Below are 72,089 nucleotides of genomic sequence, written 5' to 3' on the forward strand. Positions count from 1 at the left end.
TCCACTGATGGTTACAGAAAATTTGCAGGGATCTCCCACTGCTGTCCAATATTGTCTCTGCAATTGGATTGTTCTCCTTCCTCAGCCCCCCAGGCTTGAGAAAAATCAATTCAGAAAACAAAAGGCATTCTTGGCTTTAGAAAGTCGTATAGCACAAGCTGCGTGTGATGCAAAACCATTAAGCCTGCACTTAATCCTATTTACTTGCTTAAATCAGTCTCCTGTCCTGTTTAAGTGCGTGTATGGGATCAAGTACCTCCCTGAACACTCAGCTGAATCAGAAAGGATTACCCTTGCATGGTACTTCTGCACAGAACAGGGGGGATATGATGCTGAAGTTCTGCTCAATTACTGCAAATACCCCCTTGCAATCCCATATTGAGTGAGTGAGTCATGCCTGGATTTCCATACACTGTGCCACCAAGTCTCAGGAGCTGCTTACATTGCAGTGTACTGGGTTTCAACCTGGCATGGTGAATCACCTTCCCTCTGGGAAATGCGTGCAAAACCTCCTTTGTTAGGGAAACAACACTTGCAGAGCCCCTGAGAAGCATCATACATTTGGAGACCTTACTTCCACACAGTCCTTAATAAACACGTCAGATAACAACTTCACATCTTTAATAAACATGTCAGATATTCAGGCATTTCACACCTTACCCTTCTTTGGAAGCTCAGGGGATGGTCTCCATTTATAAGAAGATAGACCATGTGCAGTGTATTATAAAATTAATTTATTTTCATATTATAAGGCTGTACAGATGCATCAAGAACAGTCAGAAGACAGATGCTTTGTTATTAATTTTGAGTAAATCTGCAAGGCTCACTCTGAATGCACTCACATACCCTAGAAATGAAAACAGATGAAAATTATTTGACTTGGGTGTTATTCCACAGCAGCTGAAAAGAAAGACATGGCAGTTTGGACACAAAGCCAGGCAAGAAGGAGTGCATTTTGTGCATTTTGTACTTTTCCATTCTCTTTATTCAAACAGCTCTGTTACAGTACCCTGGCTTCAAAGGACAAGTTTTAGAGATCTTCCTGCTGCTCATGCTGATGAGTCAGATATTGTTTGTTTTTTGACAGAATTAATTGCTTTCTTGGTCTCTCATGTCTCTCTTTCCTATCAGAAGCCTAATCATAAAATCCAAAGCCCAGCATTTCCAGCTATTCAAGGTTCATCAGCTCTGCAGTTTGTGTTAATGAGCTTGGTTCTTTGAATTCACCCCTGTAATTTCATACTAGCTGAGAGCCTAAGCCATTATCCATTTTTGGGAGCAATCATCAACATGTACTTACCTTTAGAGATGATGAGAGTTTACCTTTCTCAGAAAAGCTAATGGCAATTTCCTCAGCTGAGCTTGCTGCATTGCTCAAAAACACTACAGACACCTACCAGAAGCATGGCCACCACACACCATGCCGGCTGATGGAAGGGTCTGTCCTTACAGAAACTATTAAAAGAAGCAGAGGGAAGGAGGGCAACTTTCCTTATCTTTCAATGGAATCTAAGAAGCTAAACCCCTTCAGATATATTTTAAAACCCCACCTATATTGCACCTCCCTGGAACAAAATATCCATGCATGGATTTCTGACTGTGATTATGCACTGAACTAGTTGAATGTTCTGTTAGCTTAAAGTCAAGGCTCAGCTTCCAAATGTCTTGTGTTTGCATCTGCACTGTGTGGAGTCATACAATTAGTTTCCCTTTGTGTGGGAGTAAGAGTGGAAGAGGAAGAGATTTGATTTACTGCATTGCACATAGCATTGCACCTGATGTCTAGATCACCCCGCCCCATCATCTCCTCTTTTCCGGAGTCACAAGTGGAGTTCATCAGCTCAGGCACTTTGTTTTCATCAGCAGTACTGCTGTCCCTCAGTAATAACCAAATTATGAAAAAGATTAACAGACTCCTGGGATTTAGACATTGAAAAACAGCAAGGATTTTGCTTCATAGAGGCTGCCCTCAACCCTCCTAGCCTTCACCCTCAGTGGAGGATGGAGTGAAATTAATGACAAATTTGATGGAGTGGAATTAATCACAATTAATTCAGTATCTCATGCATTTAATTCTCATCACCATCACTTGGATCTACACATTGTTTGCAAGATTTGCAGACCCCATAACATGTGGGCATATGATGGTTCTCTTGTTGGTTCCAAAGCAGAATTCAGACAGTAAGTAATCTGGAAAAAAAATAAAAATCCTCAGGACCAGAAAGCTGTAAAACAACCAAAGCTGTTGGATTTGAAACAGAACTACCCAACCTGAAGGTAGTGTTAGGTAGTCCTCTAGAATTGCCAATAATATACACAAACACACATGGATATATCTCTACATAATTCAGGGGAAAATGTATAAAGGTAAGCATCACTAACTGCTCTCTTGAGTAGCATTAATTTTTCTTTGGTGACAATGCCTCACACTTTTTTTAGACAGCAAATGGAGACAAGAGTGTCAGAGCCCTCCTGTTCCAGCAGCTGTCATGGTTTTTAACTTTTTCCAGCCCACAGGTGGCCAGGAGAAAGACCACAAAATCATAGAATCATGCTGAGTTGGAAGGGGCCCATCAGGATCATGGAGTCCAAGCCCTGGTCCCATGCAGGGCATCCCAAGAGTCACATCATGTTCCTGAGAGCATTGTCCAAATGCTTCCTGAATTCTGTCAGTCTTGGTGTCCTGCCACCTGTTCCAGGGCCCAGCCACAGCCTGGGGGAAAACCTTTCCTGGTATCCAACCTTGTTGGGAAGGATGAAAGTTTGACAAGAAAGTCTCACAAATATGTATGCTTAGCAGAAAGATTTTTAAATGTAGAGTCTGATAAAGGAATAGAGATGGAAGCAAGTTTTGATATAGAAGAAAAGAATTGCTGAGCCAGTCTTACTGGATAAGCAAGAAGACAAAGGGTGTGTTAGTTAGAAGGGGTTTTTATGACTTAGAGCAAAAGATAAACCCACTTCAAACAAGAAGGTGTTTTTACCAAGCAGAAAGAGAGCACAGGCAAACAAGTCAGAAAGTAGTAAAAAGGTCTCAGAATTTTCCACTGCAAGAAAACAAAAACAACTTCTAGCTTAAACTGTAATGTACTAACTTTTAGTGATTGGAGAACAGTAACATGAATATGGTAATTATAGTAGTTATGATAGGCTATAGATAATAGTTAAGGTATAGATTGGTTCTACTGTATTAAGATGCTAAGCTAAAGAAAAGTATATAATGCATTGTAACCAAAACCAAAGGGTCTCCAGACCTGCCTGCAGCTGGAGCTGACAGCTGTAGGCACAGGCTCTGTCACCCATGACCCTGGACTGCCTGTAACATCTTGGATGGAATAAAATGCATTTTGGAGAGCCCCATGGAGTCCCACATCCCTCATTTAGGCTCTTACACAACATAAACCTCCCCCAACTCAACTTCAGGCCATTTCTTGGAGGCCTGTCACTGGTGTCAGAGATTGAGCAGATTGGTACCTGCCCCTTGCAAGGATGTTGGAGCCCTAGCGGGGTCTCCCCTCAGTCTCCTCCAGCTGAATACACCAATGTCCTCGGAAACTCCTCAGGCCCTTCACCAACCTCATGGCATCCTTTGGTCTCTGACAGTTCAATGCCTTTTTTGTGTTGTGATGCCAGAACTGCACCCAATATTCCAGGTGAGGCCTCCCCGGCCCAGCGCAGAGCAGGACAATCCCTGCCTGGCCCAGCGGCCATGCTGGGCCTGGTGTCCCCAGGACAGGGATGTCCCTGCTGGCTCCAGGACACTGCTGGCTCATGTCCTGCTGGCCACCAAACAGGATTTCCAGGACCATCCCAGGTACAGAATCCAGCACTTTCCCTCATGGAATTTCACACAGGTGGAGATTGTCCAGCCCTTTAATTTGTCAAGGTGGCCTCTGTGGGGCCTCTCTTCTTTTGAGGCAGTCAACAGCTCCTCCCAGCTTAATGCTGTTGTCGGACTTTGTGCTCCTTCCAGGTCTGCATTCAGGTCATTTGTGAAGATGTTGAGGAGAACCAGCCCTAAGACGGAGCCCTGAAAAACCCCACTGATGACAGGTGACCATTCTGATGTTACCTGATTCTCTACAACTCTTTCCTCCTAACCCATGAGCCAGCTGCTCACTCACCACATGATGGGTTTATCCAGCTGTGGGATGGACATTTTGTCCAGAAGGATTCTGAGAAAGACAGTATGGAAAGCTTTGCTGAAATCCAAAAAGATTACATTAGCTGGTTTCCCTTGATCCACAAGGGGAATTATCTTATTGTAAAAGGAAATCAGGTTTGGCAAGCAGGACTTTCCCCTCATAAGGTTATGCTGGAATTGTTCAAGTGTTTTTCAATACCTCCCAGATAGTCTTGTTCATGATTTTACCAGACAGTGAAGTGAGACTGACAGGCCTGTTGTTTCTGAGGTTTTCTCTCTTGCCCTTCTTGAAAATCACAACAATGTTCACCCACTTCCAGACAGCTGGAACCTCTCCAGCTCCTGACTGCTCAAAAATCATTGAGGGAGGCTTTGGGATGACATCAGCAGCTGAGGATTCTCAGACAAACCCCATCAGGCTCCACAGACCTGTAGTGATCCTGTTGGAGCAGCAGATCCCACATAAAGGTCAGCTGAGAGTTAATTGTTCTTGCAGCTGTGGTCTTTCAGCTCAGGGCACTGAGACTCCTGTGGTCCAACATCCATGCTGAAGACAAAGGTAAAGAATGTGTTAAACACCTCTGCCTTGTCTCTGTCCCTGTTTGTGAGGTGACCATCCTCATCCTGGAAGGGGGTAATGTTATTTTCTACATTGGCTTTTGTCATTAATGTATTGGAAAAAACTCTTGTTAGATGAGCACTAGCACTTCAGCTAATCAGAAAAATAACACAGGTTGGGGCAGGATCACCTTTTGTTTGCCGTGAAGAGGGGAAGGCTGAGTCATCTTCCTATACATATCATGTTTAATAGCTTATTGTGTCATCTGTGTGACTGATGATCAAAAAGCTTCTGATCTGGGGTAGTGCTTGGCATATCCTCAGTAGTGCTGCTGACAAATAGGATTGCTCAGAAGTCCCTCAGCCAGATTAAAATGTTATTTATAATTTTTTTTGGCTTTGGGTAATACATGAATTCCCAGCACTCCTTTCCTCTGCTAGAAAAAACTTTGGCTTTATCCTGATAAACACTCCTGGAACAAGATGAAGCTGGCTGCAGGAGACAGCTGGCAGACAGGATTTGTGTGGCAGTGCCTGCACTAAGCAGACCGGAGATGGAGCAGAATGAAGCAAGAAGAAGAGTGAAAAGCGTTCAAGAGACCTGCATGGATGAACAAGGAACTCCAGCCACTATGCAATAGAAGCAGGAAATACACAGGAGATGGAAGCAGGGTCAGGCCACTTGGAATGAACACAAAGAGGTTGTCAGAGTAAGTGGAAATGAGACAAGGAAAGCCAAGGCCCATCTGGAATTAAATCTAGCCAAGGATGTCAGGAACATGCCAAAATTCAACAAAGGAAATGCAGGGTCCTGCAGCTGGGCAGGAATAACCCCCAGCACCAGCACAACCAGCTCTGCAGGTCCTGGGGGACAAAGAGCTGTCCCTGAGCCAGCAGAGTGTCCTGGGGACAAGGAGGCCAAGGGCATCCTGGAGTGCCCTTGGAGGGCATTGCCAGCAGGTCAGGGAGGGATCCTGCCCCTCTGCCCAGCCCTGGAGGCACCTCTGGAGGGCCGTGTCCAGCTCTGGATCCTCAGGACAGGAGGGACACAGAGCTCCTGGAGAGGGGCCAGCCAAGGCTGTGGGGGTGAGGAAGGGCCTGGGGCATCTCCCTCACCAGGAAAGGCTGGGGGAGCTGGGGCTGCTCAGCCTGGAGAGGAGCCCCAGCTGAGAGGGGCCTCAGCCCTGGGTGTCCCTGTCTGCAGGGAGGGACAGAGCAGGGCCCAGGCTCTGCTCTGTAGGGACAACGGGACAAGAGGAGTGGGCAGGGACTGATCCCAGGAAATTCCAGCTGGACATGAGGCAGAACTCCTTCCCTGGGCAGTGACCAAGCCCTGAACAGACTGCAAGAGAGGCTGTGGAGTTTCTCTTCACTGGAAATATTCCAGAACCTGGACACAGCCCTGTGCCACGTGCTCTGGGGTCACCCTGCTGGAGCAGGGACATTAGGGGAGATGACCCACTGTGGTCCCTTCCAACCTGACCCATCCTGGGATTCTGGGATTCTGTGAATGACCTGCTTTCTTCTGCTCTTAACAGAAAGGCTCCAAGCTGGGAGCTGCCAGCTTCCAGAGCTCTTTCTCCCTGGATGCTGTTCAGCAGCTTCCTTGACATGTCTGCTTTCTGCTCAGGACAGGCAGAGAAACCCACATCCCACTGCTGCCCAGAGTAATCCTCACTGCCTTTGCTGCTCCTCTGCAACAACAATCTGCAGTTTTGAACAGACAGGTCCGTCCACTGAGAGGATTTCACAGGTTTTCTCCGTCATTACAATTTACTCAGATTGCTCTTATATTCTGAAATGTTGGAATTTCCATGTACACCATGGCCCAAATACTTTGGAAAGGGTCCCATCTTCCTTGCTCAGCGGACAAAGCTGTGGTTTTAGTGTTCTTCGTTGCCTTTTGCTTTCCTTTGCCTCTTTCCTATGCTTCCCCACCATCTTTTCAAGGCTGTGCCTTTCCCAATCTGTTCTACTGCAGTGAAGCTGCAGCACTTCCAGGCTTTTCCTGGAGATTGAGCTACCCAGCTCCTTTCCCACTACTCTCATCTGAATTCCAGCTGCAGCAGGGATGTGCAGGGCAGGGCAGCTGAGTATGATGGTGGGAATTAATTCCCATTATGGTGCCAGGAGCAGAGGTGTTGGAGTTCCTCGCTGGGCAGTGCAGATGTCACTGAAGCATCTTCACAGCACAGCCTGGCGTGCGATAACTTGTCAGCTCTCCTGCAGAGATAACTTCCCATGTTACCCTTTCCTAGGTTTCCTCTTGCTGGATTGATGTTTACTTTGCCTGCAATTCCCCCAGGTTTCTCTTTATTAAATTTTGCTTTCCACTCCTGTGCTTTGTGCCTTTTGCTTTTCTGTGCTTGTGATTCTGGTGTCTGTTGCTTTGCATTAATTTGCAGCTCTCACCAATTCTAACTAATCCTCCCAAGTATCAAATCTCATTACTCTCTGCTTGTTTCTTCTTCTGAATCATTGATGAGGGTGTTAAAATAGAGCAACTCCTGACACCTATCCCTGTGCCATTGTATTACACAATCACTCTCCAGTTTGCTATATTGTCACCTATCATTTTGTTCTGGTCCTTCAGCCAACTTTGAAATGAGAACGTTCCTTCCAAGCCTGATTTACATTAATTTATCAGAGAGGAATTTCGTCAGTGTGTCAAGTGTTTCACTGCAGTCCAAATCTGGTTGGTTTTGCTCTCCTGCAACTGTGCCCTCTAGTGCTTTCTTCGGCTTGGATTCTTTCAGAATAAAAACATCAGTGATACTGCCAGGCAACACTTGTTGCTCACTGCTCAGGGGGTTTTGGCCTTCTGAATTCCTGGTGGTACAAAACACTGTGTGAAATCTGTGTTTCACTTCTCTGCTAAGACCCAGACAGTCTTTTCATAGTGACAAAGTTCATCTGCTACAATTATCAGGTACAGGGTATTGTTTCTTAAGCATAACCTACCACAGGGAGTAATATTTTCAAGGAAGCATGGGAGCAGAGGAAAACACAGATTTCAGACAGCTGTTTGGTTTTCATCTTGTTCAGCTGCAAACCCTTAGATGTGTTCCTTGCTGTTTCAGGTAACAGTGTGAGAAAAGCTGGGGTGGAAATGGAGAAAGGCAGGCTAGAAAGCAGCTTCTAAGTATATGAAACTGGTAGATAGAGTTAAATTAAGAAAGGTTTCCTCTTTGCAGCTCACAGTTCAGTTTTGGTTGAAGGGTTTCCTGGTGCTGCTGGTGTTACTTGTCACTTTGTGCATTGTAGCTGGCTGTAGCAAGCCAGTCCCTTTCTCATTCTACTGCTGCTGAACTTGACAGCAGCTGATCTGATGGGAGTGCCCATGCTGTCAGCAAATTCTTCCTCCTGCCCTGGGGCAGCACCAGCCTCCCCAGGGGTTGCATCTTTATCAGGAGAGTCTTTATTTCTGGATAGACATGCAGTGCATCAGCGGTACAAGATTTAACACTGCGCCCAGAATCATCACATTTTTGGTGGCAGCTGTCCCCACTGAGTGACACAGAACTCTTTTAACTGGGCATCATTTTGTCGCCTGGTAGGGACTAATAAATAACATCATTTTTGAAGTGGAACGGGAATTGGGTAATGTTTGTTTTGTGTTCTGGTGTGAGAAAATGTGATGTATTTTTCACAGTCAGCAATAAAAAACACCCTCAGGTCTTATTTTCCTAGTTAGCAAGAAGACTGTGTATAATAAAAACACTGACAGGTGCCTTCATATTCAGCATGCTGACACACAATGCAGAGCACTCAAGCTGCCTTGAAACTCATGGAACATGTTAAAACATAAAAAAAATTATACCAAATAATTGGACAATTACGAATTACTGAGAACATCCTTCATTTTACCAGCAGAAAATTACACCCTTAACTGCGAAGGTAATTTTGATAAAATCAACACTCTGGGCTATGAATTTATCAAGCACATAAAGGTTGATTACCATTACTTGAAAAAAGCATCAAATTGTCAATAATAATGTATTATCAGCATGAAAACCTCTTGCTCTCTCTACTTAACAAATCATCTTATCTATTCATGCAACAATTGCAGCATACAAGTTAAAATAGTAGTCTTGATTTCACCATCAGTTAAATGGAGGGAAAAAAAAATATTACTGTGAAAAGCTGAAAAGCTGTTTTGTAATTTTTGTATTGCCGTGGGACCTTTGGAAGGAACTGCTCCCTTGCAGGAAAAGCACAGCACCTTTTTCTTCAGCTGGTCTAGGCCATATGTTTCATTTCTAATTAAAGCACGACCTTGAAATGAGGATGGCTGCCACCTCATGATTAGCTGCATGAAGTGTTCCCCCTGACTTCCCTAGGTTCATCAATGCCATGATTTATGCTATCCTTTCATACTTCTCTATGGCCAACAAGTCTCCCTCCAGCTGAAAACATTTATCCTTGGCCTCTGATTCCCCATTCCTAAAAGGAACTCCCTCCACAGTAAAATGGATATAATCCAGAGTGTTTTACTGGGCAATGCATAACCACAGACTCATGGGATCACTGAGGTTGGAAAAGCCCCCTAAGATCCTCAGTTCAAGCTGTCAAACCAGCAGTGCCAAGCCCACCAGTAAACCATGCCCCTGATCACCATGTTTACACCGTTTTAAAATCCCTGCAGGAAAGGTGACCCTGCCACTTGGCAGCCGGTCACAAGGTGAAAGGCAGGTAGTGAATGAAAAAAACACTTGTAGTAGAGCACAGGCCTGGTGATCAGAGACAATGTACCATTTTTATTTATGGTACATTTTATGTGTTTTACTTCCCCCAGTTTTAGCTTTGTTTGAGATCAAGTACTTGCTTTGCATCACTCAAACACAAACAAAACAGATCAGAATCTTCCTCATCATTAGGGAATGTGAACTCAGTGAGAGAGGGCAGATGCTACTAAAGTACTGGTATTTAGAGTAGAGACTGCTGGAGCTGCTACTTTCTGATCCCAAACCCAGCAGGGCCCAGATTCACTGTGCCAGCCAGAGGCACATCACCTCTCCAAACTGATTCCAAAGGGCTGGGATGAAGGGGTCAAAACCCCTGGCTCCACCGGGGAATCCCTCAGAGCAAATCTGCTTGGAGCTGCCAGGACTGAGCCTTACAGCTGACACAGGGACTCAGAGCACCTGGAGCACAGCCCAGGGAAACGCTGCAACTGCGATCTTCCTCTGCAGCAAGGAGGACAACTTCTGCCTCTCCTCGGCTGCCATCCCTCTGACATCAGCACTGCTGCCCTCTACCTGAGCAGAAAAATAATGAAAAACTTTCCTCAACAAACCATCCCTTGTAAAAGTGGGCAAGATCATTCTGATGACTCATTTGGTCTCCAGGCCGCGAAATGTACTGGGAGCTGTCTGTGCCAGGGCTGCAGGAAGGACACTGACCTCCTGCCACAGTTACAGAAGCTGCTGAATGGTTACAGAACTACCCCAACATCTCCAGCAAACTCCCAGAAATTCTTGACCATGGCTCTGCCTGGGTCAATCCCCATTCAGTGTCACTACCAACCATCTGAGTCCACCAATATTCCCTGCCTCCTGTGACCGTGGTCACAAGGGTTTTCAGGATGAAGAAGAGACGAGAATGTTGACTCCATGATCAGAAGGCTTGATTTAATATTTTATGATATATGTTACATTAAGACTATACTAAAAAGAAATAGAAAGGAAAAGGTTTCTTCAGAAGCTAGCTAAGCTAAGAATAGAAAAGAATGAATAACAAAGATCTGTGTCTCAGACAGAGAGCAAGAGCCAGCTCTGCCATGAGTGGTCAGCAAATCCAAACACCCACAGGAGACCAATCACGGGTCTACCTGTTGCATTCCATAGCAGCAGATAACCATTGTTTACTTTTGGTTGCTGAAACTGCAGTTTCTCACAAGGAAAAATCTTAAGAAAGGATTTTTCATGAAAGATGTCTGCAACAGCCTCCCACAGCTTTCAGCAGGAAAATTGAGTGAAGCTGGCCTGATCTGTGCTCACAACTGGGCCCCACTCTCTGGTCACACTCCTGGCTTGAGTCCTCACCCAGCAGGGCCTATGCTGGACAAGAGAGCAAAGCAGAGAAGTCAGAGATGCAGATGGGGAAGAAAATCCTCAAACTGACATTTGAAATAAGCACTCACTCAATAAGAAAATGGATTACACGCTCACAGCTCCACATTTCTGCAGGAGGGAAGAAGGGGAAAAACGAGTGCAAAGAGCAGGAGGGATTGTGCTCACCCAGCTCATCATCAGGCTCGGAGCTCCATCTCGTGGGTGCTGGCCACCAGCAGCACTGGCCACTGGCCAGGGGGCCTGGAGGCCACCAAATCTCTTGGGGATATGGGCTCTCAGAGCCATGGACACGCTTTCTGGTGGCCTTTGAGTCAGTACTTTTTAATGACGTCCACCTTGCATTTCTCAGCATTGAATCTCTCTTATATCCACATCAGAGTCACTGATGGACAAAGCTGCATGTCTGGCAGGGCTGTCTGTGAGCTCCTCCTGCTCTGCCATGGCTCAGGGCTGCTTTGTGTCAGCACAGTGGTGAATGGGAAAACATTTGTCATCTTTGAGCTGAGATGATGCTCTGATCCTTGCCCACTTTTACAAGGGATGGTTTGTTGAGGAAAATTTTTCATTATTTTTCTGCTCAGGTAGAGGGCAGCAGTGCTGATGTCAGAGGGATGGCAGCCGAGGAGAGGCAGAAGTTGTCCTCCTTGCTGCAGAGGAAGATCGCAGTTGCAGCGTTTCCCTGGGCTGTGCTCCAGGTGCTCTGAGTCCCTGTGTCAGCTGCAAGGCTCAGTCCTGGCAGCTCCAAGCAGATTTGCTCTGAGGGATTCTCCAGTGGCCCCAGGGTGGTCTTTGAGGCCCTCATGCCAGCCCTTTGGAATCACTATAGCTGATCCTCAGGGACCTCATTCAGGCTCTGCTGGAGACTGGCTTTTGATGCACCAAACATGGACCTGGATAGTTTTGGAGAGTTCTGGCATCACCCCAAAGCAGGCTCACTTTAGATGTGCAGCACCAAGTGGAACATTTTGGGGAACAAAGTGGAGCCTCTTATTCCCCACGGATGCTCAAAGCATAACTACAAGACTAAGGAGAGGGATGAGCATCTGGTTACATCCAAAATAAAATCAGCTGTGTCAGACTCTGGACAAGGAAAACAAGAAAGCAGCAGGTTATGTATTGGAAACACTCATGTTTTTTAAAGCTATCCTTTTATCCTACAGGAGACAGATATCTCAAGTCAGATATCTCATTCATTATTTTCTAACAAAAATTTATACCATTTTCTTACACTTTAAAATAACTGCATCTTGAATTTCAGCAGTGTTCAGTGATGTTTAAGCTGCTTTTTTGCAGCTGAAAATCTGGCTGATGAGATCAAACCTGAAGGCATCTTCTACCAGCACCTGTGACAGTGATGACAGCACCCAGGGCACGATTTATAGCAAGGAAAACAGCTCCTTTCCCCACATGCATCAAGGAAATTGAAGTCGGGGTTAAATGTCTCTAAAATCCTTGGCTGCAACAGAGGTTTAATTCCCAAAAGCAACAGAGAATAACAGGCTTATTAAGTAAGAGGTTTTGCTCTCAGCAGCAGGATTTAAGGCTAAAACCTCTCCAGCATTTTCTGCTTGGTGTAACAACACTGAAATCTCCAAACTCTCTGTTCCAATTCTCCCTCTGTGTCTCATTTTGCACTGTCCATGCCTCAGGAGCTGATGGATGGAGAGTAAACTGCTGAATGCTTCAAAACTCAGCTTCCTAGGATCAGTCCTAATTTGTCCAATTTAGAACTACCAGGCTTGCATGAGGATTTCTCTTCCCACCAGCTAACTGGCTCAGAACAACACAAATCATCATTATTCCTGCAGAAATCAGAGTGGCCACTGAAAGAGAATTCTTTTTTCTGGCATGTTTTCCTCCTAAAGGATATCCATGATAGTCAGGGCATGTGATTGCTGGGCTCCAGAGTGATGGTGAGCTGCCACAAACAGATCTGCTGCCTTCCAAATCCTCAGTAGCTGGGTCTTGCTGTGGAAACAAATTCTCATACATTTTGTATGCAACAGTGGCTGGGCAGTTGCTTTTTATTTTATTTTTCCTTATTTGCACCTTTGCCTAATGGTGGCATTTTTTATTTCTCTCCATGCATAGAAAACTTCCGTAAGCTTCTAATTCTTCTTACTTATGAACTTCAGGCAACCTGCAGGACACTAGCAGGCAATTATAGAAAGGATTTAGAGACTGCAACAAGTAGGAGTGGGCAAAAAGGAGCATGGTATGGCTGTGCCCCCTCTACTGTGTGCTAATGTCTTCCCAAAGAGACTCCCTCCATGACCAGGTTAACATCCAGAAATCAGTGGAACAGAAAATCAGGAGCCTAATGAATGCTCTCCCTGCTGATGAGGAAAAGAAGACAAAACAAGGATGAGGAAAAGGGGAACCAAAGGCCTGGCTTATGTGTTCCTAGGAGCTGTGATTGCCGTTTTGGCAGCTAAAAGGCTTAAAGTTTTAGCCCAGTTTTCTTGCTCCCTTTTCACCTGGACAAAAGGGCTTAAAATGAGGCTCTGGATTTCAAGTGTGTGTAGGAGTATCCAAACACAGGCATAATCTGCCAGTTTGTGAAAATGAAGAAATTGAGAGCTTTGAAGCACTCAGCTGGTTTCCTAGTTAATTTCCATGCTGCAATAATCACTTCCATGACTGGACAGCAGAATGTTGTTAACAAACCTAAGTCCTGGCTTTGTGGACATTTAAAACTAGGTGCAGCCAGAAACTCCTTTTCAGAAATTATGGACAAGCTGAATGTAGAAATGTTCCACTAGTTCAGTTCCACTAGCCCACAACAAGTGCACCACTGATCTGGAGAAAGAGTCCTTGTCTGGAGTGTGGGTTGTGTCACAGACTGTCCAGCATGAAAATCATACTTGCAGAAGGCAATATTTGAATTTGCAGGAAGGCTTCATGCAGCACAGATGGAACACCACTCACTGCACCTACAACTTGCAGAATTCAAATGGAATTTCAGTAAGATGAAAAAAAGAAGCTGACCAAGCCCAGGGCCTGTGAGAGCAATTAAATATGCTTCAGCAAAGATTCATCGCATTGTGAGAGGTTTGACAGTGTAGGAGAATTAAATAATGCATTCCATTGGAAGCATCAGGTACAATCACTTTGGAATGGACAGGAGGAACAGCTACAGGAGTCAAGCAAAAAACTAGAATTGCACCTCAGTGAAGAAGTAGATAAAAGCCAAGCCTTGTACAAAACTCTAAAAGAAAACACAGAGAGCATGGCCATGGACTGGACCTGACAGCTTCTCTTCACAAAAGGAAATAGAAGACAACTGTGATAAAGTCTGCATTTCATAACTCAATCTTTATTTCAGATCTCCAAACTTAAACCTTACTTTTGTGTGATTTCTCCATGGAGTTAGTTTGTTGTCTTACTCTCTACTTTTATTATTTGTTTGTTTTAAAATCACAACCTTGTGCACTAAAATCTCTTGGAAATAATTATGAAAAAATGAAACAACACAGAGGACACCCTCCATCCCCTCCTTATTTCGTTTGACACAATATCTTTAAAAGAACTACATGACATAGAATGAAGAAAATCACAGCTGAAAGCCATGTACAGAGATCAGGTCAGATATGAGAAATGAAGTTTTGAGAGCTATCCCAGAGAGTGTGTGGAATGTTGTGGAGTTTTTATCTCTTGCAATTGAAATCTTTAGTCTTAAAGGATATATCCTGGGTATCCTGATAGATGTGTGCCATAAGACAAAACCTGAAAAAAGCTCAGGATAGCATCGCTGGTGCCAGCAAATTGTTAAATCATCTGCACTCTGAGTGTGCAGACAGAGACAATTTAACAGGAACTTTAAAAACGGAGCTGCAGAAAGTACAGCAGTGCTTGGAGAGGGAGCAAGTGCTTTCCCAGGATACTGTGGAGTGAGCTTTATTCAGTTGTTGTTTGACACAGCTGGGGCTCTAAATCTCGCCGCTTGGGAGGTTTCACAAGAACCTTTCCCTAACCCTAAGTCCCTCCTCATGGAGGGAGATGTGCTCCTGTGGTCCAGAGAGGCCCTGCTTTGAATTGTGTCCACAGACATTCAAAACTTTCTGCCTGTTTGCTCTCCATAACCTGGGTGCTGCCCTGAGGACACGCACATCTCTGCCTGGCTGTGGTGTCAGTCGGTCCTTTTGATTGCCTGCATTATATTTTACCTTGGGGAACCTTTTTTAAGCCTTTAGACAGTTCTGGGCGGCGGCAGAGAGCGGCGGGAGCCCGGCGGAGCCCCGCGCTGGGTTCGGGGCACTGTGACATCAGCCCCCGTATCCAGGCAGCCGCGGAATTCCCGTCCAGGGCTCCGCCTTGGTCCCTGGACTTCCTGCGGCAGTCCCACCTCGTCCTGCTGGAGGGCGAGCACCATCGGGACAGCTCCAGAAATGCGCTGCAGACACTCCGGTGAGTTTCTGTAGGTTCGCTGCGGATTTGTTACTAGTCGGGGCTTTTGCCTGCTCTAAGTTAGTGCCCCTTAAGATCACGGTTGGGTTTATCCGTGAGTGGTCTCCATCACCTTCAAACATCGTGGGACCTTCCAATGTCGTCCTGTTCCACCCTCTGCCGTGGGCAGGGATACATTCCACTATCCTAGGTTGCTGCTCCAAGCCCTGTCCAGCCTGATCTTGGAGACCCCCAGGGATGGGGCAGCCGCAGCTGCTCTGGGCACCCTGTGCCAGGGTCTCACCACCCTCACTGAGAGGAGAATTTATTCCTCACATCTAAATCAGTGGCCTATTGGGAAGTACTCAGCATATATTCAGAAGTTTGCAAGAAGAAGCTGACACAAGTTTTAAGTGACACATCAAATGTAATTCCCCAAGCAAAAACTTCCTCTGCTGTTTTGGTTAATTATGGAGCTCCCACAAGCTGCTCCATGGCACTGGATTTTTATTTTTTTCCCTAGGTGAAATAGCCCATTTTTTGAATTTATCTCTTGGTGTGCTAGTAAGCTATTCATAGGTATATTAACAGAGGAATATTGCATATTCAAAATCTTTAGCATTCTCAGGGGACACTCTTCAGATTTAGTTTGTTCTTTTCCTCTATGTGACTTCAGAGTAATTTAAAGAAGTTTTAAAACTTCAGAATGATGTGGATGTGACAGAAAACATTTTGAGTCTGTTATGAAACTACAATTTTTTTTCCCCTGTTCATTATGAGTTTTTGGTGTAAGTTGCAATACCAAAAAGAATGATGTTATGAAAAACGAATTTGTTAGTTTTCAGGGCTACATCTTAAAGCAAAAATTCTGCGCAATTTGTGAAAGACTTAGCAGCCTTTAGGATAGCAAGTGTTCTATTAGGCAGGCAACCTTGGATATCTGATCTACTTAAAAAATCACAGTACCTTTTATAGTACCATTTATCTCCCTAAGAACTGTGTAGAATTTTTTGAGGAGAAGCAGAGTTTGTAATCTGCTTAGGAGGAAGGTAGCTCAATCTATGCAAACATAACATTTTTTTATTGGTGTTCTGAAAACTCTGACAGTGGATATCCTGCTACATATATATATTTATTTCTCTACAATGTTCAGGCTTAGAAGACTAGCAGTACAATTCTATTTTCTGAAGCTGATGTCAAATTGCAGTTGTGGTAATTGTTCACGTGACATGGTAGTATGAGTGTTTAAAAAAATCAATATTTTAGTAGGCTGACAAATAAAGCAAAGCATGTGTCTGCTAGAGGCCTTGATAGTTTAATGATGCAGAAGAGACTAATCTTTGAAGCTCATCAAGTAGAAGTATGTATGGTTAACTGTGTTCTTCATCCTCCACAGTTTATAGACTTAAGAAAACCACAGTTTGGAAACCATGAGTTCAGCCCCTTCAGACAACATCGCTTCCAGGGAACCTATCCGGTGAGGTCCAGTTCTGGATTTTTAAGTGTAGCACTTTAATTCCTGCTTTTGTGGCTTATTTATTTTCTAGATGCCTGAAATGATACAATTCAGGCTGAGGAAGAACCAGATATGGTGTCACACATGCAAGCTGTCATAGAGTCATCAGGAGGTAGAGGTGGTTTCTGTCAGCAAGCAGGAGCACAGCCCAGGAGGCACAGAAGGGTTTTCCAAATTAATTGGGCTGGTAGATGTTGGCTTGAAGTCTTACCATGACCCCCGTGTTTTATAACGTGATAAGAGTTTGATCTTTGGCACAAACAATTTGTCTCTCTTTAGTCTGTACAAAACTGCCAGTTCTATGGGAACTGCAAAATTCCACAAATACGGAGTTTGGTTAGAAAATCAGACTGCAGGCTGCTCTCTTAGCTGCAGAAGTTTAGCAAAATTACACTCCTAGGTAGTAAGTGCAAGAACATTTCTCTCAATTGCAAAACTACTCTGCATTTTCTGCCAGCTGTGGAATTGAAGCTAGTGAAAAGTTGCTTTTCTGCAATGGTCAATGCTGACTGTAACCAGTGGACTTGTGAAGTGAAAACTGAGAATTTAGGTTTTGAGCTACAAAATAACTTCTACAATGTAGAAATCAGGAACTATTTCACCTGCTCACATGCTCTATTGAAACCTCTTAAATTCCTGTTAAAAATGGTGTCTTAATAAAAATGGTATCTTATTAAAAGCTGTAGTTGGTAAAAAACCATATTTTAGCTCAAAACCAAGGGTTGATGAACTCCTAATATGTGAAAATGGAAGTAGAAAACATTCTCTGAATTTTGATAGGTTGCAAACTGTGCATATTTTGAAACCTTCTAGGGACTTGGTGTGGTTTTGTCTTTGACTGAATCTTCTGACAGCTTTGTGGTTGTAACACTTGTAGCTGTTATATGAAGATGGGAGGAAAAATCTCCTAGAAGTGGTAGTAGGAAGCTTTCATAAAGTATTGCATTTGCTGGCCATGCTGTGACAAAGAAAGTATTACAGAAACAAAAATTCTTAAGGCTAGTTTCCATTTTATTTGAAAATGTATAAGTAGACAACCAAAATGAAGTGGGCAACATAAGTAATAGTTCAACAGTTCTGACACTGGGACTGGGGGATTTTTTGTTAGCTGGGGGATTTTTTGTTCATTTGTTTGTTTTTGTTGGTTTGGGGTTTTTTTTGTTCTATACTAAGAAAAAAATTAGGGTTTTCTGATATATATTTTTAAGTTTCCACCAATTGCATCGTGACTTCAGAAGCTGTGCGTAAAATGCTATTTCAAAAGGTGTCTAATTTTTTTTTTTTGCCAATACTTAATATTATGTTCTCTGTTTTAATGCTCTGATACATATTTTTCATTTCCATGGCGTCCTTAATTCGCTAATGCTTGTGGTATCACATAATTTGTGCATGGTATGGTTTTGTTTTTTTGATTCGCCCCCACAGATTCAGTTAAGCAGAATAGTTAATTGCAGTTAGTTTCTCCTCCGAGTAAGTTTTAATGTCTTTCTATTATGATTTTTTGTTGGTGGAGATTTCATAGGAGAGCTGAAAGAAAGAGATTGCTTTAGCTCTGACTGCCACACAAACCAATGTCATTTAATGAAAGCCTTAAAGGTTTTTACAAAAAGTCATTATTCTCTTGCTTCCATTCTGTGTGGTCTCCATGAAAATAATATTGCATCTCACCAAGTTTAAATAAGGTCAATGACTCCCCTGCTGCCTCCAGACCAAATAAATGGTTCCCCTTTCCATAACCTTTGTTTCTTGGACCAAGTCTTCCCCAGTTTTCAGTTTGGGTTTCATTTTTCCCCCTTGGTGCTGTCTGGCTTTTAGCTATTTTCAGCTGAGACTGGTACTTCATTCATCATCTCTGAATAATATTACTTGCCTTTATTTCTTCTGTGTTTTCCCCAGAAAGGGAGAAAAAAGGGTCACTCAAACCAATTACATGATGTCCACAAACAAGATTTTATTCCGATTTTATTACAGATGCTCCAGCTGCTCAGGTTCTATTATTTCCCAATCTTCTTACTGCAGGAGCAGAGTTACACTAAAAATAATGATTTTAATTGTTGCTGATCTCTTGCTCTTTGGTTCATGTTGCTTGCTTTGGGTATGGCTTTGGTAGTAAGTTCTGAAAACTAATCATGACCTTGTGGTTTTCTTGCAGGTTTTAATGATTATTATCTCCTACATTTATTAAATACATAAAATGGGTTAAGAACACGGCACCTTGTGGAACAATTTCTGATGACATCGAGCTGTTCTGATCTGACAGACAATGTCTGTCTTCTTTTTAAATGGGAATATACTTACTGTTTATTCAATTATAAGATATTTATGGTCTGCAGCTAAAATACTGAAATGGCATCCTTTAAGAGAGATAATGTCTTCAAAGGCAAGATTGAATCTAAGTTACAGATCCCCTTCTTGATAGTATTTGTATCTTTTGGCCAGTCAAAAAAAAAAAAGAGAAAAATATGTCATCAGGTAAATTTTTGGTCATGAAAAATGTTAACTGTACCTATACACAAATCTAGGGGTAAAGTGGTGACTTAAAGATCTATTAATTAAATGCCAGGACAGTGTTACTTCTGTAAAAAATACTTCATGTAGACAAAGATATGGTATTTTAGTATTTACATTTCTGCATTATATGATACCAGTTTAGTGCTTAATTTAATCATGTTTCTTTTATCAGTGTATTTCACATTTATTGCCCATAAACTCTTGCACTTTTGCAAGTCTGGATAAAATAATTGTTGCAGTCTTACGTACTTAAAATAATGTGAAAATGAACATATCAAATAATGTGAACACTGATATTCAAGAACTGAAATAACTGAAAAGTTTTCCAGTTTGAAGTTATAATAATTTCACTTTAAATTATTTACCTGGTTAATAAATATTTTTTTAATGTAACTATTTATATGTATATGCATACATATATATATATATATATATATATATATATGTAACATATATATATATGTATCTATACATGGTTGTGTGTGTGTATCTATAGAAATTTATATATTGTATGTATAAATTTTTCACTTTATATATAGAAACTAGGTGTTGACTCTTTTGTAATTGTTTGTGGTGCTTGAGGGCTGATTCTGCTAATTGCCAAGTAGATTTTGCTTTAACTAAAATAGTAGTGGAAATTATGATAAAACAGGGTAGTTTGGAGGCCTAAACCTTCAATTTCTGTTGTGTCTGTGATCAGTTGCATGTCTGTGGTTTGAATGTATGTATCTCAGAAGACAAAGTGTAAAAAGAGAGGTTTTTTTCCCACATCTGTGGATTTGTTTCATGACAGAGATGTTTTTGAGATGGTAACTAATGGTAAAAAAATGAGACTTTTTGTGGAGACAAAAAGCTTGCAGTTGTTTTAACTCACATAATTGGAATTACGTTTCTAAGCCTCCTGGAAGTTAATTATCAAAAATTATGGAAGTTCATTATGGGAAACAAAGATACTAAAAAATAATAATAAATATGTTATGCTTAAATCAACTTTATTAATGGAAAGTGAATCTCTCTTTTAAGTTCCTGCTGCCACATCTCTCATATCTTGCACAATAAGCAATTCTATATAATCCTTTCTTCAAAGAGCAATAGTAAGATGAAAACTGCACAAAATAATTTTACTTATGTGAAGGTTTAAAACTCTGGACCCATGATTGGCTAATTGAGGTAAAGAAGCATTAAAACTTCAAAGGAATGCTCATGTTTCTTCAAAACACACTTTTCAGCTCAGATAATCAGTTACAAGAGTTACCATTGCCTCAGAATTTAAATCAAATGGAAACGGACACTGTTGAAGATCTGAGAAGAAAACTCCATAGTCTGGAGAAAGTAAATTTGGAATTAAACAATCAACACAATCAAGAGGTAAGGACTTTTTTTCTTTGTTTGCTTTATTTTACCCGGAGAATAAATGTAATTTCTTTCCTTAAATGCAATTTGTTTCCTTGAAATAATCCTCTCATCAGGTGAGTCAAAATGACATTCAGTAGTTGGAGAATAACAAAGTAGCACTGTACAGACATCTCCTGCCTGTCCCTAGAAACTGATATCACTTTTAGCGTCATTGCCAATAGCTGAAGGTGTGTGTAAGAAACTTGAGCACTACACAACAGTAAAATCATGCAGAAGAATATTTTGCACCCTCAGCTTTGGAATTCTCAAGGTAAGATGTGGTTTGTTTGTCTGTTTGAGTCTTTTAATCCCAGGAATTCCAGGAGTCCATTTTACAGAATCACCCCACCATTGACAGAGCAACAGCATCATGACAAGGGCAAGTCACTCTGTAAGAAGCAGGAATCCTTAAATAAGTGGATAGTGAACAACAAACTTGGTTTATTGGCTGTGTTTAGCAGGAAACAGATGAACGAGCACCCACACCAGATGCCCCTAACAAACTGCTAAGAGCAGAATTGTTACTTTTAGCAGTAATAAAATTCAAAGTAAAGAAAATTTTAATGAAGTCTTTTCTCACTGCTACTTCATTTAGGTCCTAGTTTGCCACAAGAGCATCAGGGAAAACCTTTGTAATGGGGTTAAATTATTTCCTATGAATGGAGTTCCTGTTAAATTATTTCCTATGAATGGGGCATCCATGAAGGATGCTGCTGCTTTGTAGATGTTCTGAAGAAATTCATGGTTTACTTTCCACCTTCTTGAGTTCTAATGGCTTGAATGTGGTTTCCTGGCTCCAGTTTTTGGCAGCGGTGACTAGACTATCTTTCTTACACCAGATAAGAATCCTTTTTGAAGCCTCTTCTTTGTTTTGTTTGTTGTGTTTAATAGCATTCTGCTTGACTGCTGAACATCATTGGACTGAAGTTTGTGTTTACACACTGAGTTCCTAGGTGTCTGATAATCTAGTATCCCAACACAACTGCTTTTCTAGTTGTAAATACAGTTACCATAAAATTGCCTGTGGAATAAATATAATTGTAGCTTTTATTTTCTTAAGGCAGAGCATGTTTGGAAAAACAGAGCGGTACATTTAAGGTACATGAAAATGATCTAGGAACAGTTTGCATAAAAAAAATAAAAGGATCTAAAATGTGTGGTTTCAAGACTGTATTTCAAAATCAGATGGAATAAGATGCCAGCTATGAATGCAATTTCTGAAATATTTATTTTCTAGATGTCTCGCTATGAAAAAGAAATAATGAAATTAAGGTTGGAACTTGAGAAAGGAGAAGCTCTTCGTCAACATCTGGAGAGTGAAATGACATTTGCTAGAAAAGAAGCTGATTTACAGCTCTGTACTGCAGAGGATGAACTGTGTGATGCAAAAGCCAAAGTTATGGAACTTCAAGGTAATTTTCAAAAAACCAAAAAAAATCATAGGCCAGAGGCTACATCAGTCCCAAGTCATTAAAAAAGCAGAGATTGCACAAGGTTTTACAGTTACAGTGTTTTTTGGAAAGTCTCTTATTGTCTTATTTTTCCATGTCTTACTCATCTGCTCCTATAAGCTCATAAGAGTTTGCAAAACCCTTGCTGTCTCGTACCAATTAAATATAACCTGCTAAGCCTATCAATACCTTTTTTTTTCTCTTGCTCCTTACCTTCTGTTTTTCCTTCCTTCAGTGTGCACAGAATTGTAATTAAGGAGTCCCTCTCCACTTCCTGCTTATCACTATATCCAGCTGTTCTTCCTTTTTATTTTCAGGGGGAAAAAAAATAAAATCAAATCCTGTTTATTTGTTTACACTCTTTCCAAAAACTTTTTTTTTTCCCCCAGGAGTTCTCGTGCTGCTTTTCTCTTTCACCTTTTCAGATATTTCTGGCTTTTTGTTGCTCATATCTGGCCTCTTCATGTCATCTTTGGTTTTGTTTTTATACAAATAACATGGGTTATGACAGTAGTATGTGGAAAGGAAGGGTTTTACCTACACATTTTCCCCCTACTAGTTTTGCATTCAGAAACTCAAATTTTCTTAAACCTTCTCAAACAGAGAGGAATTTCTCACTCTTAAAAGCTGGGGAGATTTTTTTTTTATTGTTACCTAAGTAAATATAATACTGTTTAAATTCAGTACAGGAGATGTATTTGTGAATCTTTGATGTTCACTGAAAAGACTGGAGGACTCCTGGAGTTTGTAACCTTACAAGGATGGAAGGAGACTCTGAAACTTGAAAGTGCATTTATACTGCCAGATTTTTTAAAAAGATAATAAGAATTCTGCACTTTCATTCATTTGGAGAACACACAGATTACAGAAATCTTGGTTTAAATTTCGCAAACATTTTTTTTTTTTTGTTGGGGTTCTTTGTTTGTTTTGTTTTGTTCTTTTTGGTTTTTTTTTTTTTTTCCCCTGGTTTTGTTTTTATTGTGACAAATGTCAAAGAAGCCAAAGACTTGGCTTTGAGTGTTCTTCTCATTTCTTTTTCAGTTTTTAACTTACTGCTTCTTCTTCCTTATCCCTTGGAGCCTTGCTCACCTCGTGTGGTGTTTTGGATACAATCTCAACTTAACTTCTTGGACAGAGCACCTCACTTGTGCTCTTTCGTTAGTATTTTCTCCAAGATGTTTTTCTGCTGTTCTTCTTGAGGTTTGACTTCCTGACATCTGACAGGTCTTTTCCATCACTGTGTCCACAAATTCTCTGTGTTTTCCCAACATGTCTCTTCTGGTTTTCTCACCCTTCTCCATCTAGGAAGAAATTTCAGAAGAATAGGATGAATTTGAAGTAAAAATCTCTTAGAAAGTGGTGATCACATAAATACCAACATAGCTAGTTGTACTCAGTAACATAAAAAAATAATACAAAATATTTTGACTGAGTTTGTGAAATGAAGCAAAGTTCCTAGTAAAACTGCTTTTAGGAAAAGAACTCTTCCTTGGCATTTAAGCTTTCCCAGAGAAGTAGATCCAGTATTTCCCTATCTTGGAGCAGCCATTGGGCTGAAGATTTAAATCTCTTGAGCAGCAGTAAATTTCCCCAGAAAAGCTAAGCCTTTGCTCATTAGCCCAACCTGCCTAAGGTTTTCCTCGAATCATTTTCATGTGGCAAGTGTCTGTCCTTATTGTTACTTAAACTGAGCTTGAAATTAATTGATACAGACTGAAATGTCTCATAACTATTTGGCAATAAGCTAGCCAAGTGTTGCAGAAAAATGTAATTAAGTTATTAAGTTCCCTATACTATAGAGGCCTCACTTGAAAGAGTTGAATTTTTATTCCTTTCCAAAGGGAGAAGAGCTTAAATTTGAAATCTAATTTTTTGAAATCTAATTTTCTCAATGCTTTTGAGAAATCTCCAAAGCATTTCTATGTCCTTGTGTGAAAGATGCTACAGGAACACAAAATGTGATTGTTTCTCTGTAGTGAAACTGGAAGTGTTACTGTTCCAGTGTTTCACAGGATACCACAATACACAGAGGAACTTATGTTCATTATACTCTTTTTTTTTCTGAACATGCTTATTTTTTTTCTTTTCCACTTCCTCTTTTTTTTTGTTGTTTTTTTTTTTTTTGTTTTTTTTTTGTGAACAACAGTAATGAATGACGAACACCAGCAGAAAGCAGCAGAGACTGAGAAAATAGTTCAAAGATTTGCAGTGGAGATGGATAACATCCACAGAGTACACCTTGCTGAGCTAGAATTCCTTTTTAAAGAAAAAGCTGAAGCCAAAAGGGCTTTTCAGGTATGATGTAGTAATAGATGGAAAGTTCCATGAGATGCTGGCTGAAAGTTTTTTGATGCCAAGTGTGTGGTGGGTTGGAGTTTTTTGGGTTTAAGGGAGAAAAAAATCCCCCAAATAGCTAAATACTGCAGAATAGTTCTGAAGATTACAGAAGTAATGAAGTTACAGAGTTATGAAGTTACACTTAGTGTGTAATGCTGGTAGTGAAAAAGAGAGGAGCTTGTGGACAGGAGAGGAGCTGCGGACAGGACCTAATGTCCTTCTCAAAAGAAGCCAGTTTTTATTCAAAGCTGGTTCTTGTAAAGGTAGGGCAGGACATAGGCTGTGAAGAAGCCTACTTTTAGATAGGGTTTTCTTTTTTAAGTTGCCAGGGGCAGCAGGGTAAGCTCTGAGTTCTGCCTAACAGTGAGTGGCTGGGTTAGTTTGAGGAGGCTCTGGAAGGGTATTGCCTTCTGTTGTGCACAGTGTTTTGTAGAAGCTACCTTCAGAGAGTTTAATGCTGCATCAAAAATCAGTGTTGAAAAAGTATGCCATGCTCTGTTGAGTGATGTTTGTCCTTGAAAAAGGACAAAAGGAGCAGTGTATGGCTCAGGACATTGTCTTCTCTGTCAGTTCCCTGGCAGTGTTCTCTGACAGTGGTTGTGGAGGAAGGGGTTTTGTTGGTAAATGTATTAAAGCTACAAACTTGTAGGAAATGTAATTCACATGAGTAGACTAAGATTGCCATGAATACATGTAGCTCGTTAAACAGGCCAGAGTGAGCTGTAGGGTTTCAGAATCTTGATGTCACTGGACTCAGAAGTCTTTCAGGACTTTCAAAACTCACTGAAAGGAAAATGTGACTCACTGCTAGGTGCCAAACCCTAACCTGCCTTCAGTAGTAAAAATGTTACATTTTTCCACTTTGCTTTTGTAGCTGCTCCCCTGCCCATCACCCTAGAGTTATGTTACGTATAATTATAAAATTCTGGGAAATAAAAAAATCTTACATCTTGATTGTCCTTGACTCGACCGCACTGAAAGCTTAATTCATTTAAGCTTGTCAGATGAACATCAGAAATATCTGGGTTTATAAATGATGACTTGGAATGCATTGCAGTCTTTTGTGTTGTGTATTTATAGGCCCAAATTTAAATCTCCTTGAGTTATTCTGAGTTTTAAAATGAAATGAGTTATAAAATGAAAGGAGATTTAATTGTGGTCTTAATACGTGCAGAGAAGTGGGATTCTGAGCATGTAGGCAAATCCTGACTGGAAAAACTACACAAACTGTAATTCTGAACTTGGCTGTGAAAATGCTGAGGTAGGCGTGGGAGTGGAGTCATGGAGTATTGAAATGTGCCTCTGGAACGAGCACACAGGAAAAATCACCCTCCCTCCTGTGTGACAGGATCTATTGGGCGGATCCTGGCCCGGGATGGGAGGGGTCGCATTCGCTAGGAAGGGCAATAGCATCACCTCGTGGATAGGCAGGAGTTCATATCCCTGCACGTTTTTTTCCTTCAAATACTTGGGAGAGTGTGTCGTTCACAAACGGTTTAAAAAAAAAAAGAAAAAAAAGACCAGCTGTGTTTTTCATGAGCAAATATTTGCAGGTGGCTACGGGGATAGTATTCAACAGTCATATCACCTCCAAAAAGTTCAGAAATTCTTCAAAATTCTGAAATCCTGCAGCTCATGCCGACTTGTTTAACGAGCTTGATATATACTCACAACAATTTTAGTTTTCTAATGCTAATTATATTTCCAGTAAAAAGTGTTTTTAAATTTTTTGTTGTATTTCACAGCAAACCATCTGTTACTTATTTCACATTTCCCAGTTCATATTTGTTAATATTTGGAAGATAAACCTGAAGAAATAAATATTTCTGTATCTTTCCAGATATAGAGAAGAAATGTTAGAAAATATAGAAAACAGTTAATTTTGGCTTCTTTATTTATTTATTTTGCATTCTGAAGGGTAGAAACCTGTCTTGCTGGACGTGCAAAGGTAGAGGATCAGCTTAAATTTAATCCAAATTCATATGGACAATGGGGATTCTGTAGCAGTGACTTCACGGAGCTGCAGTGTCCAGTAATGTCAATAATGCTTCCAGCCTGTAGCTGAGTTCAATTTCTGTATGCAGAAATTGAAGTGGGGACCAGATCATTTTATTCTGCTGAGGACTTCTTATTTCATCAGTTTTTAAATTCAGTTTCTAGAAAGAAGAAAATGCTTTTCAGAAAAGCAGAAATCAAAATTATTTAGTCTGTGGGACTAACAGTTTCTAAAAACATCTGAAGTTTCAGCAATCAAAATCATAACAGAAATGAACTCTTGTCCCCATGCATAATTTCACCAAATGCACTCTGTTTCTCTCATTGCCACTGAGCTGGGAGACAGAAGAGATTGAAGTGCTGTACTCTTTTAGGGAAAGGTTTCCAGTGGAGATCTGGCTCTGATTTTAGTGTTACCACAGAAGATCATGTTCACAGTGATTTTTGGGCCAACACAGATTTCTTGATGGTGAATCAAAAGCATGTCTGCTGTTGGGTAAACACTTCTGTTGACGTGTGCTGGCGTCATAGATTTTAAAATTCTAACATCATCTTCTGATGCAGTCTCCATTCCTCTCAAACTGCAGCTGAACTCTCAACTGCAATACTTTATCTTAGAAAAAGTGCCTCTTGATGTATTGATTTATTCCTTTACCTATTTATCTTTAGAAAACTAATGCTGCCCTGCAAAGAACTGCCAAGAAGTTGAAGGATTTGGAGGCAGAGCACAGTGGCTGCACCAAGATGCTGAAGCTCCAGGCCACCTGTCTGGAAATCAAGAATAAACGGCAGGAGAGGCTCCTCAAAGAACTGGAGGTAAAGCTTTCTGCCTGCTGCTGGGAGCCTCAGCAAGCACTGGCACAACTGAGCTGTTTCATTTCTGAGGGGTGAAACCTCTGAGTTAGGCTATGAGTGCCCCGTGTTTGATTAACAAAATGCAGAGCATCACTTGGCAGGAAAGGTGGATTCACAGGTGAATGCTGCGAGCCTGACCTGAGAGTGGTGTTTGAACTGCAGATGGAAAGGGGTTTATGTCACTGGGAAAGTACTCTTAGCAATATGGGTACAGAGGGAGTATTTGCGCAGGATTTGTGACTTTTTTATTTTTTATTGAAGCATCTTAAGCAGATAGATCTTGTGGGAGGAGGCAAAGCTTAAGCCTTTTGGCTGATGCTTTTGTGGAGTGGGTTTGGTAAGCTCTGTGCTGTGACTTTCTCTTTAATAGGCCTTCCACAGATCTCTGTTTCTCAATTATTTCCTTTTGTGAATGTGTGAGCTAATACAGAGTTTAAATTTATTGCCAACAGCTCGTATGTTCATTTTATGTATTAATTTATTTTTCAGTTAACGTTTCCCTAACTGAAGTGCTTGGAGTTAGGATTCAGTCTCACATGCTTGCTCCTTTGCTTTACCTGTCCAAAATCAATGACTTGACTTGTATCTGTGTAACCTTGAGTGTCTTAAATTACTTTTAATATGAATGTCCTTTTCTTCATCTTTCTGGCATCACTTGAAGGCAGAAGTCATTTTGGGGTGTATTGTTCTTTTCAAATCAATCATCAAAGTGAGATGATGCTTTTGAAAGGAAACAATGTAGCTAAAATTTCATGTGAATTTCTATTATAGCAGCTCTGTAGTTACTGCTTCTGCTAAAAACATTTTTTCTATTGAAATACCACGTCCAGGCCTTTAGATAGAGACAGGTATCTGTGACTATGAAAACTGTAGCAAGAACATAATCCTACATCAATTTCTTTAACTAAATAGAAAATATTACTTTAATATTCTGGATATGTAATTGTTTCCTTTCATTTATTTATTGACATGAGTTTTCACAGTTCCAAAGTGCAAGTAGTTCAGATACCACAGGTTGGTGTATGGAGACCTAATAAACTGAAGAAATTAAGTTGTCTTTGCATGATGTCATCATCTTTCCGGACTTAGATATTTTTAAAATGTACTTTTAGGCAGCTGCAGTGAAAATAAAGAAACTGGAGGATGATGCTGCAGCAGCAAGACGAGCGCATGTAGAATGTAAATACACTACAGAAGTCATGCAGGTAAACTTTTGATTAAATATTTGGTAGAAGTCTGCAGTAAAATGGAAGATGAACTTGTAAAGGTGCAATCTTCAAAAATGTTCAGACTTCCTTGCTCCAGTGAAAACACTGAGTAGATTTTTTGCAGTGATTGATGATTGTCAAGACTGTAAAAGGTAATAGAAAAATATCTCCTTGATTTCCAGGAGATATGGAAACACATTCTTGTGTTTTAGAATTCAAAGTAGCATTGAAAGAGTGAGGGGAAAGGAAATGTTTCACAATAGTTAAACTGCTGAGATATTCTGTCCTATATCTTTGGAATGGGCACTTAGGTAATTTCAGAGATAGAGTGCATTCACCCAACTTCTCTAGGTGTGAGATATTAATGCATCCTGAGACTGCAGTTCCAAATGTAACTATTCAGAGTACATTTCAGCTATTACATCTGCTGTTGCCAGAGAAGTTTGAATCTATGAAAAAATGCAATATGTATACTTGAATATTAAATTTTTGTATCACTAAACTGTGTCACACAGGGTTTGATCCATTAAAGCAATTAGGGTTTATTAAAAAAAAAAAGTGAAAATCCTGTAAGATGATTGTTGAGTGATCTTGTAGTGACTAAGGAAGCCTTCCTAGTGGATTTTTGAAGAACTAAATGAGAAAACAAAAGAGAATTTCATTATTTTTTTCTTGTTTTCTGAGGAACACAAACAAGCATTGCCAATTCTTCAGTCAGTTATTTTCTTATGACCTTCTCTAAGTACAGGCACTTGGATTTCTGAAGTGATGATTAAATAAATTGTGATGATTCAGGTTTTTTTATTCCCTCTCTACTTTTACAACATACAAAGGAGCTGGAAAAGTAACATTCCGTGAAGTTAGAGATTTATCTTTTATGGGTGAAGACCTCAGAAGGTTTTCTTCCTTGTTTATGTACATGAACAAGCTCCACATGAGCTTTGCTCTGAGTGCAAGTGTAGCTTTTACTGTTAATCCTACCCTTTTATGAGTCTACTTAATGAATGGAATTCCCCTGGAAAACTTCAGTAATATAAATAATGGAAAACAGGAAAATCCAAACACCATGCAAGGAGAACAAAAGGTGCTTTGGGTCAGCATATCTATTTCTTTCTGTTTTGAACTCTATGTATAAATCCATTTTTATGTATGTTAAATGCTTTCTAATTCCATATAGAATTAATAGAAGATATTCACTTATAAAAAGCAGAACAGAACAGTGAAGAGCATTAAAGACCATGGCAGTCTTTCCTAACTTCCTTTAACTGCTTTCTTATCACTTGGTAGTTGAGAATTCAAGAACTGGAAGACATTTTGAATGAAGGGCATCGCGGCAGGAGAGAAGATTTTCCAGAAGGGATAGCAAGGGAAGAGTTCAGAGAGCCAGTAAATGCACTTGAGACAGGAAAAAAAGAGTAAGTTTCCTTTTAAAGCCATTGCAAAATGGCCCTAGACAGCCTCAGTACAACTCGCACTTTACAGTCCCTGCATTTTTCAGTCAGCAGAAAATCTGGTGCAAAGTGCCAAACCAAACTAAAGGTTCAGAACCTGGCAGTCCATTAATAACAGGCCCATATCAGTAACCAAAGGTATTGTGAATGGTACAGATAATAACTGGCCTGCTACAGATTATTTGCCAAACCAAAAATTTTGCAAATCATAGTTATGGTTAGGTCCAGGGTCCAGTAATGGTTGGGGTGAGTGTAGGAAAAGGTATCCAGCAGGTCTAGAAAAGATGGCTTTTCTATATACACTTAGATTATTATGAGGACATTGTTTTCCACTTCAGTGAGTCAGTTGGATCTCTAAGACTCCTGTCAAGAAGTTGTGTATCATTTATAGTGGATAATCTTTGTTTTCAACTTTTGAATGGCCGTAGAAAGCTTTAAATGGTTAAAAAGTATCGAAAAGTGTGAGAGCAGAGGAAATCTCTTGGGATGTTTCCTGGCCAGCACAGTCTGCTGTGCCTGTAGTAGCAGAACTTGGGTGAGCTCTCTTTCAGCCTGTATACACAGGTGTTTATGTTGACTTACTCACACAAGGAGCAGTGGAGAAGGAAAAAATTGTTTTCCCACAAGGAAGGAAGTTTGTGGCCTGAGCAACTCGTTCAAGATTCATGATTATGGCCATGTTTTTAGTAAAATATTTAAAACTTGAGCTGGAAAAGCCTTTGTCATCCTGTGCAAACATCAATTTGAAGCAAGCTTTTGGCTTTCCTGACACCATGCCTGAATACTCAGGCAATCTTTTAAAATTCTTCCTTGGATTCCCTCTCTGTGCTTCTGTGTCCTTTATGCTATTGCTTGGCCTTGGAGTTTCCTCATCAGCTGCCTGTTTAGTCATGCTGGTCTCTTGATATATCTGTTTTCCTGAGTGACACAGTACAAGAACAGATTAAAATTCTGGATAGTTTGCTTTAAAAGCCAGACAGAGTAGAGTCAGGCATGTGGAAACCTGAAGAGCAAGAACTGTACTTGAAATCAGCATTGATGATGCAAGATGTGACATGGTCTCTCTGAAGACAGCTGTTGTGTTAATTAAAATATGAAGAATTCTGTTTGTTACATGTAACTTTGAGGCCACATCCAAGTAATCTTATGAATTGCATGACACGAGGCTTGGTAACTGAAAATATAACCTCTTGAAAAATCTTCCTTAGAAGGAACATAAATTTCTTCATTCAATTAGGAAAGGCAAGCAGCTTCAGAATCCATGTGTGGTGCTAAAGTAGTATCTGTCATATCCATTGATTATCCTTTAAAAGAACACAGTGCATTTGACAAAAGTAATTTTGGTTAAAGTATCTTTTTTGTGGAAACTTTCCAGTTCACAAGGACAGCGTTTATCCTCCGGTGCACAACGGAAAGACCAGGCTGAGGAAGGGAAGAGAGCTCAAGATGCCAATGCAACATTAGTGGTTCCTCCAGACAGCTTCAGCCTGCAGGAAGGCTCAATAGTAAGGAAAAAAAGCCTCAATAGTAAATAGTAAATAGAAAAAAAAGCTCGGTAGTAAGGAAAAAAATGCGGCACACATTGCTTGGGTTTTTTAAAGCATACTGTCAAAATATTTACTGTGGGGAGAATTTGCTGCATTTGCTGCGCTGAGCTGTGGCAGAATTCTGCCATTCTCTCACCCTTTTTGTTATTATGTTACCTTTAAAAAAATTTACTATATGAATAAATGTAAGCAATGCCTTGGAGAAGCTAATTTGAAAATATTTTTTAAGTATGGGCAGGATGTACTGGCATTCCTAATTAAGGCATTTTGTAGATATTGATGATCATTTCATGTGAAGAATGTTCTTTCTACCTAACTTTTTTGTCAAGTTTCATGAGCTATCATTCTAGAAATGTTTATTTTTATTTCATACACCCTTTTAGTTTTAGTGCAAGTATTTGACTGTAAAAATTGCTTGAAAATTATTTCAAGCTTTCCAGTGGAAAAGCAGAGGGGATTTTTTGTTGTTGTTTTGTTTTTTACTTGTTTTGCTGTGGATTTGGCACATTGGATGTATTTCGCTGGATTATTTTCTGAAAAATTTCTCCTCTTATATGACCACTTTGGGCTTTTCTACTGTCTTTACCCAGCTACACCTTGAATGACAATTTTGCCATCTCTTTGCACAGCAGCAGGGACAAAGGAAAGTTGTCAGCATGTTTAGAAAATCTCTCCTTTCATTGTGTGCTTACATTTGCTCTGTTTCTACTCTTAGCAATATTCAATTTTTTTTGCTGGTGGCTTGGAAACTTCTCCTCTTTCTCCGTCAGAGCTCTGAGCATGGAAGGTGCATGAGGTCTGTTCCCTGTGGAGAGGAGCAGAGACCTGCATCAGAGAGTCTTCAGATCTGTGGGTGTCTTTTGTTCAGCTGATGGAGTTATTCCACACTTTGTCTTAGTGCTGTCCACTGCCCAGGCAGATCTGTCATTCATAAACTGGAGACAAATAAAATCAGGATCTTCTTTTTTCTTTCTGGGAGAATAACAGCTCCTTTCATGCAAGCATTAATGTATTAAAGACATCTGCTGGCCTAGTTAGCCTGAAAAAGTCATTTCATCAGGCACAAAAGGAATGCATACAGAGAAAAGCAACTGTCTGCCCTAACTACAGGCATTAATGATTGCTATTTCTAACTACAAAACACAATTGCAAGCTGCAAATATTCTACTGAAGTGCTTGCTTCCAAACCTGAAGTGCTTGCTAGCTGTTGCTGTGGTAGGAGTTTTCCTTTTTATTTGTATTCCTTAGTAAAATATATGACATGACAAGAACTATGGACAAGATTCCATTCATGATCAAGATTTCTGGTAGTGGAAACAGTATTTAATGCTAGACTCAAAATTAATGTTACGGTATTGAAAGGTTAAAAAATAATAATAATTAGCTCACTGTCATATTCATAGAGCTGGTTGTTTTAATTATTTTACTCAAAGGCGTTCAAACCACAAGACTGTCCTGAGTGGGTGATAAAAATATTCATTTTTGGAAGAGTTGTATTAGTGGTTGCCTTATGAGATCAGGTATTTATGGCCTTGGATGGCTTTGCATTTTTCCCAAAGCTGTTTGTATTTGTTTGGGAAGCAGAAGTGCCTGTGTGTGATCCTGTTTACTCCACTGAGATAGCTCTGATTTTGCTGCGCAAAATGAAAAAGCAGAAGACTGTAGCAGAAACTAAGTATAGATAACATTTAATATATTGCTGTTGGTCTTTGCTATACCCATGCTTAAATTGGGTAAAAATGTCAGTGTGTTCTCTTCCCCTCATTCTCCCTTCCTGCTTTCCTGACCTGTACAGTATTTTTTCATATTTTATACTATTTTTATGCTTCCTGAATATGTTTTTCCACTCTAGTCTGATAATCTTATCTTGATCTCTGACTGTACTAATACAGCATTTGAGAAACAGCTTTCTATTATCTTAACTTTAAAAAGTTTCTAAGGCACTTGTATGTACTAAAAGTATGAAGAATTGAATTTCTACTGCATGCTGTTGTTGCTAAAATTTATTTATAATCTGAATCAAGTTAATATACCACTGATTAAAATCACTGTAAATAAATGAGGCACAGCTTTTGGAGTTTGACTGATGGAGCTGTAGGCCCATTTTGGCCAGCTGTTTAATCATATCTAATCCATGCAAAACAAATTTTTAAAGGAATTTAGAGTGTGTTGTGCTGCCAGGCCAACTGGACAGTTTTCTGTGTGCTGTGCAAGTGTTGGGGCACAATTTGGAGGCACCTCAAGGTATTAACATGGGTGAATGAATTGCATCCACTAGAGCACGGAAATTTTTATCTGTGCCAGGTCATGGTTGTGGCCCCCACAGGACTGGGATTTACTCACATACTTTATTTACATACTGTGTCTAATTAGATAAATTTTGTGAAATCTGTTTTCTTACTCTGCTGTAATATCAGGCAATATTATGGCTGCAATTATTAGAAATGAACTGAGGAATTTTGTGAAGCTGTGAGAAGGAGCCTTGAGGGCTCATTTTCAGCTGCAGGCAGCTCTGCTACCACACATAGGATGCATCTCTTTTGATTTGAACATTGCCCAGCTACAGCAATTAATTTTTTTCTTTGTGTTCCAGAGGGAGATGTCCATCCTCCTGAACACATACCAGACTCTGGCAAATGCCCAGGTGCTTTCCAGACAGACAAACGTCCCCCTGGAAGAGTTACCTTGGGCAGAGCTTTGTGCCCTCTTGCATGAGAATGTTGAAGCCCTGGTCTCGAACTTCAGCAAGGCTAACCAGAGGGTGAGTGTCCCCAGGCATCAGCTGCCTCTGCTGAGCTCAGTGACATTTGCTCACACTGCAGTCTTGTTAAAAAGGATTGATATTCATCCCCCAAAAAGGATTTGGACACTAAAAAATGAGCACCCTTAATTCTGGCTTGTCCACTGCTCACTTTGTTGCCGGGGCATTTAGATGTGACTGGAGTGTGCATCAAGTCTCTCAGCTCCACCTTCTGTGCAGGATATTCTGAAAGGACAATCTGATAGTAGCCACAGGAACCTAATTAAAAGATAATAAATTCATCTTACTGATGAAGAAATTCACTGAACCTAGTCATTTACGGTCATAAATCAAGTCTTTCTTTTACTATAATCCAGAGGCCAAATACACTTTCTCCAGGAATATCACCTTTTAATTATGTCTTTATGATTCAGCTGTACTACTTGAAAGAATGCCAGTGTGGGGTTTTTTTGTTGAATTGTAACTTTGGATTATGACATTTTTATTCAGAAACACAACAGAAATACCTATTATAAAACATGTCAGGATCTGTAGGAAGGAGGAGCTGTACTTTTCTGAGTGGTTTTAAAGCAAGTGAGCTTACATGGCCTTTCTCCCCAGAAAGCCTTCTGGTTTTATGAAGGAAAAACCCCTTTTAAAATAACTCAGCTGGCTCCAGAGACTAAGCTATGCCTAAAGAGCTCTTTAGGGTATCACTTTGTGTTCTGGTTTATTTCTCTTTTGAAGTAGATGATGAAAGGGAAGGGAAGGTGAACACTGCTGGCAGCGTTTGTAGGGCTTGTGTCTTATTGTTCCTTACTTTTTAATTAAGCACTGTTATTGAGACTGATTATGAGGTCTCTAGGACTCTCCTCATGTACTTAGCAGCTTTTCTGGGATTTTAGACTGGGCTGAAAAAACTTTTTTTCCACACAGTTCAGTGTGGTCTATCTGGAAGTATCTTGATATTTTCTAGGAGCAGAAAGTTCAGGTGTGTGCATTTGAGGATCATTGTTGGCTTGGTTCATTCCTCCATTTAGCTTGCATGAGGTGCAGTGTGAAACCACAAGAGTGAATCCCTTCATGTTTGTTGAAAATACATCCTAAACTTATGAGCTACTTGTAAGGAAAAAATTCTCTGTGCTAGAATTCCCTGAAATTGTTGTAAAACTTAGTAATAATCTGGAATGTCTTGGCTTTTCAACAAAAGAAAAAAACCAAAACCACAAACAAACAAACAAAAAAATGAAAGGTTGTGTTTTAATTATTGTTTGCAATCATCACAAACTTCTAAAGGATATACTTGGATTACTAATTTACTAAAATTTAATACAATCATTAAAAAAAAAATTATCAAGTGTCTGGCTCAGGTTTCCTGCAAAGAGGGTGACAAATATCTCTGCAAGCTGGTAGAAGGATAGCAAAATCGAAACCAAATAAAATACTTTGTTTCAAAATATTTTTCAGTTTTGTTTTGAGAACCAAGTAATTCATCTGCTGTGAAAGGGTTTTACTTAGTTTTAATAAAAATATTGAAAAAACTGCAGTTTAGATTTGATGCTGTGATGCGGTGGCTGTTCTCAGTGAAAGCCCGGCTGAAGGTATTTAAGAACCAGCCACCCTCAGTTGTCCCGGCACTCCTCCGGCTCAGAGCCAGAGGCGTGTGCCGACCGTGGGTCGGGGAAGAGAAGCAGTCACTGTTGTAAAGGCAACCACGCCGCAGGGATGAAGAAAGAGACGGCTCTCCTCCGCTGGGTAGAACAACTTGGATTTATTCCGGGGTAGGGAAAGTAGGAGGTCCGCCCAAAGGTGGCAAGCAGAGGAGAAGCCCTGAGCCCCTTCGGGGACCCGGGTTTTAAAGGGAAGGGGTGGGTACATAGAGGACCAATCACGAAACGAACAAAATTGATACATTGAGGATGGACAGACAGCACGGACCAACAGGGATAGGTTAAGGGTGGGGCCCAGGCCTACTAGCCAATCACTCGACACCCTAGCTGGAAAGTTCTGGAAATTAGGGCAGGGTGTCGGTGACTGACAGCAGACCTGGGGAGGGGATATGGAGACAAATATGGGAGAACAGGGAGGGGAAATAACGATTGACACAAACTGGGGGTTGAGCCAGACCAACTTGTCAAGCTGGGAGAGGGGAGAACGGAACAAACCAAACACAAACCACAACATCTCCCCCTTTTTTGTTTTAAAAGAAAAAGAAAAGGTGGGGAGCTAAACGAGTTTTTAGATGTCAGACGGTCATCATTTTCTGGGTCATTTCAAAGTCCAGGCTATCTCCGCTGGCGCTTCCGGAGTCCGAAGTCGAGGCAGGGTCCTCTTCGATGTCTGGGAGCTCCAGATGGTTTACGTTGGTGACTGAAGTGTTCAGCAGGAGTCTCTTAATAAGTCCCCACATAAGGGAGCAAGCAAGAACAGTCACCATAATAACTAAACCCAAATACAAAACGGATCGGGCTACGGACCCGGCCCACCCTGACAGTCCCCAGCTCTTGAACAGGTTCCCCAGCCAGTCCGATGTTTCGTTTTTTATTTCATGAACGAGCTCTTTCATTTTTCGTATGGAGACCCTCGCATCCTCTGCTTTCGATGACAAGTTCATACAACACAGGCCCTCGAACTCCTCACAGCTGTGGTGGTGTAGTAGCAGGAGGAAGTCGATGGCCGCCCGATTTTGTAAAGTCGCCTTCCTAGTGATTTCCTCGTCTGTGAGGAGGTCAGTCAAAGCAGCTGATGTAAAATTCGCTTGTTTTGCCACCCAACACTCTAGGCGGCCCAATTCTCCTAGAGATTTTGCGATTGACACCCACGGTAAAAAGAGGGTGAGCGCAATCGATTTTGGCTTGGCCCAGTGTTCAATTTTGGAGTCGCAGTCCGGGTCGAAATCTCGAAGATCCCTTTTGGAAATTGCCAATTTGGACTGCGACCTTTTGTACCTCCAATCCCTAATTTGGGTGACGTTGGGGGTAAGCAGCGTCAGCTTGCCAAACGTACAGACGCCTCCGGCCAGACGAGGGGGGATGCCAGCCCACGCCCGGTCTCCGCAAATAAAAAATGTTCCTCGGGGCAGCGCTAATGGCTTTGTGCCTAGGGTGGATGCAAACGGCAACCTTATGGTGAAATTGCACCATCGAGCTGCTTGGTACTCCGGGCTAGGTGGTCTAATGTTCGAGTACCTGGAGGAACCTGAAAGGGGGGAATACTGAAACCAAACGCAAGCGGAAGCTCTGGCAGAGCCGATCAAGTGAAGCTCTGGAGGGTCGGACTGCAGGGGGGTCAATTTCCTAAGCCCGTCCCTCCAGGCATTCTGGGCGTCTACCATGAGTGGAGGATTTCGGTGAAGTAGAGAACCCAAAGTAACGTTAAAAGGGTGGGGAAACTCAAAAAGAGGAAGAGGGATCCCCACTAGGCAAGACGACATGGGATCTTCTGCAGAATTCAGGTCCAGGCAGATATGTTCCTGGCCTAGGGCCTGGGCGAGGGTCTCCCACACATTAGCTCGTGGCTGGGGAATTATCCAGGGACTCGTAGGTGGTTTTGGAGTCCCGATGAAGAGGACTGTCAGGAGGGCGAGGATGGCAAATGGATCCATGGATGCGGGAGATTGGCTGAAAATAAACAGAAACAAGAATTAAAAGGTCTGGCTCGAGGGGAGTCGGAGCTGGGGTCAATGGTGACTCATCCACCAGTCCTTCCGCTTCCGCCACCAACACGCTTCTGCCACCTGGGGGACCGGTTCTGGTTTTGCACCCCTTTTAGGGCGGAAGGGTTTGACCCACTTGGATGGAATCCATCTCGGACTTGAGGGAGTGGACACGCAAGCGTATCCCCTACCCCAGGTCACGAGACCGAATGGCCCTTCCGTTTTCCAGGTCTCCGGGTCCTTAATGAGGACCGGAGGCCTGGCCCTAGGTTGCAGCTCCTCGTGCTTCCTGAAGTGACGCACTATGGGCGGGTTGAGATTTTCAAAGGAGCAGTTTAAAAAGTTGATGGTATACAACGCCCGTGCGAGACGGATGTGAGGGGACTCCACCTTCACTGCCGAATGCTGTTGCTCCAAAACCCTTTTAAGGCTCTGGTGGGTCCTCTCTACCACGGCTTGGCCTGTCGGGGAATAGGGGATGCCGGTCTTATGTTCTATTCCCCATTGCTGTAGGAAGCTCCGCAGTTCCCTGGATTTGTATGCCGGGCCGTTATCGGTTTTGATCACCTTAGGGATGCCCAGGACTGTGAATGCCTGAAGCATATGCTTCCTGCAATCCGCAGCCCTCTCACCTGTGTGGGCAGAGGCAAAGACTGCACCAGAGAAAGTATCAACAGAGACATGGACGAACTTGAAGCAGCCAAACGATGGATAGTGGGTGACGTCCATTTGCCACACCTCGCAGCTGGACAAACCACGGGGGTTAGCTCCGAGAGGGATGGAAGGGAGCTGGTGGGATTGGCAGTGGGTCATGTCGCCACAATGGCCTTGGCCTGTTCGCGCGTCAGATGGAACTGCCGAACCAGGCCAGGCGCATTTTGATGGAACAACTGGTGGCTGATCTTTGCTTGACTGAATAGATCAGGGAGCGGGGCCGCTTGAACAGGAGCGGCAAGGGCGTCAGCACGCCGGTTGCCCTCCGCGATGAAACCCGGCAAATCGGTGTGTGATCTTACGTGCATAACATAAAAGGATTGCTCTCGGTGGGAGAGCAATTGAACTAATCTGGAGAGCAAGTTGTATAAAGTCATGTTTGACACCTCCTGCAGCACAGCATTTTCAGCTCTAGACACTACTCCGGCTACATAAGCAGAGTCTGTGACCAAATTGAAAGGTCCAGGGAACCTCTCAAAGGCTCTGACGACTGCGTCCAACTCGGCGATTTGAGGTGAACCTTCAACCTCGGTAACATCGGACTCCCACTCCCGAGTTTGAGGATCCCTCCAAGTCACAACTGACTTGTGGGATCTCCCGGACGCGTCTGTGAAAACGGTCATTGCCTTTAGAGGGGTTCTACTCTGGATCGATTTTGTAGATAGAACAAATTCTTGATTAAACAATTTATGGGCCGGCCGATCGACACTAATTTGGCCGGAGTAGCTGTCTAAAGCAAACTGAAGGGATGTGTTTGTCTGCAGAAGGCTGTCAATCGCTTTTCGTTTTAGATGGCCCGAGTCTAATTTAAGGGGAATATGAATGCACGTAAAATCAACACCTGCCAGCTCTCTGATCCTCAATCTAGCTTTTTGGATCAACTCTGCCACCAGTTCGGCGGGCTGTGTCATTCTTTTGGACCGATGGTGGCTGAGGAACACCCACTCTATGATTAAGAGGGGGTCACTCGAGCCTCGGTCCCTGCCTTTGATGGAGTCGTCCCACTGAAAGATCACCCCATGGAGGTGTGGCAGTTTACCCAGAATAATGAACTTGAATGGCAGGCCCGGATGACAACGATGGGCCTGTCTAGCCGAAATGAGTCTCTGGATTTTCTCTAGTGCAACCCCTGCCTCTGGGGTAAGGGTCCTGGGAGAACTTAGCTCCTCTCCCCCCTTCAATAAATTGAAAAGGGGGGCCAGGTCTTCCGTTGGTACACCTAGCCAAGGTCTTACCCAATTTAAAGATCCACACAGCTGATGGACATCTGCTAAGGTTTTGACAGTTGTCACGATAGCCAATTTTTGAGGAACAATGGTCCTCTTAGTTATCTCCAGGCCCAGATACTTCCAAGGCGGCACCCTTTGAATTTTTTCCTGCTGGAGCTCGAACCCTGCAGCAACCAGCGCATTGACTGTCAGGTCAAGGGCGTGGCCAAGTACGTCGGCGGTCGGGGCACACACCAGGATGTCATCCATATAATGGTAGAGGATGACATCGTTCACCACTGCACGGATTGGGGACAGCAAGGAAGCGACATACCATTGGCAGATCACCGGGCTGTTCTTCATGCCTTGCGGAAGAACCCGCCAATGGTAGCGCTTGCTTGGGGACTCACGGTTGATGGAAGGAACCGTGAACGCGAAACGCGGGGCATCGTCCGGGTGGAGGGGAATTTGAAAAAAGCAATCCTTTATATCTATTACAGCCAATTCCCAATTCTGCGGGAGCATCGTTGGGGAGGGCATCCCTGGTTGGAGAGGCCCCATGTCTTCAATGATGTTATTAATTTGGCGGAGGTCGTGGAGGAGCCGCCACCTATCCTTATTGGGCTTTTTGATGACGAAGACGGGAGAGTTCCACGGCGACGTGGTCTCCACGATGTTGCCCTTGAGTAGCTGCTCCTCATCGAGCTCATTGAGCGCCGCCAATTTCTGTTTATTGAGCGGCCACTGCACTACCTGGACAGGCTTATCTGATTTCCAATTGAGCTTCCAGGTAGGGCGCTCATCAGTGGCCGCCGCCCAAAAAACCTGGGGAGCCGCTGGAAGGTCAATTCGGGCTCCCCACTGGGCTAGGAGGTCTCTCCCCCACAGGGGCTCCGTATAATCCAAAACAAATGGGCGTATAGAAGCCAATTGCCCATCTGGCCCCGTAATTTGTACGATGCTCTTAGATTGTCTAGCCAATTGAAGTCCCCCAACACCACGGACATGTCCAGGCGCGGTTTGCAACTCCCAATGTGACGGCCACTCCCGAGAGGGAATGACCGTGACATCCGCCCCAGTGTCCAATAGGCCTTTGAGTTGTTTGCCTTCTCCCCCTTTTGTGATGTAACAGCTAATGTGTGACCTTTGATGCCCTAGGACTTGGGCCCAGGTGACAGCTGGAATGGAGCCTTCCGGCGACTGATGTAAATCCCAGGTAATTTCTGGCACCGGGATTGCTTGAGCCACAATCTGTCCTTTGGGCAAAAAGACCGGGGGTTGGACACAGTGCAGGCCGACAGCGAACACTCCCGGGTCTGATGGTAGGAGACCCGGGATAATGTTCACTGTCGGCGGTGTGTGCTTGGTGTCACCGACCACTACATACTTGTAACCAATCCGTCCCCAGTTACCTGGGCACTCCGGGTTGACAGCAACGAGTTGAAAGTCGGAGGTCCTCAGATGAAGAGGCTCCGAGAGCCGCAACCTGTAGGGTGCAAAAGTAGAAGCGGTCGTTAGTATAGGTCTTGATTGGATAGGTAAGGCAGAAGTCAAGTTCGGTGGAGATAGGTCAAAATCGGTTGGCGGCGGTCCCTGGTCTCTCTCTCCCCTGCGCAACGGTGTTGAATGGCCCACCTTACTTCTGTCAGAGCGCAGGGGGGTACTGCGCTCGGATTTTAGTTTTTTGGGGGGTTTGCCCCCAACTGTCCCTGCTCCCTTTTGAATTTATAAAACTCTGCCCTCAAAGGGCAATCAGGCATCCAATGACCGACCCTCCCGCACAGATGACATGGTGCGGAGGGTTTTGAAGAGGCAGCCGCTGCAGCGCAGGTCTCAGAGGGGAGCTCTTCTGCCGCGGCGACCCGGGGAGGCTGCATCTTCTTCTTTTCGCTGTCCCTGGTGGTCATCAATGGGACCTTACGCGCGCAGACCTCCAACAGGTCTGCCATCTGAGGCGCCGGGTGGAAGGGCAGGCTGAGGATGGCATCCCTGCATGCCTGATTGGCATTTGAGGATGCCACCTCCCGCAAGATGGTGTCTCTTGCGCCCTCATCGGACACCTGTTGTTCGATGGCCTTCCTTAGCCTCTCCACGAAGTCAAGGAAGGCTTCGTCCGGACCCTGAAAAATCTTTGAAAAGGTCACAGGGGGCGCGCCTCCTGGCAGCGACAAGAAGGCCTTCTCGGCAGCAGCTGCTGATGCCTTAAGTGCCTGCTGGGGGAGGGTACTCGCTTGCGAGTACCCATCTTCCCAGTCTCCGGTCCCCAGGAGCTGGTCAATCGCCAACGGGCGGCCTGTGAAGTCAACCCCCGATTGGGGTTGGCTCCACAGGCTCGGGAGAGCTTCAGTCACCCCCCTCTTCCAGGCAGCTTCCCACATTGCCCGCTCGGATGGATTTAGCAGGCAAGTGAAAAGCCGCCGGATATCGAAAGGGGTGATCTCTGCCTCAGTGAGTGTTGCTTCCAACACTCCCCTGAAGTATTCGCTCTCCCGGCCATACTCTTTCTGAGCTTTGACCAGCTCCTTGATTTGGGAGTGACTCAATGGGACCCATTGGCGACGCACTCCCCCACCCGCTTCTGGTTGGTAAACAACTGGAGCCGCCGATGGTACAATGGCCGGCCCCGGTTCCCGGCCCTTGACCCCCCCCCGCCCCCCGGACTCCGAACCGTGGGAACCGGAAGGTGGGGCGTGAGAACCGGAAGAAGGAGTAGAGGAGGCGTGGCAGGAGACTGGGCGGCCCGATGGCAAGGGGCCGTCCCCGGGGGCGGGAGCAGTAGGTGGGGCGCAGTGACAAGTGGTGACAAGTGGTGGGCGGGGAAAGGGGTGGGATTGTGGGGGGAGCGGTGGGAGGAACCATCATAGGAAAAGGAGGAGGGGAAACGAAATGGGAGGGATCGGACTTGGGGTGTGGGTGAGGGGATGACAGAAAGGAAGGGGCGGGAAAAGGGGAGTGGCCGAGAGGCAGGAAGCGGTTGGAACTTGGAAAAAAAGGGTTGTGGGAAGAAGACGGGGGTTTTCCCGCCATCTCGGCCATGTGGTCGCCTCGATTTTGGGCTGCACGGCAGCCATCTTGTAGAACTGGAGGCGACCAGGGGCAAACTGGGGACTCAACAAACTGGGGTTTGCAACTTTGGGGTTTGGGGACAGGAGCAGGGGAGGCAGGACAAGCTGAGGAGCCCCCAAGAGTTTGGCCAGAACTCTCAGGGCGGGGGGACCGGGTATTCGGGAGAGGGCCAGGGGATGGTGGAACACCCTGCGCCTGGCTGGCTTGGCGGGGTGCTCCCTTCAGAATCCCAGATCTGGGTTTGGGCGTTCGGGTCAGAGGGTTTGGGGTAGAGGGTGAGGAAACCGAACTGGGGTGGCGCTTAACACCAACTGCAGTCTGTTCTGAGCTCCCTTGTTCTTTTAACACCTTTCTAATTTGGGCAACCAGCCTGGCCAATTTTGTGAGGGAAGCGTCCCCTGGCCTGATCAACTCCGAGAGTTGAGTCTTGACCCTCCGCCAAAAGGCAGGATCGTTGATCAGGTCAGGCGAGACCTCCGGGAACTCAGAAGAGATCCATTTTATTAATTTCTTCACATCTGCCCTTTCGTAGGCAGCCCCCCCCCCAACAAGGATTCCCTCAACTTGGACCCCCAGTCTCTTTTGGGTAGCGGGCAGCTTGGCACCCATAGCTACTTAAGACTTCTCACGAAGTCAAATGTCTGCTACCACAAACTTCACGCCCAAACCGCCGCGTAGAAGGAAAAACGAAAATAAAAGACGGCCACCCACCGGCCCCTGCCTGTAAAACCAAGGGAGGGCGACAAAACACCCTGGGGACTGGGGAGGGCGACAGGGAGAGCGGCAGAACACTCACGTGTCCAGTGGACGACCAAAGGAAAGTGCGGCGGAGCGGGTCCTGCGGCCGGACGGCTCGGGGTGCTCGAGGTCCCGTCCGGTCCCCGGGGAGCGCTGCCTCAGAGGGCCTGCTCACCACAGGGTGTTGCGGCGGCCAAAGGACAGAGTCCGAAATCCGTTGGGTCCGTGCGATGATTATAATCCGAGCTCTACTGGCCCCGAACTCGGCCGGCCGGGAGCTGACAGTTGGCGCAGAGGGGCCCCACGTTGGGCGCCAGCAACTGATGCGGTGGCTGTTCTCAGTGAAAGCCCGGCTGAAGGTATTTAAGAACCAGCCACCCTCAGTTGTCCCGGCACTCCTCCGGCTCAGAGCCAGAGGCGTGTGCCGACCGTGGGTCGGGGAAGAGAAGCAGTCACTGTTGTAAAGGCAACCACGCCGCAGGGATGAAGAAAGAGACGGCTCTCCTCCGCTGGGTAGAACAACTTGGATTTATTCCGGGGTAGGGAAAGTAGGAGGTCCGCCCAAAGGGGGCGAGTAGAGGAGAAGCCCCGAGCCCCTTCGGGGACCCGGGTTTTAAAGGGAAGGGGTGGGTACATAGAGGACCAATCACGAAACGAACAAAATTGATACATTGAGGATGGACAGACAGCACGGACCAACAGGGATAGGTTAAGGGTGGGGCCCAGGCCTACTAGCCAATCACTCGACACCCTAGCTGGAAAGTTCTGGAAATTAGGGCAGGGTGTCGGTGACTGACAGCAGACCTGGGGAGGGGATATGGAGACAAATATGGGAGAACAGGGAGGGGAAATAACGATTGACACAAACTGGGGGTTGAGCCAGACCAACTTGTCAAGCTGGGAGAGGGGAGAACGGAACAAACCAAACACAAACCACAACAATGCTGGGATAGTCTGTGCTTAACTTAAAGTGAAAAGGTAAATAATAATTTCTTCTTAAATGCTTGTCACACAGATATCTCACCTAGAATATATTTGCAAGCACAAGACTGACACTATGAATGACCTTCAGCAGAACCAGGAGGAGGCTTTGGAGAAAATGTCTGAACAGTTAAAAGCACAGGAACGCTGGTGGCAGAAAGAAAAGCAATATCTTGAACAGCAGTACTCAAACGTCCTTGCAGAATTTCATGCAAGATCACAGGTATGGTGCTGTGAACTTCTACTTGTTTTTTCTTTAAAAATGGAATGGATTATTTCAATAGTTGAAGCCTCTTAGCAGTTAAAGGTCATTTGGGAATTTTAGTATACGTTTAAAGTTTGAAAAAATCCAAAACCAAACAACAAGCCAACCCATCCCTGTGCTAATATTACCATCACTTAAAATAAGAAATCAATTACTTTGATCAAGCATTTGTTGAAGAGAATTTAGTCTTCAGGCCCAGCTGAGAAGCCTGATTTCATCTACAGATGGCAGTATTCTTTTTCTGAGAATGTTAAAGCTGTAAGATCAAATTGTCTTGTTTTGAGAATTACTGAGGGCAGCAGCTACTTTTCAGCATCATCATTTGCAGAGATTGTATAGAATAACAATAATGTGGTATCACCTGGGGATAAATTTAGTTACATATGTAGTGACCCTAAGAGCAGTGGTAGATTTCAACGGTGTTAAGCAACTCTGTTTTTCTGATACTACAGTGAGGAGTGGCCTAAAAGTGTGAAACTGTCACTCCTTGTTAGATGAGTTATTTGCAATCCAGAATGTTCCCTGTTCTTCTACAACCACCATTTACTGTCTTTATCATCACACTCCTTCGCACCTGTTTCAATTAAAAGCGTTGTGAATAAAGGAAATAGATGTCCCTTGTTATTTGTGAGTTACTGCAACTTACTTCACAGAATAATGCTGTATTTGATGCAGATTTCAGGGCTGGAAGTCTTTGCATGCTGAAAAATTTAATCTGTCTACTTTCATGTTCCAGACTTCCTTATGTTTTTCCTCTCACTTACACTGGTTTTCTGCTTAGTACAGCAGTGTTCTCTCTGAAATTGGAGGATGTTATTACCATTGTTAAGTCAATTCATAAAACTGTCTTGTGGGCAGACAGGTGGTGTTGGACCTTCTGTGAGCTGTCACGGTGTTGGTGGATTGTTTTCAGAAATCAGGAGTCCATTTGCAGTTGATGATCGTGTAAATTTCCCTCCTACCACTTTTTTTGTTTCATACATCTGATTCTGTAATTCCTTACTAGAAGAGACACTTTCATCACGATTATTACTAACAACTTTTGCTCCTTTAATGCATCATTTGAATGGCAAAGCTAAATTTTCTTTTCATTCTTGTCTAGGTAAAAACCATGTAGTTAATGTTTCTTCTGTTATGGTTTGGTTTGTTTCTGTCGCAGGAATGTGAAGAAACAGCGCAGAAAATGAGGCAAAAACTCTATGGCCTTGAACAACTCTCTGACAAACTGGCCCAGGAAAACGAATCCTTGAAAAATTCATTATTAGATGCTTTCAAGGCACGCTCACCCCTGCTGGCAGCCTGTGCGCTGCTGTCAGGGGCCCTGTGCTCTCTCTACGGCCGACTGTGCGCCACGTCTCGCCAAAGAGACATTCTCCAGGAACGGGTGAACCAGAACCAACTCCTGAACCACAAGATCGTCAGCCTCCTTTATGCTCTCCCTGCTGTGGTGGAAAGAAACCAGGACGAAGGCAGGCTGAGGCAGAGAAGAGCCAAGAACCTGGTTTATGTGTTCCGAAGAGCCGTGATCGCAGTTCTGGCTGCTAACAGGCTGAGGGCTCTGGCCCGATATTCTTGTACCTTTTTTGTCTGGACAGATGGATGCAGAGGAAGCTCTGGAATTCAAGTTTGTCTGGGAGAATCCAGAGGCAGGCATCCTGTGACACGTAAGTGAAATGTTCTTAAAGAGTTAAATCAAATTACATGCTTAGGGAATAACAAAGAGTAATATTATTATTACTAGGGCATAAAGACATATTTAATGACATTTTGACAAATGCTATTTACGGATTTATGATTTTTATATTGCTTGACGAATTTATTTCACTCTAAGAGGAAATGCCTAGTCTTATGTTAAGCACTGCAGGTAAAATTGCAATTATGCACATGAACTCAACACTATCTGATATTTTTGATATTTGCGTTATGGATTTGAGAATTAGGTGCTACAGCATCTTCTCTGTGGTAAATATCTTGCAATGTTCCCATTTTTTTTTTTTGGAAAAGGTATTTCCTCTTTTTTTAAAAAGAATTTTTCATATTTATTTCCTAAAAATCCACAAAAAATTGCTTTCTGATTCAGATAAAATATTAGCATAGGATTTCAAAATTTTCTTTAGAGATTATGTCTAGATTGCCCCTTTCTTTTGCCAGACCAGTTTATATTTCCCTCTACAATGATAAATGGTATTAAAAATGTTTTCCAAATTAGAAGATTCATCTACTTTTTTTTTTTTGTCATTCTGGAAGCATGCTTAAAACAGTCTAAATTGTCCTGACTAATTTCTTGTTTAATGCTAATTTTTGGTTAATTTCTGAAAGAGCTGGAGATAGCAGTGTGCCATATTTTAGTGATTTACTTATCCTGTTAGCTGCAATTCTGTTTCACAGGTTTTGGAGAGGAAGGAGTTGACTGTATTGAAGCAGTTAACTGGTTGTCTAGCTCTAACCTCTATACTGCAATAGTCAGTTCCATCTCAGAACTGGAGGGTGTTCTCAGCAACCAAGGTAATTTTAACTGTATATTGTTGTAGCAGAAATATATTTTAAAAATAAATAAGTCAGGGTGGTCATATCATTTCCATTTTTATGATTTTATCTAAACTCTTCTGGATCATAGCTCTGAAGAGATATTTCTGATATTTATGATAGATGCCTTTGACTAGAGGTTATGTCCTGAGCTAGTCAATACAAATTGTAGTGGAGCTGTTTCCCTGAAAGAGTAATTTGATTCCAGGGTAAAATAATAACTCTTTTCTACATTCTCTGAATGATCACATTTCTGTACTGTTGGAACAGATTACTTTTCTTAAGCAGCTGATAGGATATTTTATGCTTTCAGTATATAGAGTCATGGAAGCTGAAGGCTGGAGAGTGTTTCTGGAGTTTATTTACAGTGAGAACTGATACAGGTTCCCTTGGTTCATCTGCATTTCTGCAATCCCTGGTTCTTTATTAACCTCTAGTTTTAGAGTCCCCACATTTTTGTCACAGAAGAAAGGATATTAGAAGAGGGATAATTTATGTGAATAAAGGGAAATATCAGGAGAAAGACAAGATGATGCATTTTCCAGAAGCCTAAACACTAAATTGGTATCAAAGTTGCCATTGAATCAAATGTCTTTAGATTCAGTTTCAGGCACTTTCTTCTTTGATCATGCCGTTTTCAAGAAATTGAATTCATATCCTTTAAAAGCAAAGTTGGAACAGTGGTTCAGATTCAGCATTCTGTGTTTCAGAATATTTACAGGTTCCATCCTGTAGAAGTGAAAAAGAACGTGATATTACAAGGAATGGGAACTAATAACCTGCTCGATGTTTCCTTTTTGTTGTTTTTTCTTAAAGATTCAGAGCTCTGGCTTTCTAGTAACTCGCTGATCGGCACAGCCAGGAACTGCTTTGCAAAACTGATGGACAACCTGAGCGTTCTGATGGAGACAGTTCAAGGGAACGCTCGTGGGTGCAGAGCCTACCTGGAGAGGGACTCGCTGATAGAGAGGCTGGCTCGTGGGCTCCAGAGAGTAAATGCCCAGGCCCTGGAAGCTGGATTCCATGACAGACTGCCCAGCACAGTAAGCAGATTTACAGTCCTCCTCCATGGAAACAGAAGGTTTACAGCAACGGTGAAGCTCCCTTGATAGCAGCATTTATTTGGTTTCAGGCTGGTGATGAGTCCATGACAGTCAAGTGCTACTATGTGGACACTCAGAAGTAGATTTGTCACACATTAGGGTGTGAATAGGTCTTTTCTTTTATTGACAAAGAATTTTTGGAGGAGGTTTATTGTATCCAAGTAAAAGATTTTTTTTCAAGTTCTATCAGATCTGTATTAGCTTATAATAAGAAATTTGCTTTTGGCTTGATGTAAATGTTAAGGTTGCTTTTTATTATTGTTTTCTCCTTTCTCATGTTTACCATCCTTTCTTTCAGTAAAGATAACCTTCTTCCCTTTAACCAAAATGAAAGGATAAACTCTTTCTCTAATAATCTTCATAGTAAACCTTAGGTGAAAATAGTACTTCCTTGTAAACAGAATTTGCAGTAACCCTTGGTTGGTGAAAGGTTCAGACTTTTGTATATGTCTTTTAGAGATGGAGGAAAAAATGATAGTTTTGTCTTCACTTTCTTGGGTCTTAAATATTATTCATTTTATTGCTAAAATAGCAGATTTTATAGCCCATCAACTTGTTTCTGTTTGCTGACAGAGAAACATAGCAACTTTGCAGCAAGAAATATTTGAATTTTCACGAAGGCTTCATGCAGCAGAGGTAGAGTCCCGCTCACTGCACCTGCAGCTTGCAGAATGCAGATGGGCTTTCAATGAGATGCAAAAAGATGCTGAAAAAGCAAAAGCCCACAGACTGCAGACCCAATTAAGTGAAGCTCAGCAAGTAAGTGCATTTGACTTGGAGGCTCTCTTGCTTAAAAGAGAATCTCCTTTCTACACATTTTTTGATTTGTGTTTTTTTGGAAAACAAGCATAAAATTGATTTCCTTTCAATAGAATTTTCCAGAAAAATTGTCCAGTAAATGTCACTAAACTAGAAGACAGATGTATTTAGAAATACCCTTTTTCCACTGGAGTTTCCTTTTGATTTGTAGAAGGAGGTATCCTGTATAAATTAGGTCTTCAGCAATGCAGATTCTCCCATTTGTTGGAAATGTTGATGTGATTTATGTATCCTAAAAGAAGATTTCACTTCCACAGAGTAAAGTCAGCTGGAATGAACGTATTCAATAAGACTGTTCATGAGAAGTTCAGGAAATACAAATGCAGCAGTTTAAACTCTGAATGGATGTTGACAAATAACATAACAATGGATGTTGTTATGATAAAAACAATACAAATTTTACTGGGTCTGTTTCCCTGAAGAAGTTACTTTATGGCAGGGGGAGAAAAAGCCTTCTCCGACATTGTCAGTAGCACAAATGCCCAAAATTCCCCTGAGTCTTTTCTGTTGGTGATTGACTTACTGAAACACCGTGGGTTCCCTAACCTGAAGCCTAGTTGGTAGAACCTGTCAGGGTGTCCCAATCCAAACACTTCCAAGCAGAGAATATCTGCTAGATGATGTCTCACCCATTGTCCTTCCTGTTCCTAGCTAGTGAAATGGATTTTTTTTTAACTCAAAAATATCTAATCATCTTCAGTTTTGTTCCTAACAGGTTTTATTCCCTTAGTGTTTTGGGACAGTTAGATGAAACTTGTCACATTTTAGATTGTAGTTGAAATGTAGATGATGACTTTCCTTGAAGAATTATTTCTTCTATCTGGAACAGTTTTTGGAGGAGAAGAACAGTCCACAAAGGTGTTTACAAGGATTAATAAGCTATCCACTAAGTTTTTGAACATTGATCTGTCTATTTTTCCTTCTAAATATTGAAGTTTTGCATCCTAGGGTGCTACTTTGACAAGAATAATGAATGACAAGACTTTCCATGAATGTTCTTTATAAAAAACACAGCAATTAACTGGTCTGCCATTTTACTGTTCAGTGATCTGTCTTCATGTTAAAAAAACCTCAATACTAATCCAAGCATGCATTTGTTTTGTATTTGGTAGGTTTGCAAGTGGAACTCACTTAGTGGTAGGGAAAACACTGAATATAATTACAGAATCAGGCACAACTTCTTTCTCTTTCCAGAGAATCAACCAAGACAATATACATGAGGAGTTAGATAATGCTTTGCAGCGTGAGCATGAGGCACAATTGCTTTTACAGGTACAGCAGCAAGGGATTCAGGAGCTGAGTAATAGACTGGAATTGCACTCATGTACCAACAAAGATAGAAGTCAAGTCTCCAATGTACCTCTGATGGTAATGTTATTCTTCTGGAACAGTCACCAGAGTTTTACCTTCTGTTAAATAAGCCAAATAGTGCAGTCCTTGTATAAATAAAATAACGGGAGTAAATACACACGCACTACTCAGTCTGCTGAGAATTTTAGTCTACTGAGAAAACACTTCAAAGACTCCATTTTTTTTCTTAAGCTATGGATGTTTTATTTTTAACAATTAAGAAAAAAGTCTTCAGTGAGGGTTTGATTTGGGCTTTTAACCTACAATCATTTTGTTTTCTAAAACTTATTTATACGTAGAAAATATACTAAAAACTGGGGGGTTGGGGGTTCTGAGTCATTAATGCTTTTGCTAGGAAATTCATAAAACCTTAGGATGCAGTGGTCCAAATCTACTTCGCAATCAATTTGTCTTCCACGTTGGTCAGTAGCCAGTGGCATAAAGTGAAGTTTATTTGGGCTAAATAGCAACTCTGCTCTCTGCTGGCAGAGCCTCTCTAATGCAACAGAGGAGCTGAGGAGAAGAGACCAAGTTCTGGATCACCAGAATAGACTCCTGAAAGACATGGAGCAGGACCAGCAGCGGCTGCAGGAGACTCTCCAGGAGGCAGAACGTGCCATCCAACAGGGAGCAATGTGAGCCCTGGGGTGCAGGGATGTCACTTAAAATGTATAAAAATTTAAATTCCTACTTCCATGGGCAGAGTTTTAGCCCTGTACTATGTAAGGTTATAAGAGAAAAGTACATCTGTCTCCTTTTTTTTTGAAATTCAGACATAGTCTTCTAAAAACAAAAGTGCTAGTTCAAAATACTAGGTCATACATTTTATGCAGTTATCCCCTAATAGTGCTCCAAATTCTGGGTGCTGAAAGAACTGGCAAACAAAATACCTGTGCGATCTTACTGATCTGACAACATCTCTTTGGCAGATCCTTAAAGTTCTGTTTATTTAAGAAATGATTGTTTGTTCTCTGTGTTTCCACGCCATCTTGTTATAGGCAGATACAATTTATTTATAGTAAATACAGAAGCATCAGCTAGGGGACAGGTCTTCACTGCCAAAGGGACTGAAACCCATTTTGGATCTCGCCTTTCCTGTGGTACAAGACAGATCTTCCTGCTGATTTCAGGGAGTTTTGGATTTAGACCTAATCCCCACACCACTTACACCATCACCTGGAATGACAGAAAAGGCTCAGGCACTGGTCTTGAAAAGACTGGTAGTCAAAAGGAGCCCCCTTGACTTGAAGGAGCTAATTACTAACCAATTCTTACACCATATATTGAGATTAAAATAAAACAACAACTTTGCAGACTTTGTTTTCTAATACTTAACCATAGTATGAAGCATGTATTATGAATATTGTTGTTCCATGGCTAGGATCTAAAAGAATTTTAGTCATACATGGGTTCATTTGACCTCTGAAGACCAACATCTGAGAAGCTGTAAGGGCTTTATGCACGAGGGAAATAATGCAATTTGTATAATCCTCCATGAAATGTTTAACAAGCTAATTAAAATGACAAATGTTATTTGGTAGGATTTGATCCAAGCAGCTGTCACCTGCAGAAGGATTTGTTCTAGAACGCTTGCCCTTTCCATCCTAATCACCCCAATCTATTTTGGACATTCTTCTTTGTGGCCACACATATATCCAGAAAAGATTATTTTAATGTGAAGAGACTTTAAAAATGGCATTTTCTTTCTGTATATAGCAACTGAAAACCAACAAAGATAACTTTCCCTTCATTGTTCTAGCAGCTCTTCACAACTAATAGGGTTTTTTTTCTCCCTTTGGAACTTATACACAAAGCAGGTGAAATAAACAGAATCTGTCAGTGTTTTCCAATACAAGAATATAATTCCATCCTGCTAGAGACTTTTTATGACCTCTATATCCAAGCCATGATAGTTGTTCATTGATAGGCATATAATCACATCAGCTTTAATTGTTTATCCTCAACAGAAGCATCTTTCATTTGGAAATACACCAAATGCACCAATATGAACTATTTTTAGGGTTTGCATTGGAGATATGAAAAAGAGAGAAAATCCTAACAGTTTATTATCAATTATTTTACAAGACATCAAAACCATAAAGTAGCTGAAGATTAATTTGTACATTGGAAGAGCTTCAGTTCTATAAAGTTTCTCCATTGTTTTGTTTTGTTTTTTTCTTTTATAATAGAGACGAAGAGTTGATCATTAATCATATAAAAGCTGCGGAGGCCGCCCTGAATGAGGTATGAATTTGAAGTGCTCCCTCTGATTTGTGTTCCAAACATGCCAAACTCTTAGAACTGTTTATTCTCAGGGGAGGAGAAAATTTGTTGCAAAGCAACTTCCTTTCCTTCGAGTTCCAGTTTCCGCCCTCAACTTCTACCATCTTAAAAAACTATAGTGGAATAAAATGCAAGTTTGTAGTATACACACAACTTGTTCTAAATGTAGAAGTTATGACAAAATTCACTTTCCTTCCCTAGCTGAGCACTATTTCTGGTTGCCAAGACTAATGCAACATACAAAAAATTAGCAATTGTTGTGGTTAACCCTCTACTGAAGAATGAGAGATCACATACTTTGTGGCTATAAAACATTTGGCTTTGTGTCTGCTACTTTAACCTCTGAAAATTATTAATAGGAAAAGAAAATGCAGGAAGTCATAATCTGTGGTCAGAAACTTCCATGTTATTTTTTTAAAGCTCATTTTAAATTTAATAATAATCTCAAGTTTTCTCTCTGACTTGTACAAGTGTGGCCTGGTATAGGACTATTTGAAGGTCCAACAAAGCTGTACATATGAATTATTTTAGGAGAAAGGAATATTTTCAACTATAGCTCTCATGGTAGATGGTTTATAACTGCTTTTAATCTACAGCAGCACAGAGCAAAAGAAATGTTTTCATTACCTTGGAGTGTCGATTTCCCTTACTACATCTTTAATTCCTAGTAAAATGGGAATCTCTTCTATATTTTAGTTTCTGTATTCACCAAAACTGTTGTTAACTTTATTTTCAGATATCTTTTTCAAGTCTCTTTCCTTTAATGCTCATGGAAAGTGACAGAACCTAAACTGCGTGGTTCACCTACAGCAAACTGTGCTGATAAGAAATTTCCTTTGTGCCACCACCATCTTCATACTGGCTTCTTTCAAACTTTGGAAGGGAATGTCATGCAGCAAGTGCTGTGTTTTTACAGCGATAGATAACGTCGTCGTGCCATGTCCTTGGCCTTTCTCTTTTCAGGGCAGGGTGCTTTTTTCTTTTTTTGGTAGCATTCTCTCCCAGCACTGTGAATGAGAGATTTATTTGCAATGAAAATTCAATCAGTCGTACTTTATCCATGGATGTTAGTTCCAGTGATCAAAGCAAGTCCACTCAATGGGCTCAAGGGGACACCGTTCACCCCCGCTGGTGTGTCTGAAGGAGAATTACCACTGATGCTGGGGTATTTTCCCTTTAGGTCAGAGACGAGGCTGTGGCATCAGATGCTGCAGCAGCCGCGCCACTCCCCAGCCTGAAGACCCTTTCAGAGGAAGCAATGAGAGACAGGCCAGAGGCTGCATCATTCCAGGTTAGAGTCTAAAACCAATCCTGTTTGGTTTTTTTTTTTTTAATTTTCTTTCTTTTTTTGCATCTGAGCTGCAACAGGCAGACAGATTATGCTCTGAGCATGTGGAGAGCAAAAAGCTTCAAAAGTATTGCAGTCAACGGTTGAAAGAATTTCCATGTATACGCTTGCACATGGTATTTCAGAGATGATGTCAACTTTCAGTTTTACAGTTACGGTATTAAATGATGGATGGGAAAACAAACATGGACAGAAGAATATATATTTGGAAATTAATATCCCTCTATCCCCTTCACTTTTTTTCCCATTAATATACACAAGACTAATTAAAAAAACCCCACAAACAAAACCAAAACTAAGATCCCCACAAAAAAGCAAAACCAACCAAACAAAAAAGATGAGATGTTCGGGCTCCTTCTTGGTCAGACTTTTTCAACCTACGGTTCTAGAATTAACTATAGTGTTTAGAGCATTCCTCATTTAAAAGAGACTGCTATTTACAATGTTTAAATATAGAAGCTATTTTGCTTATGTAGGTTTAAAGACTTGCACATTTCAAAATACTAATTTTTTTAGGACAAAACAATGAGTGGAAAAAAAAGAGAAATTTACCAATAATGTGCCATATTTTCAGCTCTGAACGCAGATTCAGTGCCATGCATCCTTATTCTTTTTAAGTTTGGTCTTCTACAGAAACTATCCCTTAGTCTTTATAGTTGCGCAGAATACATTAGTGCTAAGACAGAATTTTTTTCCCAATGAGAGAACAAAAGGCAGAGTGAGTACATATTTCTTTCATTGTACTTCTCTGTCTGAATTAGAGAGAGGGCAGGTAATCAAGTAAAGTGCAAGGAACTTAGGCAAGGTAATTATTGTATACAGTGTGTAAGCTTCTGCAGTAATTCCTTCAATTGATTGTAGATTTTCTGTTCTAATGCAGTATATAATTGCAGGATCAGGGTCACAAAATCAAACATTCAAGAAAGGCAGATTCTAAACTGGAAATTTCTCACTGTTGCCCTCTTGCATGCTTAGAAACATTTCAATGTGATAAAGATATAAATTATGTGCGCATTATTGTGTTTCCACACTAAAATATGGAAATATGAAATATATAATGCCTTCAGATTCCGATGAAGCTTAATTAGCACAGATGAACTTTTCTGTCAAAAGGCAGAATTTCAAATTTTTCCTCAGTACAGTGATGATCCATTTTAGAGCTGCACAAAAGGTCCCATGGGTGGCATCTTTCCACAGGAGGCATTGTGGCAATCACCAGCTTTAAAATCCTGCTTTTCTAATTTGGTAGTGGATGCTGCTTTTTTTTTTTTTTTTTTTAAGTCCCATCTCAACTCCCATTCTTTTTTGACCTCACAATGATTGCAGAAGCATCTGCAGCCTGTTCCCTCTTTCTCTCCAGAAGAGAACCATAAACACAAAAAGTTGCATTTCATATTTGCACAAAGTGCTTGCGGTATAAATAACATAGTACAGTATGTGCTGGGGAGCTCGCTGGTGGGGCAGAACTGTGAAGTTCTTGTTCACCTGGCAGCCTCAGGTGCACTTGGCAACTCAATACATATACAAACAGCAGCAATGGCTCACAGTCTGTGTCACTGTGAACTTCCTTTTCTCCACACCTTTTCCTCTTTCTCCCTTTTCACATCTCTCTTTCCCCCTTTTCCCTCTCTCTCTCCTCTGCCCTCATCTCTACTTCCTGTTTGATTCCTTTCCAAGCACATTATTGAGGTTTTATGATAAAATTTGCCTTTTTATAGACAGAGGTCACCTAATGGATTTTAGTTTTACTCCATGCCAAACTGTATTAAGGGCAATCCTGTAATCTTGAGTGAGGTAAGCATTTAGGAATCATTTTAGGGACACTTGTCATTGAAAGCAGTGGAGTTGTTTGCAGGAACATCCTCTAGAACTGCCTTAGTTAGTCTGTGATGAGCATATTTCAATTAAAGGCCTTATAATCTTCAAGAATCTTCTTTTAGGACTAGAACAACAGAACCAAGACATTTTGGAGATTTTTTCTGATGAAAAAAGATGTGATATGGGTTAATTTGCCACTGCTGTTTCCCAGACACCACAATGAAAAACCCGATTGATTTTAGCTGGGTTAACATCTATTCTGAAAATCATCAATGTGAAACCAAGGAAAGGAAAACTGCAATAATCTTTGCAAATCCCTGTTTGTGATACTAAGCTGATTTTTGTCTGTATCACAGGTTTACATTCAAAAGACCAATGTAATACTGTCTGAAGGGAAAAATCATAACAAAAAAAATGTGATTAGCCATTGTAAAGAAGACCAATAATTTCAACAGTTAGTTGAGACTACTTGGGGTAGATATAAAGTGACCAGTACTGCCAAATCATCTGTGCTCTCTTGTCCTGCTGACTTTATCATCAATCTAAACCAATATAACAAAATTGGGACATTCTTCCACTACATACATGGAAACAGCTACATTTTTCCAGTTCTAGTGCAATCAGATTATTTGTTTTCAGAGGTCTGTAGGTTTACAATGTTTCTTTTGTTACTGCAAGTTAATTGTTTTGCTGTGGAGTGGAAGGATTAGTAAATTGACTCATCCTGGAAATGTGAACATCAGCTTGAAACTATGTGGTAATTTTTTGTGAACAAAAATTGAACCTTCAGTGAGTCTTACATTTAAATAAAATGAAAAATTTGTATCAAGAGCTCAGTGCTGTACTGCATGCTTGAAAATATCCCAGCATCTTCTAACTAGGGTGTGGACTCATTCCCTGCTCCTCAATTACATTAGTATTCAACATTCTAGAAGAAATACAAAATCCAGTGTTAGACCTTTTTGATGTTCAAGTCCTGGGACTAAGAATCTGCCTGGCTTACAAACTGTATTTGATTTCTCTGCTAAAAAAAAAATCTGTCTTTTGTAACAAATGTGGATGTGTGCTATTTGGCATTTAAGCGTAGCTTGCCTGGCACTAATGATTCCTTTTACTTTTATTTAAAGAACGTGTTTAGACGTCTTAGGGATTTCTACTCACTGGCAGCTGCCAGAATTGAAGCATTAAGTGCAGGAAGACAATCTTCACAGGCTCACTTTGAATCCCAAGCAGCTTTGGTGCCTCTTACTCCTGTTCCTGATGGTAAGTGTGCTTTGCAAGCAATTACAGTCACTTGGATGTGGGTTCCCAGCCAGCATCTCCCTTCATGCTGCACAGCTTCTGTAGGCAAATACAACAACAATTAATTGTAAACATATTGAAGCAATAAAATTAGTGCAAACAGAAATGTTCAGAGACATTTTTCAGAAGAGAAAGAAGGTGATGAAAGTTAACACAGGACTTAAAATTAGTACTGTATTTTTTTTCTATTGGTCATTATTTGATTTGGGGTTTTTTTCTTGCAGTTTGAATGTTGCTTGGTTGGTTGGATTTGTTTTGGTTTTGGGGAGTGGTGGTGGTGGGTGGGTATGTGTTTGGTTTCTGAGTTGTTTTGTTTTTAATATTACTATCCTTCCTCCTTTCCTGGAACTTTCCTTTCCTGGAACTTTGCTTCCCTTCCTTTTCCTTTCCTTGAAATTTCCTTTCCTTGCCTTGAAATTTCCTTTCCTTGAAACTTCCTTGAAATATCTTTCCCTTTCCCTGAAATTTTCTGTCCTTTCCTTGAAATTTCCTTGCCTTGCCTTGAAATTTCCTTGCAATTTCTTTGCCTTGCCTTGAAATTTCCTTTCCTTTCCTTTCTCTGAAATATCCTTTCATTTCCTTGCCTTAAAATTTCCTTTCCTTTCCTTGAAATTTCCTTGCAATTTCCTTTCCTTACCTTGAAATTTCCCTGCCTTGAAATTTCCTTGAAATTTCCTTGCCTTGAAATTTCCTTGCCTTGAAATTTCCTTGCAATTTCCTTGCCTTGAAACTTCCTTGAAACTTCCTTGAAATATCCTTTCCTTTCCTTGAAATTTCTTTTCCTTTCCTTGAAATTTCCGTGAAATTTCCTTTCCTTGCAATTTCCTTTCCTTGCCTTGAAACTTCCTTGAAGCTTCCTTGAAACTTCCTTGACATTTCGTTTCCTCAAATTTCCTTTCCCTAAAATTTCCTTGAAATTTCCTTGAAATTTCCTTGAAATTACCTTTCCTTGAAATTCCTGTCCTGGAAATTTCCTTTCTTTGAATTTTTCTTGACATTTCCTTTCCTTGAAATTTCCTTGAAATGTCCTTTCCTTGAAATTTATTTTCCTTGAAATTCCCTTTCCCTTCCTTGAAATTTCCCTTTCCCTTCCTTTTTCCTTTCCTTTCCTTTCCTTTCCTTTCCTTTCCTTTCCTTTCCTTTCCTTTCCTTTCCTTTCCTTTCCTTTCCTTTCCTTTCCTTTCCTTTCCTTTCCTTTCCTTCCCTTCCCTTCCCTTCCCTTCCCTTCCCTTCCCTTCCCTTCCCTTCCCTTCCCTTCCCTTCCCTTGAAATTTCCTTGAAATTTTCTTTCCTTGAAATTCCCTTTCCGTGAAATTCCGTTACCCTTTCCTTTCCTTTCCTTGAAATTTCCTGTCCTGGAAATTTCCTTTCCTTGAAATTTCCTGTCCTGGAACTTTCCTTTTCTTGAAATTTTCTTGAAATTTCCCTTCCTTGCAATTTCCTTTCCTTTCTTTGAAATTTCCTTGAAATTTCCTTTCCTTTCCTTCATAGACTTTTCCCTGTCTTTTTGTTAGAAGCCATTAACATTTTGTAACAGCCTTTCCTTGCAAACACAACCATTCCAGTATTGTGCATTTCCTTGCTTATTACAATTTACTTTCTCCAAACAGAATCTTCACACCGCCACATTGAATCTGAAGCAGGTGGTTCACCACCTCCTCCTCCACCTCCTCCACCACCTCCACCACCTCCTCCTGCTCCTGCTGCTGCTGCTGCTCCTCCTCCTCCACCTCCACCACCTCCTCCTGCTCCCACTTCTGCTCCTCCTCCTCCACCTCCTCCACCACCATCACCTCCACCTCCACCTCCACCTCCTGCTCCTGCTCCTGCTCCTCCTCCTCCTCCTCCTCCACCTCCACCTCCACCACCTCCACCTCCTGCTCCTGTTTCTGCTCCTCCTCCTCCTCCTCCTCCACCTCCACCACCTCCTCCTGCTCCCACTTCTGCTCCTCCTCCTCCACCTCCTCCACCACCACCACCTCCACCTCCACCTCCTGCTCCTGCTCCTCCTCCTCCTCCTCCACCTCCACCACCTCCACCTCCTGCTCCCACTTCTGCTCCTCCTCCTCCACCTCCTCCACTACCTCCACCCCCTGCTCCTGCTCCTCCTCCTCCACCACCTCCTCCACCACCACCACCTCCACCTCCACCACCTCCACCTCCTGTTGCTGTTCCTGCTGCTGCTCCTGTTCCTGTGGGTAAGTGTGCTTTGTGCTTTTCAAGCAATTAAAGTCACTTGAATGTGGGTTCCCAGACAGCATCTCCCTTCGTGCTGCACAGCTTCTGTAGGCAAACGCAACAACACTTAATTGTAAATGCACAAAACACTGAATTGTAAATGTAGCATTCCATAATGTAGCATTAAAACAAGCGCAAACAGAAATGTTCAGAGACGTTTTTCAGAAGAGGAAGGGGATGGTGAAAGCTAAGACAGGGATTAAAATTTTTGTAATTTTTAGTAGGTTTTTTTTTCCTAGTGGTCCCCATTTGCTTGGTTATTTTTATTTTTGTTTGATTGCTTGCTTGTTTGGATTTTTTTGGTTTGGGGGAGTGTTGGTGGCAGGTGGATGGGTATTTGGTTTTTGATTTTTTTTCTTTCATTACTATTTTTAATTTTTTAAAAGGCTTTTTCCTTTCTTTCTGTTTTAAACCATTAATGTTTTTGCAATAGCCTTTCCTTGCAACCACAACCATTGCAGTTCTTTGCATTTCCTTGCCTTTTAAACTTGGCTTTCTCTAAGTTGTAGAAATTTGTCAGACTGGGCTTTTTTCTTGTCACCCTCTGTCTTGCATTTTTTTTCTTGGAAAAAGTGTAGGACAGAATTCAGTAAATGTGGACCTCAAATAATTGTAACTTTTTCTTAGTACTGTTAGTAGTGAATAGTTTATTTGCTTTGAAACATGTGAATGTTCTTACAGTGATAGTAAGTAAAGTAAAATCTGATAGTGTCATGGGTTTGACATTGGCTAAAAGCCAATGCACCTACAGTGCATTAAAAGCCAATGCACCTATAAAAAATCCTTTACTTATTCTCCTCTGCCACAGTTGAGCAGAGGAGGGGGAAAGAACAATTAAAAAGCTCATGGGCTGAGATAAGGATTAGAAGTAAAACACTTTAAAGGCAAAACAGGCTCAAAACTTTAAAATATATAAAGAAAAATCTATTAATGAAATTTAAAAAGAATCATGAGATTTAAAACTCTTCCATAGCCCTTCTGACCAACCCTTCCATAGCCCTTCTGACCAACAACAGAGGGAGACAAAACATGGGGCTTTTAGTCAGTTTGTCACTTCTAAAAGTCTTTCTTCAGTCTGCTTAGGGAGAGGTGGTTTTTTTGCTATGCCATGGAGTCTCTTCCAAAGGAGACAGTTCTCTGTGAACTTTTCCAATGTGATTCTAATTTTCACGAGTAGCAGCCCCGCCCAAATTTGCTGCAACATGAGTCACTCCCAAGGGCAAAGAAGTCTTCCCACAACTGTTTTTTCATGGGCCATTTGGTTCATGGGGTTTTGTTTTAAGGATAAGCTGTTCTAGTATAAAAGCAAAGGTATTTTTCTTCTATCTCTGGAAGCAAGGCGTCTCTCTTTCAAGTCTTTCATTTGATCACAGCTTCTCAGCATCCACACATTCCAGGATGAGCACCTTTTTCTCACAGGCTGCAGGTGATTTCTGTATTCTCCCACACACTTAATGAATTACAAGGAAATAGATTGTTGTGTTATAGTCCTCACCACAGCTTGCAGGAGAATTTCAGCTTTGAGGCCCAGAGCACCTCCTCCTCCCCCTCCCTCTTCTGCACCAACCTTAGTGTCGCCATGTTGCTCTCCTCGCATGTCTTCCCCTTTTCCTTTTCTCTGACTCAGGAGAGAATTAGTGTTTGTAAGTTCATTTGTTCCCAAGTTCTATCAATTGAAAAGTTTTATAGACCTCTGCAGCGTTGAAAGGTTGATCCCATGCAGGCTTCACCCTGGGCAATTGCTCGCTATGCCCCTCACACTGATCACACGGCTCCCGCCGGCGCCATGCGGGACGCGCCAGCTGCCAGCTCCACTCAGTGCCTCTCCTCATGTGACGCACCAAAAAGGGGAAGAAAAATCCACTGCCACTACTTCTGGTCCTTCTGTTGGCAGCATGGCTGGCTAAAAGCGGCTAAGGAAATAAAGTTCATTGTGAGCCACACTGAGACAGCCGCACCACATGGCGCCAGCCTGGCTGTGCCCATCTTGGCTGCGCTGTCCTGGCCACATGGCCATCCCTGGACCAGGAAGACCCTGGCACCCACCTCTCCAAGGAAGAAAAAGAGAGTTCCCAAGGTTTTGTCTTTCATAAATAAATTATCATAGAGGCATTACAAGCTTTTGTAATTGACTTAGCAGTGTGCCTATTCTCAGAGGGAGACAGCGATTGGTTTTGCCTGGCATGGAGGAAGCTTTTAGCACCTCCTCACAGAAATATCACTTTCATGGCTGGCTTCTTCCCTCCTGACCAAAAATAAACCCATGCAAAACCAACATATGCCACAAAAGAGAATTTTCCAGCTACTGAGATGATGGCAGACATGAAAGAATGGAGATATCAGTACAGGCAAAACAGAAAATTACACTGACAGTGTTTACTTATCTGGAAGTGTCTATAATACACCAAGCAGCGATGTCTCCCAGAAACTAATTTTTTACAGGAGTATTAGCAATTCATACCTGATTTTAATCAACTGAGCATCACTTGCCAACATTACTACATAGCCAAGGAATGCACATATCCCAGTACAAATGCTCTCCTTGTCATTACAACTATTAATATGCTTACACAAGTAATAGTTGTAACCAAACATTATAAATCATGCAGTTTAAAATAATAACAACGATATGAAACTCATATTATAAATCACATTATGTAATTTAGGACAAAGTTTTCAAAAACACGTTAGTTCAACCCCACACGTGCTATTTGGTAAAGAAAATGCCTTTTCTATGCAAAAATTGTTTGATACTCAGTATTCTATTTATGTGAACTTTTAACTTGTCACGCTGTTGTAACATACTTGAATATTACAGTAATTTAATTAAAATGTTGCCTGCAACAATATGCCTGACTAATATTTGAAGAACATTAAGTGTTGATTTCAATTAATAGTGAAATATATCCAAAAACAAATAAATCCCTTCTGTGGCCAACAGGGCAAGTGTTCCCCAATAACAGTGACAGGGAGACTGTAGAATAAGTTTGTTTACTTGATTAAAAAACACAGCCTTGGAATTATAATGATGAGGGATAAAAGATCTTATTGTGTAGCACATCAAATAAAGTGCCATTGTTTTACAGCCCTTCTGAGGGCAGGATACTTGTGCTAATGTCATTTGTCTGTTAAAGATTAGTATCTATAATCAGGTGCCGTGTGTTTCAAATAAGCACTTAAGAAGCGAATAGTTATAAGTACTTCACATACATACCCTTGTGAGAGGTATTTAACAGGAAACGTAGATTTGCTCTTGATTTGTTTTTCTATTTTTATTATTCCAGCACACAGAGGAGAGCTTAGACTCAGAACCTATACTGTTTCTGGAACTGACACAACATCCACTGTGGCACCAGACAGAACTGTGCCTGTACCCAGGGTACCTTCCAGTGTGGTACCATGCAGAACGTGCACTCTGTATACAACTGACAGACTCTCCAGTGTGTCACAAGACAGAGCTGTGCCTGTACCCAGCGTACCCTCCAGTGTGGTACCGTGCGGAACGCGCACTCTGTATGCAACTGACAGACTCTCCAGTGTGGCACGAGACAGAGCTGTGCCTGTACCCAGCTTGCCCTCCAGTGTGGTACCATGCAGAACGTGCACTCTGTATACAACTGACAGACTCTCCAGTGTGGCACGAGACAGAGCTGTGCCTGTACCCAGCGTGCCCTCCAGTGTGGTACCACGCGGAACGCGCACTCTGTATACAACTGACAGACTCTCCAGTGTGGCACGAGACAGAGCTGTGCCTGTACCCAGCGTGCCCTCCAGTGTGGTACCACGCGGAACGCGCACTCTGTATACAACTGACAGACTCTCCAGTGTGTCACAAGACAGAGCTGTGCCTGTACCCAGCGTACCCTCCAGTGTGGTACCATGCGGAACGCGCACTCTGTATGCAACTGACAGACTCTCCAGTGTGGCACGAGACAGAGCTGTGCCTGTACCCAGCGTGCCCTCCAGTGTGGTACCATGCAGAACGCGCACTCTGTATGCGACTGACAGACTCTCCAGTGTGGCACGAGACAGAGCTGTGCCTGTACCCAGCGTGCCCTCCAGTGTGGTACCATGCAGAACGTGCACTCTGTATGCAACTGACACATCATCCAGTGTGACACCAGACAGAACAGGTTTTGGATCATCAATGGACATATCCTCCCACAGGCTATCCGACAGAAGTTACATTTTGTCTGCAAGCAGCATACCCTCCAGTGTGACACCAGACTGTACAATATGTCCACTGATGACCCAAAACCTAAGTACGAGTTTTGGATCATCAATGGACATATCCTCCCATGCGATATCCGACAGAAGTTACAGTTTGTCTGCAAGCAACATATCCTCCAGCGGGACACCAAGCAGAGCAAGCATTGGGTCATCAAGGGACACATTCACCAACCTGACACCAACCAGAAACAGTACTGGGTCATCAATGGGTGCACCCTCCCATATGACAGGGAGCAGAACTGGTACTGGGTCTTCAGTCAACAAAACCACACAGAACTAGTTCTTTGCCCTCAATCAAGTCTTTCAGCCTGAAGGTCTTACCCAGCACCAGAAGAAATCAGGGAATTCAATTATTGGATGTGACAGTTTTCTTGAGCAATATCCTAGCTTCTCTTCAGAAGAAAAAAAAAATCCAGCAGTGTAAAAAGACCTAATTAAAGCATAATTAAAAAAGGAGTAATTAAAGTACCAACCTTTGTGTAGTATTTCAATGTATGTAGTTTTTGGTTGTGACAGCTGTAGGTGGCCAAAGGTGCACAGATAATGTGGCATAACAAGACAGCAACTCAACCAGCCTAATCCATTGGATAGTAGAAGCAACCAAGTCCGCGGGTGTGTTACTGATAGGCTGGATTCAAGTTCAAACAGGGACTTTAGCCAATCCATTTGAACGATGAATGCACCCATATCATTGGCCAGCGAGCTAGCAGAGCTAAGACCCTTGTCCAATCAGCTATGTAAGAGTGGGAAATTTGAAGCCCCTATAAAAGAGGGTGCCTTTTGTTGTTTTCCCAGCTTTTACAGAGACGGGGCAACTGAGAGGCATTTAAAAAGATTTGATTCCATTATCAGTCTAGATGAATAGTGAGACACAAGAGATGTAAAACTCAACGCCATTCCATCAGAAGCCAACCTATTTCCTGGTTACAATACCTTATAAATGTTTTTCAACCTATTAGCTTTTGCCACAAAATGCTGCTATTACCTCTAACACCAATCACCTCTATTTTTCCCCACATGGTCCTGCTACAATGCATCTTTCACAGTTCTAATTCTCTAAAATATCTAGTCTTTTTGCAGGGCCATATTTTAAAACTTGTTGAAACTTTTTTCTAGTACAGTCTCTCTCAGCAACGTCATTTCTATTCCATGGCCTTCCTAAGTCAGCACACCTTATCTCAGTGTTTGCATACAGGTGTACAAGACTGTGAGCTTTCTGTCAGGTTTTGAGAATTCTTCACAAATCCATTTCCCACAGCCATTCAATAAGCATTGGCTGTTGCTGCATGAGCTCAGTGTGTGTGTATGTCACATTCCTGTCTCTACCATCAGTGACTTTTGTCTGTAATTTCATATTTTTATGAAAATATGCATTCATATCTTCACATTTCTGTGTTTCTAATTATTTGTATACCTAAGCACTTGGTTTTTTTAATTCTTACTTATTGCAGTGCTTAATTTTTATGTAATATATTTTAAAATGTTATAAAAAACCACCTTTTGGGTCATTTTCCTCATTCTTAAAAAAAATATCCACCAGCCATTTTAGTCTCTGTCTCTCGAAGTTGTTTCATAGCTGTCTATTTTAAACCAGGACTAAAGTACTTTAATAGACTTGAGAGAGGTCCATGAAATGCACACCAGTGATTCCTCTTGTGGAACGTCATAGCCCTGCCATGAGGCTCTTTTTTTATTGGTGTTTTTTGTTTGTTTCTTTGGTTTGTTTTTCTTTCCTCCTCATCAGTGTAACTGCAGCCACACATTGAGTTGCAAACTTAAGCCAGATGAGCAGAATAAAAACGATGTGATGGGCCTTTGGGAGCACCCTTGCTGATCTTTCTGTTTTTTCCATTGAGCAAGGCTCTGATCCAGGCAAAGAGATTGCACTTAGTGCTACAGAACCATTTGGCAGGAACTCCATTGATTTCTAGGAACAGCTGGAGGCCTGTGTCTCCCCAGAATGTTTTGGCTGTCCCAGGCTTTGTTGGGTTTTGGCTGCAAACACCATTGCCTTTGCTTTCTGATCTAGAAGTACCATGGCTGGGCAAAAACTGCCCATGGGCCATATTTCAAAGGCAGTTTGGTCTGGAGTTTGTGAATGAAGGAGACCTTCATCCAATTCCATAGGAAAAACCATAGAAAAAAAATCATAAAAGAGAAGTTCCCATCCTTAACAAGCAACTGACAATTCAGAAGGGAATGTAGAGCTTATTTACGGAATGAAAAGGAAGGGAATCTTCCAATGGAGTTGTGGTTTACAGAGTCTTTATTCCGACTCCCACTCACAGCTGGCACTGGAGAAAGCCATGTCCCTGGAATTGTCAGTGTCTTCTGTCTGCCATGAATTGTTTTGCTGCAACAGAGGCATCAGGTGGAGAGAGGCTTAGCTGATGTTAGGAACAGGAGCTGCCCCAAGGAGAAAAAAATAAACAAATTTTTACTTCCCAAATCCATCTCCGCACAGGCTCAAGCAGGATTCCTCTGGTTCCCAGAAATACACAGAAATAGGGCTGAGAAGGCCATCTGGACATACATGTTCATGCCCAAGACCTTGCTGATGCCATTTGGGTTTTGCCTTTTTTTCTATGTTTTCTATATTCTTTGCATATATGTTTGTAGCTCTGTATCCTACTGTATTAGTCACCAGTTTTCCCAATACTTTTCCAAGTCCTTTCCCTAAGCAGAAAGACAAAACAAATTCCAGAGCTCCAAGCGCTGGGGGGGGTCCAAGGCCCTGGTGCCATCTTGGTTCTTCCTGGCACACAAGAACAACTCTTTGAGGTGCATTTTAATGGACAAAGTACAGCCAGTGCCAAGAGGGGGGACTCCAGAGAAGGAACTTGACCTGGGGGGGAATTGCATCACCACTTGTTGTCCTAATTAGTGCTTTTTATCAATTACGCTAATTTCCTAAAACCTACAAATATGTACTCATCTCTGGAGGGAGTGGGCTTTTGTGGACATCTTCCATAACTGCCCCTGAAAACTTCCAAATAAAGATCCATTTTTATATTATCTCCTTACTAAAATTATCTCTACTTTCATTTCCAGGTTGGGAAAAAGGCAACATTGCCATCACAGGCAAACGTGGCTCATAATCTCACTAATCTGTTCATCAAGGTATCTTCAGTTTGCTGCTAGCTCTTTGGGAATGCTGCTTGCTGTCCAAGAATTTTGTTCTTTTCAGGAAACTCAAGATACTTGCTTAAGTTCCCCTTTTCTACAGACTTGGGCTATTGTTGAAAAAAATGAGGGGCACAAACCATTGCTTAGGCAACTTCAACAAATCTAACGTTGATCCCAGTAGGTCTTAGGCCCTTGTTCTGTCAATTGACAGGGGTGTTTTAAAGGACACAGACACCAATGGAAAGAAAGATCATATTTTACTAGGAATATTAAGGCAACAGAAAAGTGAAACAATACATTCAATAAAACTGTGTGCTTGGCTTTAGTGACAAGCAAAAACAAGCAAGGTAATCTCATTACTATATGAGAGACGGGACAGTGTTTGAGAAAGATCCATCACCAATGGCGTGAACGCCTGGATCTCTTGCCAAAAAAATGAAATTTATTTACTGTGTCTGGGTGATCTTCAGGACAATGAATAACTACTTTTTAAGCTTTACATGACATATACCCGGTATTGAAGATTAATGCTTATTCCATAAAATAAAATTAAAGAAAAAAATTTACTCTGCTCTAATCCATTTCATTTTGCTCCAAATTCTGCTTAGCATTTGGATCAATAGAAACACATGTGCCTATGTATTCCTCCGTCTTTCTCTTTCAATTTTGCCATTCATATTTGTTGTAAAATTGGTGAAATTAAAGATTCTGAAGCAGGATTTCTGTTTGCAGCATTTATACTGAGATGGAATGTCCACAGTTCACTATTATAAAGAAGACATTTATAGCATGATTTTCTGGAACGTGTGTTGTTTTTAAAAAATAAGAATGCTATATCATCACTAGTACTTTGTGTTTCAAATAAATTGCTACAATGTTCCTGAAGGTAATACTAAAATTAGATGAATCAGACCGGACAGCGAACTGCAGTATAGGGAATACTACATTAATTTCAACTACTCCTTCACTTGTCTTTCTAACACAAAAAAGGAAAAAAAAAGCAAAGTATCTCCCCTCGAAGGTTTCAAAGATGGGTAGGGGGGTGGCAGCAGAAAACAGGAGAACAATGAAACAATAAAAATTAAATACTAACAGAATCTGTCGGCCTCAAAACAATTAAAAGATTCAGAGATCGTTCAGCCCTTGTCTGTCATTTCTGTACATCAGAAAAGAGGGAAATCAATATTTGTTTCTTGGAGAGTTCCAACCCCAGCACGTGGTATTGATAGTTTCAACAGTGTAAAAGATCAATACTTTTCACAACAAACCTTTCACTTTTCCGCTGTTAGAAAAGGTTTGTGAATTGGCTGGTAACACTGCTCTTGTTTAACGTTTTCTTTTGGGGAGTTTATGTTATTTCTATTGGCATTACTAGTGAAAATTTTTGCACTACTATTGCTGTTTTAACACAAATGATGAATGCATAAATAAAAAAAACCTTCACCACGCAGGTGACAGCCATGAGAAAATATGCAACCAAAAAGTGCTGCAGCAAAGTCCCACTAGCCATGGGTGACAGGAGCTGCTTTGTCCCCAACAAATGCCTGAGGCATTTGCAGGCTGCAGCAGTTTATGGCAGGCCCTTTTTATAATTTTCTGATCTCATTGCTATCCTGCAAAGCCCAGAGACACATCTGTGGAGGCATGGCCAGTCATGACTTCTAGTTGTCACGGAACCTTGACACAGCTGGGACCTCTCTACTGGCAGATTGTTTTCTCAGTTTCAGCTCTGAATGGGAGGAACTCATGCGAAAATGAAATTTATCCTGAACTGGTACTATTGAAAAATGCTATCTGTGTTTCTTTGACTCCTGTTTTCAATGTGTCATATCACCTGATTCTTTTATACAGCTTCTGCATTATCAGTCTACTAAGTGCTGTAAGGGGGTTTATATCTCACCCCTCAGGAGAGGGGGGAAATAAAAGGCTCCTTACTGTGTTTGCAGGAGAAAAAGTAACCGATCTCTCTTAGAGCAGAGGGAATAGGAAAGGGGATGCTAGAATTAAACTCCTACCTGCTATCACTAAACTCTTCTCTACTTTTCCAGAGCAAATTTACAAAAATCGAACTTGCATGTGGTTTTCAGATAGGACCTCATGTGCTCTCCAGCAGGTCTGAGCACTGCTAATTGCTCTGTGGCTGTCTCATTCTTCCCAAGAGTGTTGTAAACTAGGCTACTGGAACCACAGCACATTTGGGATCTGGTAGCAAGGCAAATCTCCCCGTTCTCCTTCCACAGCTTCAAGCATTCTGGTTTTAGACATTATTGTTTCATTCAGTTTGTGCCTCCCAGTATGCTTCTCTTGAACATTCTCTGATTCAGGATGATTTTTTTTTCCATTGCTCCAGGCTTCCAAAATCAAGTGTGAATTATTTTACCTTTTCTCCAGAGTGCTAGGACTGTTCTAGGTTGGACCAGCAAAACATTGCTGTTCAAAAGTCCAAAGTCTGTAGAGCACTTCTTGTCACTATGGTCTGTGGCAAGCAACACTGGGTGAACTAGTGGAATTTAAGCATATATCTTGCATGAAATATATTCAAATAAGTCAGTGTCACTCTGCATTTATGAAAAAATTTTGTTTGATCCGCAAAAAAGATAACCACAATACTAGAGAATATCGGTTCCAGGGAAACGGGCCTTGGAACGCGCCCTCTCCATGCATGCCGAGAGAAATACAGAGAGCTGCCTGGATAGCTCAGCCTCCCACGGAAGAAGAAGAAGATTTTACTCCCTTAGATCGTCAACTTCTAGAAGTGCCAATGTAGAAGTAGAAACCACAGTAGCTGTTACCATCACAGACTCTGCTGTACACCTGATGGATACTAATGTAAAAAGACCCTTGAAAGATAAGCTTAGTTCTTTACTGTTAGAGAGATCATCTGCCAGTAAAAAGAGATGAAATAGAATTCCAAGAGTTATTGATGCAGACTATCAAGGGGTTGTTAAAATTATGGTTAGAACATTTTTCCCTCCTGTATCTATTCCCAAAGGTTCACCAATTGCTCAGCTTATTCCTTTTAAGTCTTGCGTCCCCTGTACGGACTACAAGGAATGGGGAACAGGAAGCTTTGGTTCCACAGGTAAACAAGAAATATATTGAGCCACAGACATCACAAGACCTAAACCAGACAAACAGGTAACCCTGACACATCCTAATGGTGATTCTATTACAAAGAAACTTTAAAAGCCACCATTGTTACACGGCCTTTTTAGCAGCGGCCACTGGAAGGCAGCCAATCCTCAAAATCAGCTAGACCACTGATACACCTGTTTGGATTGATCAGTGGCTGCTGTCAAAGGAAAAGCTGCCCATAATCCAACCATTAGTGCAAGAAGAGCTGGAGGAAGGGCACATAAAGGCATCGATTACCCCTTGGAACACTCCAATTTTTGCCATCCCGAACAAGAGTGGGAAATGGAGGTTGCTCCATGACTTATGTGCTGTTTATGCAATCATGCTAAGTACGGCTGCCTTGCAACCTGGTCTTCCATCTCCTACTATGATACCTGAGTCGTAGAATATATTGATCATTGATCTCAAAGATTGTTTTTTTACCATTCCCTTGCATCCAGAAAACACTAGTCAATGTTACATTTTCTGTTACATCTATCAATAAGGCAGAACCGAACAAAAAGTATGAAGAACTTTGTTTGCCCCAAAGCACGCAAAATTCCCCTACAATGTGCCAAATTTATGTGGCTTGGGCATTAGAACCTGTTCGGCAGCAATTCCCTGAGTATATCATCTATCACTACTTGGATGATATATTAGTAGCTGCAAATTAAACTATGTAACTGTTCTAAAACCATGACAATTTTGCTAGAAGAAAGGGGTATAAGAATTGCTCCTTATAAAGTGCAATCTTCTGCTCCTTAGAAATATCTCAAGTAGCAGATTGATCAGTCTGTAATGAAGCCACAGAAACTCACCATTACAACTGAGATGAAAACTGTACCTGATGTGCAGAAGTTAGTAGAAAATATTCAATAGATAAGACCTATTTGTGGGATAACTAATGAAGAACTTGGACCACTAATACAGTTACTAAGTACTGCGTCTTGAGCAGATGAATGCCAGATCCAAGATAAAAAACAACAGCAAGCCTTAGATCACATTGCCACAAAGGTTGCTACCTCACAGGGACCTCCTCTGATTGAAGATGTTCCAGTTCAACTGATGATCATCACCCAGAACAAAGAAGATGACAATTATGCCAAGCATCCTTTCACCTTGATTTATCAATAGGTTAAAACTTAAGCTAATCCTTTCGTTATTATAGAAAGAGTATTTTTACCTGTCAAACAATCTAGAAATATTACCACTCAACTAGAACTTTTTGCTCATTTGACTATGAAGGGCAGTGAGAGAATATTAGAAATCTAGAGACATGAACCATATTCAATTGCTGTAGCATTAGCTAACTAATATCTTAAATAGAGAATTAAGCATTCTGTTTCTTTACAGATAGCTTTGGCTGGATATGATGGTAAAGTTCACAATACTTATCCATGGCACCGGGTGGTATCTTTAGTGGAGCATGAGCGTCTGGAGGACAGACCCTGGAGATTTGACTGTCCGGTGTCTGGGCAGACAGTATTTACAGATGTAGGTAAAAGGCCCAAAAGGGCTGCCTGCACTTGGCAGTAAGACAAAGCGTGGAAAAAGCATGTCATTTTTGGAGAGGTAAAAGATATATTGCAGACAATAGAATTGAAAGCTGTGATTTGGGCTTTTGAAAATCGGAATAATGAGGTCATTAACATTGTTTCTGATTCGCTTTATGTAGTTGGCTGTGTCCAACGCCTAGAAGGAGCAGTGCTTGAAGAAATGAGTAATGAGCATTTGTATTCCCTTTTAAGCTGATTGCTTAAAATCCTAAATCTACAACGGCAGGAATACTTGATTATTCATGTTCGTGGTCATCAAGCTCTCCCTGGTCTGTCTGAAGGTAACGCTCGAGCTGATCGGTTAGTAGCCACTGTCTGGCCAATGCCAAACTCTGATAAATTTCAGCAAGCCAAAACTTCCCATGCATTTCTTCATCAATCTGCAAAAATGTTAGGTAAACAATTTGCTATACCCCTTACTGATGCTTCTGGTATTGTGCAATACTGTCCTGACTTGTCAACCAGATGGCATTAGTTTAGT

General features: G+C 41.9%; 1 protein-coding gene across 1 annotated transcript; it reads left to right on the forward strand.

Annotated features, from left to right (window-relative positions):
- Window positions 1–14,344: 14,344 nt before the first annotated feature.
- LOC136569416 (coiled-coil domain-containing protein 171-like) lies at window positions 14,345–54,179 on the forward strand. Its single transcript, XM_066569808.1, has 19 exons — window positions 14,345–14,359; window positions 14,963–15,183; window positions 16,432–16,639; window positions 21,822–21,996; window positions 24,182–24,330; window positions 27,037–27,183; window positions 28,335–28,427; window positions 29,718–29,845; window positions 31,257–31,386; window positions 34,022–34,189; window positions 44,565–44,753; window positions 45,955–46,459; window positions 47,184–47,300; window positions 48,138–48,364; window positions 48,998–49,187; window positions 50,415–50,611; window positions 51,083–51,228; window positions 52,783–52,837; window positions 54,057–54,179. The coding sequence occupies exons 1-19, from the start codon at window positions 14,345–14,347 to the stop codon at window positions 54,177–54,179; spliced, it is 3,183 nt and encodes a 1,060-aa protein (XP_066425905.1).
- Window positions 54,180–72,089: the final 17,910 nt, after the last annotated feature.

Source organism: Molothrus aeneus, chromosome Z (assembly GCF_037042795.1).
Source record: "Molothrus aeneus isolate 106 chromosome Z, BPBGC_Maene_1.0, whole genome shotgun sequence".
Lineage (NCBI taxonomy): Eukaryota > Metazoa > Chordata > Aves > Passeriformes > Icteridae > Molothrus > Molothrus aeneus.

Bases quoted from the DNA above. Each gene is read 5' to 3' on its own strand.
- LOC136569416 (XM_066569808.1), top strand. The intron at 16,640-21,821 runs GTGAGGTCCAGT...TTTATTTTCTAG, and splicing joins GCTTCCAGGGAACCTATCCG to ATGTCTCGCTATGAAAAAGA. The intron at 44,754-45,954 runs GTATGGTGCTGT...TTTCTGTCGCAG, and splicing joins AATTTCATGCAAGATCACAG to GAATGTGAAGAAACAGCGCA.